The following is a 72,089-nucleotide window of genomic DNA, read 5'->3' as shown; positions in this document are numbered from 1 at the left end:
TTAAAGCGTGATTTAATGAGGAAATTTGCGGAAGAGTTTGAACAAGTCAAGTCTACTGTGTCAGATATCCCAGGAAAGATTTCATTCACGATGGATGGGTGGACTTCAAAGAATATGTTTCCTTTCGTCAATATAAGGGCTCATTGGATAGATGCGCAATGGAAATCACAAAGCGTCTTGCTAGAGTTTGCAGAAATTCACAATGAGCATTCTGGTGATAATCTGTGCAAAATATTTCTGAGATGTTTGGAGCGTTATCGGATTTCAGTTTCAAAAATCTTGGCTATTACATTGGACAATGCGTGTAACAATGATACTTTTGTGGCTTCCTTTATTAACGAGCTTTCTGTGCAAGGCGTCAACATTTCGATAGATGATATTCATGTTCGGTGTCTTGCACACGTTATGAATCTTTCGGTGCAAGATATACAGGGATTCCACGCACTCACTTTTCTCACTTTTTTCAACTATTTTCAGACCCTTTACTCACTTTTTTTTTTAAATCAATTAAAATAGATCAGAAAATGTTAGAATTGTAAAGTTTCGCCTGCGGCGCTGGAAAATTTCCTTTCTTTACTTCCATAAAAATTCTATTACCTTGCAAAAGGCATTATACCAGAGTAAACTCTAGAGCACATAAAAACGTCGTGCCGTCGCTCCGCATCTACTTCTTATGTTTTTGCACTTTTCTGAGATGAATCTACGTATCTCCGCTGCGTATTTGCATTTATGCATCAATAGCTATATTTTTTAACCTTTGCATCTGATATTACGAGTTCACACACAAAAAAAAAGATTTTATAAAGCTCTAAAAATTGTTAGTATATTGCGATTCCTTTTGGAATCCTTATGAATAAGGATGGAAATCGTTAATTGAAAGAGTTAACTGATAGTGCACCTTCTTTTCGCTTTTTGTTTAGAAGGATTGCGCAAATGATTGAATTAACGTATAAGGTGGAAGGTTTACGTTATAACCAAGACGCTTTCAAGTCATAAGTCAGGCTCTTATAAGTAAATTTTCAAAACATCCAAATTCAACCTCAACATTTTTGAAATTTTATAAACAAATTTAAAATTTGCTACTGACTTATAAGTGTCTAAAATAAAACAAATAACTTCCACCTGAGTCACTTGCGTAATATTTCTATTTCACTTGAAGAACCTTAGGGTTCACTATATTGTAGTCAGTATTTTGTGGATGGATGTTAAATTGACATAAAAATTACAGGAACAAAACTACCCTTGAAGTATGATCCTAAAAAAGTTCCTAACATTCATCCTGCATTAAATTTTCTTAGCGAAAATTCCGTCGACCTAACCTCTCGTGTTGTACATAATTATTCTACCAATTTCAGATTGGAATTTTTACCTTCTACGTATTTTTGAGCCAGTTGCTGTTAGGACTGTCACAAAACTGCAAGGAGAATAAAGCATTTTCTATCTACTGATTTCTCTGTAATGTTTTGCCACTTTCTGCAAGCAAAGTCTTGAAGTAATGAACGAAGTAACGCTTCAGGTTTTTGTAAATGCTGATTCGTCGGCATTCGATTCGGACGTATTCCTGTCTCCCAGAGAAATGATAAGTTGGTACGCCTGTGGCGAGATTGAATGCGCATGAGGATGACAGCTGGGCGCTATGAAAGAAATAAATAATTAAAATTGTATGAAATTCTCTCCCATACAATTCAGCTGTCATCCTCATGCGCATTCCATCTCGCCACAGGCGTACCAACTTATCATTTCTCTGCTGTCTCATGTCTATGAAATACATTGGTTGCAGTATATTCTTTTCATTTAATTTTTTTTTGCTATATCGCTAAAAACCATCCGGTTTGGTGAAATTAAAGTTATCTACGATTCTCATGACCTAACTTCATGCAGGGGAAACATAGACATGGTAAAACCCTTGACTTCACGTAGAATAGGGTACAAAAGTTCCAAGAAACTCACTTTTTTACCAACTTTTTCATCAGAAAATCAACTATTTCTAGCAACTATTTTCGTTATTTTTACTCACTTTTCCACTTTTTTACTTTAAATTTTCGGTGGAATCCCTGGATATATTATCTACATTAGGTAGCACCAAACATGTTACCGAAAAAAAAGAAGACAACGATAGTGATGAGGACATGGAGGAGGATGATCAAAGTAATGAAGACGGTCACGAACAAGATAAGAAACCTTCGAAGTCAATTGTTGCAAAACTTCGTGAGCCAATCAAAAAAATCCGAAAGTCTCCTCAGATGAGACAAGCATTCAACGAAACCTGCACAACTTTTGGAATCAAATACAAAGTACCCATTATTGACGTCAAAAATAGATGGAACTCTTCGTATCGAATGATAGAACGAGCTATCGAGCTAAGAGAACCATTCGACGATTTCTGTACACAATTGCTTCCGTCTCACACAATTGATTCAAATGACTGGAATGATCTAGTAACTATTAATGAATTGCTAAAAAAATTTGACCGAGCTACCAAATTCATTAGCATGAATCGCCATACAACAATTAGTGCGTACCTTCCTACCATTTACTGGTTAATTGATTCGTTAGAAGCATTTATTAAGAAAAATTCCGGTCCGGTTGTCACTGCAGTTAAATGTGGTGTTACTAAATTGAAAAAGTATGAAGCTTTAATGAACAGTTCAAAAATTTCATTAATAGCTTTGGTTCTAAACCCAGCTTTAAAATTGGCATATTTCAAAGAACATAATTTTACTAAGGTGTCAATAAAAGGGGTGGAGAAAATGATTGAAAAAGTATTTGAAGACAGTTATGCGTGCACAAGTGTATCAAAAGAAGGTGTTGACGATGATCTTTTAGCTCATATGCTCAAAAGACCCAAAAAAGAAACAAATCTCACTGAATTCCGAAAATATATGAGCTATCCGCTGTCGTCTCCACAAGTAGATCTGTTAGCGTATTGGAAAGCCCAAGAAAAAGAATGTCCATTCTTGGCAAATATGGCACGTGATTATTTAGCTGCACAAAGCTCTTCAGTACCTGTTGAAAGAGATTTTTCTGGAGGAGTTGATTTAGTGACTCCAACTCGATGTTCTCTTAAGCCTGAAACAATTCGTGCGTGTATGTGCCTAAAGTCATGGTTCAGCCGGAAAATTTAAATTTTGATATGTTCATGGTTTCTTTTTGTAATTCTTTTAAATGTCGAGATTTCAACAAAATTTGAATTTCAATATGTTCATGGTTTGTTTTTGTAAAACTGCTTGCAATAAACTATCGGCTAATTACGTTTGAATTGTACTTTTATTTGCATGAAAACCACAGCAGACATATATGATCGGAAGTACTGGATTTTGATCCAGTACTTACAGCCATCGTTTAAATCTAGCAAGTTTGACCATCATCCCTACTTACTTTGAATAAATAGCACAACATCAGGTGTTTCTGCTATTTGTATAACAAAAAAAATATGAAAAATTGAAATAATGATTGCATTTAGATGATATAAACGATTAATACAACGGATTAGAATTGAGTTAACCAAACAATAAATCTCGCATGAAAATGTAACATTATTTTCGGGTTTTTGAAAATTAAGTAAAATTTCAACTTAGTTCAGATTTGATAACAGTTTACCTGATATTTCAGTTCAGTTAAGACATTTTCATTTGTTTCCCTCCTTTGATCAGTTCTGAAATGAGTTCAGATAATCAGATTACGATTGATCTGAATGAAATAATCTTACTGATCGGAAACAAGATTTTACCAGATCATTCAAACAACATACAAGATTATCTGACCCATGTAGACCTTTAGCATGAAAACTGAGAATCCCCTCTCTCTTGTTTCATCAGCAACGTCACGATAGCCTCTATCGAGTTAAAAAAAGTCTTCCTCCTCCAGAAACAAGAGCAGGTCTGAGTTCTTGTAGTGATGCCGAATATTCGCCGCATCGTTATTTTTTGCATCGCAAAAATACGGTCCAGCGGCTTCTAATATGTAGCCGGTCAGAAGCACTATCAGTCCCATCAGCAATGACACACAACCGGTGTTCCGACTGGCCTAACACTTTCGACGTTAGTTGGATTGAGTGTTTTTCCAACGCTTCCTCTCGGGTGATGTGGTAGTAGCCCAAATTTTTCGGTACGAAATGCTCTTACAGTGCGAGGGATACAGCATCGATCGTTTTACTCACAACTTTTTGAGTAGTCGAAAAGTTGTGGGCGATAACTTCCTGCTTCATGTTGTTTCTTAAGAGCAAAAGGAACATCGCCAGAGCTGTGCGAAGAGATCTTGTACTTGTATTCCTCATTCCTGAAACAAACGGATTAAAATGGATAAATAACCTGTAGTGAACCAAACTCATTCAATTTACCAATCAGGTACTCCACCAGATCATCGAAGCTATCTTTGTCAATGCCAAGCAACATTTTATACTTTGCAGGTTCGATACCATCCTCTTCAAAGTTGTAGGGTGTAGTCTTCGGTAGATCTGATATCATGTGCAGCCACAAATCATGGCCCTACGTTAGTGAACGGCCGTGACGCAAGTCCTTTCACACTGAAAAATTTGACAAAAAAAATTTCCGCAGGACTGAGCATTATATACACGAACTTTTTGACTTTTCCCCCTTTGCTCCTACTACCCCCAAAGTATTTTATTCGTAATCTGGGCGTCCATACGAGTTCAACGAGCTATCACACGCCTCATAAGGTTAAAATTTGGCCGAGATATTAAATTTCAAAACTTGGAAATTTGCAGAAATTTGTATGAAGAAATTCATTTTCATACATTTTGAAATTGATGAATTTTACCAACCTTTGTCACTCTGTCACTTTGTCACTCTGTTAACCGAAACTTTTGAATTTACCGGCGGATTCGGCTGAAATTTTCAGGGTATGTTAAGGACGTAATTCTAAGAAACTAATTTGAAGGAATTTTTATAAAAGCTTATAATTTCGGAGTTATGAGCGTGTTAAGCTATTGAGCTATGGAACCTATAACTCGGAAAATATGGCAGATAGAAAGTTCGTTTAAAAGACAAATTTATAGAGTTTCAGATTTCATTCGACACGTGTTTCATGGTTTTCCTAAAAAGTCGTCTATTTGGGAGCTATGAGCGTTTTAAGTGCGAGCTATGTCAGCCATAACTCGGAAAATACTGCGGATAGAAAGTTCGTGTAAAAGACAAAGTTATAGAGTTTTAGATTCTAGTTGATACGTGTTTCATGGTTTTCCTAAAAAGTCTTCTATTTGGGAGCTATGAGCGTTTTAAGAGCGAACTATGTCATCCATAACTCGGAAAATACGGCAGGTGGAAACTTCGTGTAAAAGACAAAGTTATAGAGTTTTAGATTCTAGTCGATGCGTGTTTCATGGTTTCCCTAAAAAGTCGCTTATTTTGGAGATATGGGCGTTTTAAGTGTCAGCCATAACTCGGAAAATACTGCAGATAGAAAGTTCGTTTAAAAGACAAATTGATAGAGTTTCACATTCTATTCGACACGTGTTTCATGGTTTACCTAAAAAGACGTCTATTTGGAAGCTATGAGCGTTTTAAGTGCGAGCTATGTCAGCCATAACTCGGAAAATACAGCAGATGGAAACTTCGTGTAAAAGACAAAGTTATAGAGTTTTAGATTCTAGTCGATGCTTGTTTCATGGTTTCCCTAAAAAGTCGCTTATTTTGGAGATATGGGCGTTTTAAGTTCGAGCTATGTCAGCCATAACTCGGAAAATACAGCAGATGGAAACTTCGTAAAAAAGACAAATTTATAGAGTTTTAGATTCTAGTCGATGCGTGTTTCACGGTTTACCTAAAAAGTCGCTTATTTTGGAGATATGGGCGTTTTAAGTGCGAGCTATGTCAGCCATAACTCGGAAAATACAGCAGATGGAAACTTCGTGTAAAAGACAAAGTTATAGAGTTTTAGATTCTAGTCGATGCGTGTTTCATGGTTTCCCTAAAAAGTCGCTTATCTTGGAGATATGGGCGTTTTAAGTGCGAGCTATGTCAGCCATAACTCGGAAAATACAGCAGATGGAAACTTCGTGTAAAAGACAAAGTTATAGAGTTTTAGATTCTAGTCGATGCGTGCTTCATGGTTTCCCTAAAAAGTCGCTTATTTTGGAGATATGGGCGTTTTAAGTGCGAGCTATGTCAGCCATAACTCGGAAAATACAGCAGATGGAAACTTCGTGTAAAAGACAAAGTTATAGAGTTTTAGATTCTAGTCGATGGGTGTTTCATGGTTTCCCTAAAAAGTCGCTTATTTTGGAGATATGGGCGTTTTAAGTGCGAGCTATGTCGGCCATAACTCGGAAAATACTGCAGATAGAAAGCTCGTTTAAAAGACAAATTGATAGAGTTTTAGATTCTAGTCGATGCGTGTTTCATGGTTTCCCTAAAAAGTCGCTTATTTTGGAGATATGGGCGTTTTAAGTGCCTCAAATTTTCGATTTTGGTCAAATTTTCGATATTCGTGAATTTTTCGATTTTAGACTTTTCGATTTTCATCAAATTTTTGAATTCCGTAAAATTTTCGATTTTCGTCAAATGAAAGCTGGAAGGTTGAGATCAAAGAGAAAGTTATACAGTTTTCTAAGAAGAATATTTTCGTTCAAACTGCATAGTATAATTGTCTATTATCTTCGACCCAATTCTAAAAAATCACAACTTACAAAGGAGCTGATATCGCCCAAAACCACTTGCAGTGGAGGTGTGACGCAAGTCCTGTTATCCACTTACAAAAGAACTGATATCGGTGTATGTGACGCTTAAAGATTCTACACGCAAAAAGATATGCGTCACAAATGGCAGCTGATGAGCAAAGTACGCGAAAGTTTTATCAACAAAAATCTTACCAGCAAAATTTTAGGAAGAAAATTATAATAAAAAAGTTTGCGTCACAAGTGGCAGATGTTGAGGAAGGAAAATTTTTATAATTGTGAAATATATTCCTTTAATGAATGGAATTCAAACGGAAGAAAGCCGAATCATCTGCCACTTTTTGACGCAAACTTTTTTATTATAATTTTCTTCCTAAAATTTTTCTGGTAAGATTTTTGTTGATAAAACTTTCGAGTACTTTGCTCATCAGCTGCCATCTGTGACGCATATCTTTTTGCGTGTAGAATCTGTAAGCGTCACCTACACCGATATCAGTTCTTTTGTAAGTTGATAACAGGACTTGCGTCACACCTCCGCTGCAAGTGGTTTTGGTCGATTGAAATCTTCCACTTTAACGTTCATACTTTGTTTCACATCTTCTATCAGTTCCAGGGCATCTTCAGTGAATGTGGAGTTGCTGAGATGGTTCTCACATGATCTGTTCGTCTTTGGAATGTAGCACCGCTTTTCGAACCACGCTTGACCAACAGCCGGCCATGGAAGAGCCTTTCTTCCAGTCTTTGATGAAGCAACACGACTGTGTCGCTTTTGCCCCCTGTATCTGAATTGTAGTCGGCTCTGTAGACGAATTTGAAGTTGCTGATTCAGAATTCGTCTACAGAGCCGACTACAATTCAGATACAGGGGGCAAAAGCGACACAGTCGTGTTGCTTCATCAAAGACTGGAAGAAAGGCTCTTCCATGGCCGGCTGTTGGTCAAGCGTGGTTCGAAAAGCGGTGCTACATTCCAAAGACGAACAGATCATGTGAGAACCATCTCAGCAACTCCACATTCACTGAAGATGCCCTGGAACTGATAGAAGATGTGAAACAAAGTATGAACGTTAAAGTGGAAGATTTCAATCGACCAAAACCACTTGCAGCGGAGGTGTGACGCAAGTCCTGTTATCAACTTACAAAAGAACTGATATCGGTGTAGGTGACGCTTACAGATTCTACACGCAAAAAGATATGCGTCACAGATGGCAGCTGATGAGCAAAGTACTCGAAAGTTTTATCAACAAAAATCTTACCAGAAAAATTTTAGGAAGAAAATTATAATAAAAAAGTTTGCGTCAAAAAGTGGCAGAAAATTTTACGGAATTCAAAAATTTGATGAAAATCGAAAAGTCTAAAATCGAAAAATTCACGAATATCGAAAATTTGACCAAAATCGAAAATTTGAGGCACTTAAAACGCCCATATCTCCAAAATAAGCGACTTTTTAGGGAAACCATGAAACACGCATCGACTAGAATCTAAAACTCTATCAATTTGTCTTTTAAACGAGCTTTCTATCTGCAGTATTTTCCGAGTTATGGCCGACATAGCTCGCACTTAAAACGCCCATATCTCCAAAATAAGCGACTTTTTAGGGAAACCATGAAACACCCATCGACTAGAATCTAAAACTCTATAACTTTGTCTTTTACACGAAGTTTCCATCTGCTGTATTTTCCGAGTTATGGCTGACATAGCTCGCACTTAAAACGCCCATATCTCCAAAATAAGCGACTTTTTAGGGAAACCATGAAGCACGCATCGACTAGAATCTAAAACTCTATAACTTTGTCTTTTACACGAAGTTTCCATCTGCTGTATTTTCCGAGTTATGGCTGACATAGCTCGCACTTAAAACGCCCATATCTCCAAGATAAGCGACTTTTTAGGGAAACCATGAAACACGCATCGACTAGAATCTAAAACTCTATAACTTTGTCTTTTACACGAAGTTTCCATCTGCTGTATTTTCCGAGTTATGGCTGACATAGCTCGCACTTAAAACGCCCATATCTCCAAAATAAGCGACTTTTTAGGTAAACCGTGAAACACGCATCGACTAGAATCTAAAACTCTATAAATTTGTCTTTTTTACGAAGTTTCCATCTGCTGTATTTTCCGAGTTATGGCTGACATAGCTCGAACTTAAAACGCCCATATCTCCAAAATAAGCGACTTTTTAGGGAAACCATGAAACAAGCATCGACTAGAATCTAAAACTCTATAACTTTGTCTTTTACACGAAGTTTCCATCTGCTGTATTTTCCGAGTTATGGCTGACATAGCTCGCACTTAAAACGCTCATAGCTTCCAAATAGACGTCTTTTTAGGTAAACCATGAAACACGTGTCGAATAGAATGTGAAACTCTATCAATTTGTCTTTTAAACGAACTTTCTATCTGCAGTATTTTCCGAGTTATGGCTGACACTTAAAACGCCCATATCTCCAAAATAAGCGACTTTTTAGGGAAACCATGAAACACGCATCGACTAGAATCTAAAACTCTATAACTTTGTCTTTTACACGAAGTTTCCACCTGCCGTATTTTCCGAGTTATGGATGACATAGTTCGCTCTTAAAACGCTCATAGCTCCCAAATAGAAGACTTTTTAGGAAAACCATGAAACACGTATCAACTAGAATCTAAAACTCTATAACTTTGTCTTTTACACGAACTTTCTATCCGCAGTATTTTCCGAGTTATGGCTGACATAGCTCGCACTTAAAACGCTCATAGCTCCCAAATAGACGACTTTTTAGGAAAACCATGAAACACGTGTCGAATGAAATCTGAAACTCTATAAATTTGTCTTTTAAACGAACTTTCTATCTGCCATATTTTCCGAGTTATAGGTTCCATAGCTCAATAGCTTAACACGCTCATAACTCCGAAATTATAAGCTTTTATAAAAATTCCTTCAAATTAGTTTCTTAGAATTACGTCCTTAACATACCCTGAAAATTTCAGCCGAATCCGCCGGTAAATTCAAAAGTTTCGGTTAACAGAGTGACAAAGTGACAGAGTGACAAAGGTTGGTAAAATTCATCAATTTCAAAATGTATGAAAATGAATTTCTTCATACAAATTTCTGCAAATTTCCAAGTTTTGAAATTTAATATCTCGGCCAAATTTTAACCTTATGAGGCGTGTGATAGCTCGTTGAACTCGTATGGACGCCCAGATTACGAATAAAATACTTTGGGGGTAGTAGGAGCAAAGGGGGAAAAGTCAAAAAGTTCGTGTATATAATGCTCAGTCCTGCGGAAATTTTTTTTGTCAAATTTTTCAGTGTGAAAGGACTTGCGTCACGGCCGTTCACTAACGTAGGGCCATGATTTGTGGCTGCACATGATATCAGATCTACCGAAGACTACACCCTACAACTTTGAAGAGGATGGTATCGAACCTGCAAAGTATAAAATGTTGCTTGGCATTGACAAAGATAGCTTCGATGATCTGGTGGAGTACCTGATTGGTAAATTGAATGAGTTTGGTTCACTACAGGTTATTTATCCATTTTAATCCGTTTGTTTCAGGAATGAGGAATACAAGTACAAGATCTCTTCGCACAGCTCTGGCGATGTTCCTTTTGCTCTTAAGAAACAACATGAAGCAGGAAGTTATCGCCCACAACTTTTCGACTACTCAAAAAGTTGTGAGTAAAACGATCGATGCTGTATCCCTCGCACTGTAAGAGCATTTCGTACCGAAAAATTTGGGCTACTACCACATCACCCGAGAGGAAGCGTTGGAAAAACACTCAATCCAACTAACGTCGAAAGTGTTAGGCCAGTCGGAACACCGGTTGTGTGTCATTGCTGATGGGACTGATAGTGCTTCTGACCGGCTACATATTAGAAGCCGCTGGACCGTATTTTTGCGATGCAAAAAATAACGATGCGGCGAATATTCGGCATCACTACAAGAACTCAGACCTGCTCTTGTTTCTGGAGGAGGAAGACTTTTTTTAACTCGATAGAGGCTATCGTGACGTTGCTGATGAAACAAGAGAGAGGGGATTCTCAGTTTTCATGCTAAAGGTCTACATGGGTCAGATAATCTTGTATGTTGTTTGAATGATCTGGTAAAATCTTGTTTCCGATCAGTAAGATTATTTCATTCAGATCAATCGTAATCTGATTATCTGAACTCATTTCAGAACTGATCAAAGGAGGGAAACAAATGAAAATGTCTTAACTGAACTGAAATATCAGGTAAACTGTTATCAAATCTGAACTAAGTTGAAATTTTACTTAATTTTCAAAAACCCGAAAATAATGTTACATTTTCATGCGAGATTTATTGTTTGGTTAACTCAATTCTAATCCGTTGTATTAATCGTTTATATCATCTAAATGCAATCATTATTTCAATTTTTCATATTTTTTTTGTTATACAAATAGCAGAAACACCTGATGTTGTGCTATTTATTCAAAGTAAGTAGGGATGATGGTCAAACTTGCTAGATTTAAACGATGGCTGTAAGTACTGTAAGTTTATAATTGTGAAATATATTCCTTTAATGAATGGAATTCAAACGGAAGAAAGCCGAATCATCTGCCACTTTTTGACGCAAACTTTTTTATTATAATTTTCTTCCTAAAATTTTTCTGGTAAGATTTTTGTTGATAAAACTTTCGAGTACTTTGCTCATCAGCTGCCATCTGTGACGCATATCTTTTTGCGTGTAGAATCTGTAAGCGTCACCTACACCGATATCAGTTCTTTTGTAAGTTGATAACAGGACTTGCGTCACACCTCCGCTGCAAGTGGTTTTGGTCGATTGAAATCTTCCACTTTAACGTTCATACTTTGTTTCACATCTTCTATCAGTTCCAGGGCATCTTCAGTGAATGTGGAGTTGCTGAGATGGTTCTCACATGATCTGTTCGTCTTTGGAATGTAGCACCGCTTTTCGAACCACGCTTGACCAACAGCCGGCCATGGAAGAGCCTTTCTTCCAGTCTTTGATGAAGCAACACGACTGTGTCGCTTTTGCCCCCTGTATCTGAATTGTAGTCGGCTCTGTAGACGAATTTGAAGTTGCTGATTCAGAATTCGGTAATATTTCAGTCCCTGGCGCATCACCGGAAGTTGTGTTCACAGTCGTTGTATTTGAAGTCGTCGAGTTCTCACTTGCAGAGCTATCGTGTCCTGTATTTTCATTGAAATTGTTAATTGATGACTGCACTAATTGAACGATTTTTAAGAATTCTTACCGCTCGAAGAAACCGAAGGTATGTGCGATGGTAACGGTTCTTCATGCGCAGAATTGACCACTAAAGAAATAGCACTACCCTCGTCTAGTGTTAAATTCAGTGGATGAGATTCCTCTAGTGACGGCGAGTCCCGTATCGACCGTATCTCAAGAGGTCTTGATTTACATGTTATGCTTTCAAGTAGCGGATTTTTTTTAAACCTTTTTTCTGTAGCTTAACTTACCGGTGGAACAAATAGGGTTGGTGGAAACAACCAAAATTTTACCAAAAAATCTGCGTCGCAAAGTGGCAAATGTTCAGGAACAGACCAGCAAGAAAATTTATCTGCCACATGCGACGCAGATTTTTTTGGTAAAATTTTGGTTGTTTCCAGTCAAAAAATTTTTTTTTTTTTATTATTTTCAGATGATGATAAAACCTAAGCCAGCTTGTTTGAACTAATTGGGTGTAACTCTAGCGATATCATTCATTTTAGAAATTGTATTTCAAAGACTGCGTCACACTTTTCTCGAAGAGATTTTTGTTGGGATATCAGTCGTTTTAGAAGTGTAGTCAACACTGCTTTTTATTACAGTATACAGTTTTAATTCAAAAATTTTACGAAAATCGAAAATTTGACGAAATTCGAAAATTTGACAAAATTTGACGAAATTCGAAAATTTGGCGAAATTTGACGAAATTCGAAAATTTGACGAAATTCGAAAATTTGACGAAATTTGAAAATTTGACGAAATTCGAAAATTTGACGAAATTCGAAAATTTGACAAAATTTGACAAAATTCGAAAATTTGACGAAATTCGAAAATTTGACGAAATTCAAAAATTTGACGAAATTCGAAAATTTGACGAAATTCGAAAATTTGACGGCTAAATTGCAGTTTATAGTACAAACCCCGATTGGGTCAAATGTGGGTGGGATCGATAGGGGGAGGTCCCCTGATGACAAAACAACAAGAATTGGGACGCGGAAGCCCCTCCTCGAGACGCCAGGGCCCTCCAAAGTTTTCATATTTTTTTCAAATTTTCGCGTTTTTTTTGATGAAATTAATAGAGACAGATTTCCTGATGACAAAACAACAAGAATCGGGACGCGGAAGCCCCTCACCGATGCGCCAGGGCCCTCCAAAGTTTTCATATTTTTTTCAATTTTCGCTTTTTCGACGAAATCGACAATAGGTGACCCCCTCACACAACTTTATGTTACTTGTACGAAATGCCGATGACTACACTGCGGGCTTCAAGATAACTTCATTTTCCTTGTACGAAATGCCGACGTCTACACTGCGAGCTTCAACAAAACTTCATTTTCCTTGTACGAAATGCCGACGACTACACTGCGCGCTTCAACATAACTTCATTTTAGTTGTACGAAATGCCGCCGACCACATAACACCTACACAAACAATTAACTTTAATTTTGTGAGTCCTGGTCCTGAATTCGTTTCCCAAACTTTCTAATGCTTCCATTTAGAAACATTACCAACTTCTTATTCACGTTATAGGAATAATATTCACGTTGGTATCGCGTCTTTTCCAAATCTTTATATAATGTTTCCATTTTATTACGATCTGCCTGTTTTATGTCCTTCCACCCACACAGTTCCAAACCTTGATGTATTGCCAATCCATTTAGAAAACCAAAAGTCAAGACAATCAATCTAATTTTGTACGTACACGGTTTGTAGAAAGCGTCCACATTATGCTCAGGCATATTACACTAAATTAATTTTGTTTGAAGACTTCCTTTTATATATCTTCGCCAAAGTAATTCCTTGATTCTTCTCACAAGTCAATCTATAACTTCAATTTATTCTATTGTTTTGCCATCAGGGGACCTGTCTCTATTAATTTCATTAAAAAAACGCGAAAATTTGAAAAAAATATGAAAACTTTGGAGGGCCCTGGCGTCTCGGGGAGGGGCTTCCGCGCCTCAATTCTTGTTGTTTTGTCATCAGGGGACCTCCTCCTATCGACCCCACCCACATTTGACCAAATCGGGGTTTGTACTATAAACTGCAATTTTGCCAATTTGACGAAATTTGACGAAATTCGAAAATTTGACGAAATTCGAAAATTTGACGAAAATTGAAAATTTGACAAAATTCGAAAATTTGTCGAAATTTGACGAAATTCGAAAATTTGACGAAATTTGATGAAATTCGAAAATTTGACGAAATTCGAAAATTTGACGAAATTCGAAAATTTGTCGAAATTTGAAAATTTGACGAAATTCGAAAATTTGACGAAAATCGAAAATTTGATGAAATTCCAAAATCTGACGAAATTCAGAAAATTTGACGAAAATCGAAAATTTGACAAAAGTAACTCTCTATCTGTCACCATTCAAGAAATACCTCTAAAACCCTAATTGACCCACCCATTTCCAACTTTCGACATTTTTCACATATAACCCCTCTGTTCTACTCGCAAAATTATGAGACTTTGCCGAAGAAAGTAACTCTCTATCTGTCACCATTCAAGCAATACCTCTAAAAACATAATTGACCCACCCATTTCCAACTTTCGACATTTTTTACATATGCCCCTCTGTTTTACTCGTAAAACTCTGAGACTTTGCCGAAGAAAGTAATTCTCTATCTCTCATAACCCCAAAAAAAATATTAGTCCTTTCATCCTACGCTCGAGTAGCTCAAAATTTGGTCACTCTAATCACTCTAGCTCAAACGAATCTGCCCCGATTTTTTTAAATATTTTTTTGTTCGAATCGTGTTACGAATACCTTTCATTTGATGGGTCGCACGCCTCTGTAGGTTTCAATACAGCTAAGCTACAGCCGAAAACGCGTTCCCGACCCTCGAAAACCACACTCAGAAACCACTTCGAGGCCAATAAAACAAAATTCTGGTTTTTCCTGTGGTAATGGCGTATCAGATTTTCATTTTTATGCCCACCCTGAGGTTCCTGCAAAATTTCATGGAGATTGGCTGACTAGTTTCCGAGATCGACCGTCGATAGATAGACAGATAGACAGATAGAAACATACAGAGTAAGTTGAAAGATTTTGATTGTTTGGATAACGTTAATTTGGTGCATTTTCTATCAAAATGACCAACTTCAAAACGATGTATCTCCGGCAATTTTAAAGTTACATTGTCGAGTGATAGCTCGTTTTGCTCGTATTTGAAGCGCGAATAAGATAGGCCAAAGGAAAGAAACTTAAATTCTCGCCTATATATAGTTGCCGCGTCTCAAAAAAATTTCTTCGTTCTTTTTTTTGGAAGTTAGACTGCGTCAAGTCCTCCGCTATCGCTCCGGACATGACAGCGTCTCAAAAAAATTTCTTCGTTCTTTTTTTGGAAGTTAGACTGCGTCAAGTCCTCCGCTATCGCTCCGGACATGATCACTGAATACAGGGTACTGATTGAGGGTTCACTATCAGTATTTAGGACGACGCCTTATATGATTTACAGGACCGATATGAAAAGTCTTTATCACAGAATGGCGAGCACGCTATATTACACACGTATATAAGAAACAATTAAGCACAAATATCCGTTAAGAACAATATGGTTACACTTAGATTTTAGAAGAGTTCATAATATTTTATCACTGAATGGGCAGCACGCAATATTCCACACGGGATTAATGAGCAATTAAGCACAAAACAAATTATCCGTTACAAAGAATATGTTTACATTATACCGACATTACTAATGTACATCCACACCACTGACAGCGCTGCCATCTGTTACAATTATTGTAAGTTTCACATTGGCCAGATCTTGTTGCTAGTTGTTAGTTGACTATCAAATCTGATAATTGACTATCTTTGATAGTTGACTAACAACTTGATAGTTGAATATCAAATTTGATAGGTGACTAACAAATTTGATAGTTGGCTATCAAATTTGATAGTTGACTAACAACTCGATAGTTATTTCGTCAAATTTCGACAAATTTTCGAATTTTGTCAAATTTTCAATTTTCGTCAAATTTTCGAATTTCGTCAAATTTTCGAATTTCGTCAAATTTCGTCAAATTGGCAAAATTGCAGTTTATAGTACAAACCCCGATTTGGTCAAATGTGGGTGGGGTCGATAGGAGGAGGTCCCCTGATGACAAAACAACAAGAATTGGGGCGCGGAAGCCCCTCCCCGAGACGCCAGGGCCCTCCAAAGTTTTCATATTTTTTTCAAATTTTCGCGTTTTTTTAATGAAATTAATAGAGACAGGTCCCCTGATGGCAAAACAATAGAAATAATTGAAGTTATAGATTGACTTGTGAGAAGAATCAAGGAATTACTTTGGCGAAGATATATAAAAGGAAGTCTTCAAACAAAATTAATTTAGTGTAATATGCCTGAGCATAATGTGGACGCTTTCTACAAACCGTGTACGTACAAAATTAGATTGATTGTCTTGACTTTTGGTTTTCTAAATGGATTGGCAATACATCAAGGTTTGGAACTGTGTGAGTGGAAGGACATAAAACAGGCAGATCGTAATAAAATGGAAACATTATATAAAGATAGGTGACTAACAAATTTGATAGTTGGCTATCAAATTTGATAGTTGACTAACAACTCGATATTTTACTATCAAATTTGATAGTTGACTAACAACTTGATAGTTGACTAAAAACTTGATAGTCAATTTGTTTGTCATTTATCAAGTAGGTAGTTTTTTACTCCCTTTACAACCACATCTTACGCCAGCAAAATGCCTGTTATCAAATTAGCACTCTTTGATTAAAAAGTGTAAGAAATTTTAATAAAAAAGTTAAACTTCTGCAGGGAATATAAGATGAATTATCTCAACTAATTTTTGAAGATTTTTTTTAAATACATGGAATTAAATGAATATTGTAAAAATTTTACGAGTGTGAAGTTTGCGGCCAGAGCGAAGCGAGGGCCGTAATTAACACGAGTCGTGACATTTTATTCACAATTGAAGGTTTTGTGAATGGGAAATCGAGAGATTATTTTTTCTCGGTCTGCCAATAAATTTCTCCTTTTACAAATATTTTTAATCCCTTTGCCATTATAGAGTGGTACCAATTTACCGAAAATATTGGTAAACTGAGTTATTTTTAACGATGAACCAAAAACTAATTAAGTTCATTTATTACCATGTCACCATGTATATTAAGTACCGGGGAACTTCCTTTTTTTACGCAAAATTGTAAGAGAAAAACATCTATCGAACTTTTTTATTTTGTGAAAAAGTCCTCGTTCCACATTCACAAAACAAACTTCGCATCTACTCTGATGTAAAAAAAAATGCAATCAAACAGAATAATAGACAGCTCATACGAGTGGGAAGTTTACGGCCAGAGCGAAGCGAGGGTCGTAATCTACACGAGTCATATTTTATTTATGATTTGAGGTTGATGCTCAAAAAGTGGTCAAAAATAATTCCACCTTACCCTCGATGGTTTACAAGAAAAAAAAATTGACAAATGTTACTGTCATTTGCCTGGAGTCATTAATATAGTAAATATATTATGTATTAAATGTGACAAGTTTTCATGAATGCGTCAAAAATACATTTAGAAAAGTGTCAGTCAAGGAACCCGACCCGCCCAAAAGGTGGGACCTAGTATATGTTCAACGTTCCGAGGAATACAACGTAATACGTAAATTCCTATATATTTTCTGATTAAGACTCCTTTATTCCTATATACTTCCCAGTTAGTCTGATATATTTTCTATCAAGCAATCGCTTTATTCTAGACATTAAATTTTATACGACAGTTATAGATAAGGATTTTCTTCAATTTTTAATATATATAAATTTTCCGGTTGTTCGATTGAATTTAATTTAAAAGATTAATGTAGCATTCACTGTAATACAAATTGAAAGCTACATCATTGGGGTTCGTTGTCCACAACAATTTGTGTTGGCTTTATGTATCAATGTTCGTAAATCACTCAATAATTACAAATTTTGGCGGTTCGAATAACTATTACAGCATTATAAACTTGATACATTCGTTGTTGTATAATGTCCACGTTGTAAACGTAATCTCTTTACGAAGGCAAGTTGATGTGTGCTACATATTCCGGTTCGAACGATCGTAAGCATCGTTTGTAGTAAATTTTGGCTTAGAAACTTTTATTCCCTTTACTTCCCTACCACAGTTTCTCAATCCACAAAAAACACTTCGAACATACCATGAAGTACTTCGTACATTCTGTCTCGCGCGCACAAGTGGATTTATGGACTGTATTTGTGGAAAACGTTGAAAACAGAAAAAAAAATTCTATGCTAAGTTCATCGGGTGTACTAAATGTTATTCCCTTGACTGAAAGTCAGGGTCTTATGAAAGAAAATACCCTTAAATGCCCGTAACGCTAAGTTCACTTTGATATTTTGAAAATGTTCTACATTGGCAAAAAACGTTAAATACAGAAAACGTCCGTACACTTGTGGACTCGATAACTCGAGTAATTCTTTACCGATTTGCAAAATTTTGGTTTTAATCGACGGAGAATGAAAATCATGAGGTTAAGTTCGTAGATGGGCAATATTCGGGTAATGAGATGGGAGTAATTCTTAAGAGAATTTTATTCCTTGTTACCGCGATAACTTCCCTAATTCTTATCAGATTTTCAATTTTTTTGTGTTATTCGACGAAGATTGAAATTCTTGAGGTTGAGTTTGCAGATGGATAATGTTAGAACAACGAGATGGGAGAAATTCTACATAGACGCTTTTTCTTGTGGACTCGATAACTCGAGTAATTCTTTACCGATTTTCAAAAATTTGGTTTTAACCGACAGAGAATGAAAATCATGAGGTTAAGTTCGTAGATGGACAATATTGGAGTAATGAGATGGGAGTTTTTGAAGCTGAGTTTAGACTATATAGGAGACTCATATTATGTGTTAAACGTACCTCGCTGGATCTTCCACTCATAGCGTAAGTTTTGTATGTTTTCTGTTATTTGACACTCATAGCGCTTTTTAGGAGACAATAAAAAAGACCCGTAATAGAGCAAAATGGCAAAACATCGCTCGCTGGGCCAGCAACTCATAGCTCTTTTTGTTTCTGCAGAAAATTATATTAAATTTGAGTAAAATGAAGCATTGTGATGGCTGCTGTTTTCTGAAAAAGAGACATTGATCTTTCATGTGAATATAATCTTGTGATCGTTGTTACAAGATATGGGAGAAATTATACTCAGACGCTTTTCCTTGTTATCGTGATAACTTAAGCAGGCCCGTAGCTAGAGCGAAATCTCAGGGTGGGCTCAAGCCCGATACAATTTTTCTTTGTTTGTAATTAAAAATACTTATAATGTGAAGTGCGCCGCAGGCGATTTTTTTGGAAACTACTTAATAAAACCACGGTAGATACAATTTTTTTCAGACGTCTATCCTCCAGGTGAAAATTGTTTTTGAATCGGAGGTGGTCACTTCGTAAAAGAATTTTTCCTTTAAACAAGAGGGCTCGAGCCGACCCTCGGAAAATTTGGAAATTTCAAAATCATGAATTAAAAAAAAATAATACACCAGAATTAAGTGACCAGGTCGATTTTGATCTACTGGTAGTTTGTAGAGAATTAGTTTCCAAACAATTTTTTTTTTCTTTGGTGCAGAACATTATTATAAGATACTTTGCTTCGTATTATATGCCAAAAAAATGTTTAATTTTTTTTATAGAACACTTTGAACACGCAAAAAATCATGAAAATTCGAATCGGAATACACTCCGGAGTGTATTTCGTTTCGTCAATTCGTTTTTTTCGTTATTTTTTGGGTTTTCAAAATGGCTTATATAAAAAAGGAAACATTTTTTTGGCATATAATACGAGGCAAAGTATCTTATAATAATGTTCTGCATCGAAGAAAAATAAAAAACAAATTTGTTTGGAACCTAATTGATGTACGTTTCTAATAAAAATATCGTCTGTTCGTAAAGGTTGTAACTGTGAGTCAGGATGAGGCATCAAAGTACAAATTTAGTGTTTTGTCAATGATCACCCTACGATTTTTCATTTTATTGGCTTAAATAAAATGAAGGCCTGCGCTACTAAATTAACATATCAAAACACTGCGATGTAGTTTTTCCAGTTTTTTCGAAAAATTAAAAAAAAGTTCTTTTGGGTGCCCACGTTCCAGAGATTTTTTTAAAGAAAATGTATGGAAAGTTTGATTGAAAGTTAAATTAATTAATCTACGTACTGGTGGCCTCTGATCTGGCGAACAATTATATGCAACAATTAGCACTTATTTTAACATCTTGACCTTGTTCATTTTATCACCATCGGGAAGATTCCTAGCCATGTCTACCTATCATTGGTTATAGTTTCAATTGCTACAATTGCTACTATATCTCATAGATATTCCAAAAATATCAAACTTGTCCTATTCGCTATCTGGCTTATATTCTTTACGATCTTAAATATGTGGGTAAGTCGACCTACTCAAAATGTCATTAAATGAATTTTGATGAAGTTTTAGTGCAAGGTGATATAGGTATTTAACCGAGAGTTGCGAGTGCTATCGTGAGATGCTTAAGGAAATTTACATGTTGAAAAAATTATCCCAATGACGGTCCACGAAGCCCGTAATTTGTACTATGACGTTTCCAACTATTGGTCTGTCGATTTTATATGAAATACCACAAGCCATAGACACCATAACGTAAGTCTCAATGTACTGACAACATTAAATGCAAGCAAAAATCTATTTAAAATTGATTAATTACTGTAAAAGTGATATTTGCTCTTCGAAATTGAAAATATTTCGATACTCCCAACTATCGGTCAAATACCTTATATTAAAGAAAATTCCCTGTCTCGTAAAAACACGGCAGAGTAAAGTAAACCAGGCACGAGCGCTTGATTTGACTATTATCTTTGTGTTTTGCGAATAAAATTTTTCAATTTATGTCAGTTTTCATTTGAGTTAATTTTCAAACAGTGTATTAGGTTCCTTATTAGACGTTTCAAAAATTACCCGCTCCTGCCTGGTTAATTTTACTCTGCCGTGGTAAAAATCATTTCCAAATTTTTCGTTAATGATAATTTTTGCAAACATCTAGGAATCCTAAACTAAATTTTGTGTACTAAACTTAAACTAATGGAGTATCAATTCTTCGCTTTTTGAAATGTTGATTCAACATTGTTAAATCATACATTTTAGCAGTGATTGCTATTTTGAGTATTCTACTTTTTTAGGCGACTTCATCATATTTGTTCAAAACTTTAGTATCGTACACTCGTCAAGACTAAATTTCCATCATTATTAGTTATTGAATTCAGGTAAGTTTTTGGTCTTGAGTCTTGGAGGTATTTTATGAGTTTAAAAGTACTGTACTAAAGGATTTTAGCTGCTGAGGTTACGAAAGCAACAATGATAAAATCCACATTCTGTACTAAGACTGTTAACTTCTTTTAAATTTTTCCCAACTTTATTATTTTTCTCCTTCGCCAGGGTGGGCTCAGACGTAGTCCAGGGTGGGCTTAGCCCACCCCAGCCCACCCGTAGCTACGGGCCTGAACTTAAGTAATTTTTACCAGATTTTAAGTTCGAAAAAGGGTAATATTGGAGTAGTGAGGTTGGAGTATAATTGTAAACACAACTTGTTACCACGACATTTTTGCAACGGATTTCCAGAAAAAAAATTATTCGACGAGTAAGTGAATCTGGATTTCTGGTCGAACAATCTAGAAGTCTAGAACAATCTTGCTTGCTTGATAACTCGATAACTTGAGTAATTCTTGGAGGCCTCAAAAATCGCAGATTTGAAAATATTAAGTGTTTTCGAACAGTATCGTAATTCATGTGGTTAAATTCGAACCTTGGACTTTATTGGACTGGTAATCTGCGATATACGACAATTTTTGCGTGAAATCGTGTTCTTAAAAGAAATTTTTTCGTTCCTAAAGTGTTTGCACGAGTGTGAATTTTTCCAGAGTGAAGCGAGGGCCGTAATTCACATGAGTTTTTTTTTAAGAGGTAGGCAAGAAATGTGCCACATGTTCAGCGCTTTTGGTAGACTATATAGGAGACTCATATTAGGAGTAAGACATCGCTCGCTGGACCTTCAACTCATAGCTCTTTTTGTTTCTTCAGGAAATTAAATAAATATGAGTAAAATTAAGCATGTGATGACTGCTGTTTTCTGAATAAAAGAGACATCACCTTTTCATGTGACTTTAATTTTGTGCTCTCATTTAAAAATGGTTAGAAAACTAAGACTGGAATTATAGAAAAAAAACAGTCAAGGGACCTAACTCACCCAAGAGGTGGGGCCTAGTTTCGACATAAATATCCTAAAACCACAATGTGTGTCGATGGCCCGATGTCGAAGTGAAATGAAATTGATATACATAAATATAATCTCGATGTGAATTGGTGATATAGTCAGTAAAAGGGTAGGTTACACAAACCAAGATTTATTATGTATTTTCTAGTGTATTCAGATCATGTTTTTGCATACAAATAAGCTTACGGTCCCCTAAATTATTGATAAATCAAGACCAGTTTGCGTTATTTGAATATCAAAATGTCTAATCGATTTGTTCTAGCATAGCATCTGCAACCAAGCAGTAGAACAGATTTCCCAAGAGGGGACTTGCCTATGCAACCCTACTATGTTTAAAAAATAATATTTGACAATTATTTCTGCGAATTTCTATAAATTGTTTGAAATGACCTACCTGTCTACATTTTAAAGTGAACTAAAAATTAAAAATTTTTGCCACATTAGACTCTAATGATTAGAGGCTCTCATTAAATTTATAGTTGTTCAAAAAATGTTGTTAATTTTATGACAGATCATTATTATTAGAGAGGCTAAATATCCGTAAAAAATCTGTTCTAGTGCTTAGTTCAGTGCTATGGTTTTAGAAGTACATCAACACTATAGGTTGTGCGTATACATTATATATAATGTAGATTACGTAGAACTGTACAGATTTTGTTTTCTTTGTTGTTAAATTGTCATAATTGTATGTTATATACAAAACGTGAATAGAGTGGAATGCATTTAGAATATCTGTTGTATGTTCTCATCACGTTTGATGTAGGGCATGCGGTTATTATCGACCGACTGCAATCTGTATTCAATTTATGTTCGTCGATATAGCCAATGGTATTGTACACATAACAAAATGTAACATAGGATCAGAACCAAAAGCTTTTCCCAGCATTTTATGGAAAAAGCTTTCAGGGCAGACGCAACGTATTAATTAATTTATTGAATTACATTGGCAGGTTTTAATTACAAAATACCTTTTATTTTTTGGGTGAATGTAATTTAATGGACAATGGGATGCGAAATGGTTTTTGTTTCTTTAATGGACGTGAAAACCCGCTTGCCTATTTATTTGGGTGGATAATGTTGTTGTTGGTTGTTTGAAAATAATTCAATTTGTAGAGAATTATTATAATTTTAGATTTATAAAACCAAAAAGTACTTAATCAATTATAGTATGCACTAGTATTATGCAACGAAATGCGCTAGATAAAGCTGATTCTAATTTTTGTTCATTAAGTTCCATATTTAATTGTATTATGTTCATGCTTGGAACACTAAGGTGACGTAGCATAAGACTGAAATATATGAATTATAAGGGATTTAAAACGGCACTACCGTGTACTTCGTCGTTTACTGTCAGGAATCAATCTTCTCATTTTCTATCGTTTTCAAGTAAACTTCAAAGTGCAAGTATTGCTTAATATCTCTAATAAAATCTTCGACAAATGCAAAATATTCAATAACTGAATGAAATAGAAATATAAACGGAATTGTAACGCAGACTATAAAAGATGAGTAAATGGACAGATATTGCTCTCATTGTACTCTTTCAGCAATGTGCTAACCTCTACTATTTAAACCTTCATTTTATCAATGCATTTTCATCAATGCACCACGTTGTTTCGTGACAACCTTTTAAAAACAAAAAACGAAACGAGTCAAACTAGGACAAATTCTTACTTCTCATCTATTTTGTCGTTCATTTAAAACTAACTCGACGAAACAACCTTGTACCCAAAACTCTACCCTGACTCTACCGTATGCGCGGCTGCAATGATAATGTAAAAAAAAAACTTGGCTAAAAAAACGGTTCTCGTTGCTCATATTTGATTTAATTTCAATGAAAAAATAAAAGGTAAAATATTGTCTCATTTTTCAGTCATTAAAACATAAATTCAAAATGTTTAATGAATGTATACTCGCTCATCATTATTTTTCTACGGCCCAAAAATAATACTGAAATATTTATTAAATCAGCAACAACAAAGGTAATGAAAGGAAAAGTAAGCAGCAAAATGCAAAGTTATGATATACCCCGCCAAGCATGTTTCGGCTGACGTTGCGACTCAATTTAATTCATCAATTACTTAAAGACTTTAATTTAATGAAAACAGGCTACCAGGAGGTTAATATTCACATAATATGATGAAGTAAATTTACCAGATTTCTAATGTTAAATTTTTCTACATTAGGAGTTTCGATACCAGAACGAGAATTGTAATTGCTACAAGTTTTTATGAAATGATACAGAAACTTTGGAGTGGCTTGCTTTTTTATCGTTCACTACTTCTCTTGAAGCAAAACTTGTAACCCTCCGTTGAAACACGATCGGGAAACATCGACAAGTTAAAATAAACCCTCTTTACTGAGCGAAAATCCTCTTGTGTGTATGAAGTTGTACGAAACAAAAGCAGCTGGAAAAATATAGGAAATTTCACAAGCTTAACGAACAATGTATTGATGGCGATACATTCATTTTCCGAAAAGTTATTTTTACTTTTACAATTTACCTACAATATATCCTGAACTGATATTGTTTGTAAGTATGAGCAGTGTATAGTCGAGTGTGTGAGTTAATGTAACACATTTAAAAACAACTTAGCGAAGAATCTTGACCAGTGAGGAAATGAGCAAATATTTGCAAATGGTGTCCCACGATTATGGGCAGTGGTTTACCCCTCGAAACAAACAATAGTATATTATAGTATATTGGCTGTATTCCCCACTTGTCAAATAACAACTTGGAACCTCGTAAGTACAATGCTTTACGTGATTAGGCAATGTAAATGAAAATAAATGAAAATGAAACATGCCATAACACGTAAAATATTCTCAAAAGTCTAAGTAACTATAATTCATACGGATGCGGTCTTCTTTATTATTACGAGATCAGAAATTTCAGTCTAAATTTCACTGACGTCGACTGTAATCTTATCTTAATATTTGATATAAATTGCTTGTATTTGCAAATGTACTTATTCGCTTCAATTGGTCGTATTTGCTCTTAATTGCCATTATTTGCCGGAGCATGCAATATTTGCTTCACACTTGTGACACTAATTATCCGAGGGTTTTGCCCCTCGGTTTCTATGTGAGCCCGACAATGATTTCAATTACCTCTTAAACAAGACATAAGATCCATGAATTATTATTGTGCGCCAAGACAGTTAATCAAAATTACATTGGAGCTACCTATTGAAATATTTTCCTTATTTCACTAAACAAAATAAAATTTGAAATAATTAATAAAACGAACCGCACACATAATCAACTATAGAATCTATACTGCATACGTTCGTCATAGGTACACTGGGTTAATTAACGAATTCTCATCATATTACATCCTTTTGTAGAAATTCCAGACAATTTTCATACTTTCATCAGATATTACATTGTTAGATAAAATGCTCCACATAAAACCATACAAAAATTGTATTTATACCTGTACTGTAGTCCACTGGCTCCCACAGCCACTATAACACCATAGTCCCACTATAACACCATGGAATTACATTCATGTATTGTGTAAGGAGCAATTTTTTATGTAGTAGACCTCTTTTGTATTATCCATTATTTTATGGAACAAGGAAGGCGATTTCATGTTTTATGCTCCTGTTATTTGTGAGGCAAATGAACGTGAGCAGAATATTATTAATTAATTGTGATTTCTTTTAATAAAATTATGGTTGTAAAGCAGGCACGACCACGATATGTTATTACATGACATGTACCATACCAGCTGTATGATTGAAAGAGAAAACTTGTAATATTGATGATATTAGCCCGGTATAATTTTGCATAATGATGTCTGAGTAGAAGAGGGAAATGGTTCTTTCAGAATTATATTACGGGAGCAACATCGGAAAAATACAATTATTGTCAATTACATTATAAGTTGAAAATTTAATCAATTTTCTTATAATTTGGGATACCACCCATGGAGAAAGGAATTTACATTTTACATGATTGAATTCAATTATTAAGAGTATACAAAGAAATGTTGACAATTGAGAGTTTTCATTTTACTTTGTGTCTTAACAGTGTGACGTAATAGTTATTTATCTACCAAGGTAGGTATGAAGGTATTTTTTCGCACTAGATGTCGATTGTCGACCCGAGGCGAAGCCGAGGTCGACAAGACGTCGTGTGCGAAAAAATACCGGCACACCTACCGTGGTAGATACAACGTTTTTCGCAATTTCGGGCCATAATCACCTTTCCAATGCAGAGATTAGATTAGATTACACAGTAAAAAATAGAGGATTTTCCGATTTCAGAGCTATTTGCTGTACGTAATCAAAAATGCATGAAAGCTTAGTTCATTTACTTAGTATTGAATATATCATTTATTTAAATGAATATAATTCAGCTCTTATGAAAATACAACTCAATCAACATAAATTATTTCTTAGAAATAGTTTTGTAACTTTCGTAGAAAAGAATTTATCAATAAGGTTGATGACTCGTTTACATATCACAGTAACGTCATTATTGTTAGGATACCGTTCCCATTTTTTGAATTTCATAAATTTCAAAAATAGGGATAAAAAGGAAGTCGCACTTTCGTGCGAAGTTTGTTAGTTTGAGGCAGAACGGAATCACAATCATTTAATCATACAGGCAGCGTAGGGGAGCTGGGATTACTCACAGAGACAGGTCTTAATCTTTCAGGTTAAGTCAGTATTTTGAGTGTAAAAATTTCCTCAGAAATGTACAAATGACCGCTTCTAATTAGTAGACTTATTTGGATACAACAATATATAATTCTCGTGCTCATAATCTGCTAAGAATACACGCCGCAGATGCGCCTTACAAGTTGAATTTTTAATAAATGAACAAACAATTAACCCAAAGGAAAATTTCAATGTATTCTGATTGATATATTTGATACAACATTGCGAATTTGATATAAAACGTTGCGTTTGACCCAAGTGGCTTTCATTTCAAATTTTCAGCCCATTTTACGTGTCAATTGAATTAAGTTCGTTATCAGATAAGACTTTCTTAAGCTGATAAGGACCTCAACGGATATCCTAGCTGAATGGTTGAATTATTTTTTATGTCCTGGACCGCTCATTCGCATATTTCTGAAGTCATTTTGACACGCAAAATACTATTCTGATAGAACTGTTAGTGATTGTTACATTAAAATGACAACTTATTTATCCAAATCGTAAACATTCGCTTCGGAAATGGGTTTCTTCTGAAGCTAAATAGCTATATGAACAAATGACAATAAGATTGAATATTTTGAAACGATATCGTCGATGAACGCATTTTCGGCAACTGTTCAGATGAGGATTTACCGTTTAAGTCGGTGATGGTTATTGATAACATTCTTCGAAAACATTATGATGAGTTTAACCAGCCTGTGATTCTGTTGCAATTTTTTTACGTTACACCGATGAAAATCATTGGCGGCTGGCGATTTCTCTTCAATCGGCGGCCGAGTATTTGACCTCAGTCGATAGAGTTTTCAACTTTTTATCTTATGTAACTCGTATGCATGAATATGTTTCTTACTTCTCTCCTGAATGATTATGTTTTACACTAAGCCGAAGTAGTGTACAATCTACTTTTCACTTGTAAAAAAGATGTACAATCATTCGCGAGAATTCTAAGTATGCCATGAGTTTATTATTCTATGCCGGCAACAGTTCGAAACGTTTTGACACTAGCTGAGAGCTAGATTTGTTTTTCTCACGTCGTTTGACGTTTGATTTAAAATCATAAACTTCTTTCGATCATTGTCATAGAGCTGACGTTTTAAACATTTCCATGATAGAGTAACATTCATCATTTCAATACGTTTCTCCGATCGCATCAGTAGTGATAACATAATAACATGGACGCCAATCATTCTCAAAGTTGTCTTGAGCTAGAAGCTCCTGTATATCACAATTTTGATCAACCGAAATACGCAGAAATTTATAAGATCAAATATATAGATGAATTTGTTTATGTATTCATCGAGTTTTCTGGGTCATCTCCGTCGTAAGATGAATTTGTGCTAGCTGGTAAGATAATGAACTTTTTAAATTTGTGAAGTGTATAGTGTGACCACCTTTATTCGCTTACGACAGTGAAATGCAAATGCAAAATTAGCCAAGAATTGGATATTGTTATAAAGGACGAAAACGGTTGCAAAATTTCCGATTCGGTTACGTTTGTTTTCTTTATGCTCAACAACTACGAACGCGGTAAAGTCTTTGAGATTTCAACGGAAACTGTCGTCCCATCAGCGGTTGTTAATGCACCTGCTTCGCCTTGTCCACAAACCGTGAATTTTCCTCCCATCTACGAAGATCCTGACAAGTTTTTTATATATTTTCTTGGCAAGGTAAAAAGTTTATTCACTAATTGGCATTCTAAGCGCAAATGAAACTCTCATTAGGACCTCGTCAATTACTTCAAGCATCAAACCCAAATCATCTGCAAACCAACAGGTGCCGAGCTCATCGAATTATATCATGTTTCCAAAACATCGAGCCTCGACGTACTTCACAAAAAGACTATAATTCAAATATCCGCAAATCATTGTATGCTGGTGAAGCATAATGAACCTAGCGTTGCCGATAGAGTGATTTGGGCAAGAGTTGTGTGTGACGTGTTCCGTCAATTTCGCGATTCGAATACAGACGAATATTATGTAAGTGTTACAGTCTAGTCGTTACTTGAATGAATCTTATCGATTTCGAATTATAGTTCGCAGTGTATAATCCTCAAAAAGGGGACGGATTTTTGGGTAACCGGATTAAGCTCTTGATGAAACATTCGAAAAAAGTAAAGGAAAATCAAGCGTCGGTAAATAAACAGATTGATTCGGTAGAAGAAAGCTCCATCCAAGAAAACGAAGAAGATCCGATCAATTCCGATCTGCACAGTCTGGTCGATTTCATGAAAATTGCAGACATTACAACAGACAAATCGATTATTCTCGAGAACCACAAAAAAACGTTTTCAATCCGTCAACTTTACCGTAAGCAAAAGGATATTGTCAAGTTGACTTCGGAGTTTCCGAGATTTTTTGACGTTGATGGTCTCGTAAGTCCTTTTCATCGAACGTTTCTCAAGTTGGTGATCTCACATTTTAATGTTGTCTGTTCTTGCAGATCGATGAAGACTACGCTCAGCTGTACCCATTGAGTGGATTGGTTACATATACTCAAGAGATTCAGCAGAAGATTGTATCGATAGCAAAAGAGTCGAAAAACTACGGAAAGTTTCCATTGACGCACAAAAGTATATTCCGGAGGAGTTTAATTTTGTATAAAAATTAACTTCGTCTTCATTTCTTTAGACCTGCCACAACCATTGAACGCACTGCTGCATCTTATTGTACTGCTTCCACCAACCTCACTGGGTAGAGGTCAAAAGAATCGAGTGAAGCTGGAGTTGGCTTTTCCTCGATTGGTCAAAGTTCACGAGGTCAACCAGCCGTTAATCGATTTGACAAAGGACAATCCAGAGAGCTCACCGTTCATAGTGGTTTCTGGCTCAAACCACTACGTCGTATACGATAATCATTTTGTTACTTGCTCCACGTCATTCAGTGCCATAGACACATTCTTCAAGGTATAATTGAAATATCTACTTGCATCAATGACTTCTCGCTCAACGAGATATTTTTTACAGGTACATTTCGTATTCCCCTCAAACTTCGATTCGAACATCCGACATGTGTTAGCCTTCGTCGGACATTACTTTTATAACATGAAGAGCTTGCGACCAACATCCGAAATGAGACTGTTAAGTACACGATTGTTCGCCAGTTAAATAGTTTAGCTTTTATTGCAGCTTTTCTTTACTTTTAAGTTTTTTTGTTTTAAATTCAATTGATTATTTTGCTTGAAAATGTCAGAAGGTCTTAGATGTTACATTTGTGGTGAATGCGAATTAGATTTAAAATCTTTCTTCAACCATTTGAAGGTTTTTCATAATATTACTGAAAATAGTTCAGAATTTAAATGTGGCTTCAAAAATTGCAATAAAATTACTGCCACGAAAAGAAATATTCGAGAGCATATGTTGAAATGTAACTTTAAATTAACCGAAAATTCCGTGTCATCAAGTTCAGCTTGTGCTAGTAATTTATCGTTATCCGAACCTAATATAAGTCCGCAAAATGCATACGAAGAATTTGACTTATATTCTCATTTCATAAATACGACGCGTTGTAGCCAGACGCCAGAAACTGAGCTTTCCGAAAGTCAAATTGAAAGTAAAATGAAGAGCGAATTTGTAGCGAACGTTAAATTAACTATTAGGAATTTGGTAGCGACTCTCTCCAAAAAATGGTTGCCAAATTCCACAATTGATTTGACGATCAAAAATATTATTTCTTTGCTCGAATCAATATTTCTTTTTATTCGTTGTAATTTCTTGTCTTATAACGTACATTTCATGGAAGTATATAACGATTTTGTCGATTTTCAAAATTGCATTTTGCAAGAAATTAAAACACTTTCGACCACTTATCGGAGAAGAAAAGCCGCTTTTGAGAATGTTCCAAAGCCTCAAGAAGTGACTTTGGGAGTTCGTTTTGATCGAAAATTTGATAAAAAATCGCAACTGTTCATTGAAAAACCGGTGTCCGACAATATGATAACGGGTGACATCTTAAAATTTGCACTCACTTCTGATCCAATTATTTTTGTCAAAATTCATCCAAACAACATTTCAATCTATTACATAACAAAGCAGGCATTGTCTTTTATTCGGTCAAACGATATTTGTAACAAAAACAATTCATTATCAATAAAAATGCCGAGTAAACAAGAAGCAGTGCGAGAACGCATTGTAAATTTTTACGAAAAATTTTGTGACTCTGGAAAAAAGTTCACTGTGGATCATTTCGTGTTAGAAGGAATACCGAAACGCACTATTTACAATATTTTGAAGTGTCCGCGAGTGATTAGAAAGCCTGGTTCAGGCAAAAAAGCAAAAATTATGACCAAAAAAGGCATCAAACGCTTGGAACGCATGTTTGACAACAAATCTGGAGTCAGTCAACGTTATGCTGCCAAAGTCTATGAATGTACACAGCAGTACATCTCTAAATCGCTCAAAAAGGTTGGTGTCAAAGCTCGAAAGAAGGAAAAGTCGCCAGCATACACCGATGTCCAGATTTCCCAAGTTAAATCCAATTGCCGCTGGATGACCAAAAACTACGCAGGAAAAAATTTTATTTTGGATGACGAAAGTTACTTCACGCTCAGCAAATACCAAATGCCAGGAAATGACATCTATTACGCCAAGGACAAACGAACAACATCCCCTGAAGTCAAATTCAGGTTCAAGAAGAAATTTGAGTCCAAAGTTATGCTGTATATAGCGGTGTCGTGCAATGGTGTCTCGGAGCCGTACTTCAAGCCGAGTGGTCTGGCAATCAACCAAGATATCTACATAAAGGAATGTTTGGCTAAAATTTTGGTTCCATTTATTCAAAAACATCATTCCGATGATGCTTACGTTTTTTGGCCAGACAAAGCGTCATCACATTATGCGAAGAAGACAATGGAATTCTTGGAAACTCAAAACATCGAGTTTGTACCGAAAAACCGCAACCCAACAAATCTGCCACAATGCCGTCCAATTGAAGATTTTTTTGGTCAATTAAGTTTATTGGTGTACAGTAAGGGTTGGAAAGCCGAATCCACCAAACAATTGAAGACAAGAATCCGAAAATGTTTGAAAGAAATGGACACAACCGGCGTACAACGAGCCTGTTCGATAATCAGAACAAAACTGCGTGCTGTTGCAGATAATGGGCCCTTTGATCAAAACCACTGAGAGAATGTGATTCGCAATTGTACAAATAATTTAAAATAAAAGAGAGTTAACAAAAACACATCGAATGTTGAGAGTAAAATTCATTTGAAGTCGGTGCAAATTTCAAGGTGTCACCCGTTATATATAAGCTTGATTAGCACATTGAAATATATACTTAACGACAATTTAATGCAACAATACTTTTCGGAAAGAAAAGTCGGTGAAGATGGTGTTTACAAAGACGTGTCAGACGGTTCATTCATGAAAATGAGCACGTTCCACAATGGTTCCGACATAAGAATTTTAATTCATATCTACGTGGATGATTTTGAAACTGTAAATGGCTTAGGCTACAAAACTGGCATTCACAAAACAACTCCGATTTATTTTGTAATAAAAAACCTTCCACCGTTTCTTCAAAGTAAATTACAAAATATTCACCTACTGGCTTTGATAAACGCACAAGATACTAAGTTCTACGGCTACAATAATATTTTGTTCTGTGTTGTGCAAGAATTAAAACTTTTGGAAGATGTTGGAATTCAGGTTGAGTTTATACCACAAAAAAAGATGAGAGGGAGTCTCGTGTCATTAAGTGGTGATTACATCGGGGCTAATGGCATTTGTGGGATGGTGGAGTCATGCCGGGCCGAAAATTTTTGTCGCATTTGCCTCGTGGATCACACCACTATATCAACTGTTTTTCACGAGTCCCAAGTAACCTTACGAACTAAATCGTCACATGACGCAGATGCCGAACTTGCAGAGAAAACACATTCAATTGTTAACGGCGTTAAGCACAGTTGTATTTTAAACGAATTAAAATATTTTCATTTTATTGATGCACCTACATGCGACATTATGCATGATTTACTTGAAGGAGTTGGACAGTGGGACGAAAAGGCTTTCTTCACTTTTTTGACAGAAAAGAAAATTCTAACGCAGCTTGAGATCAACGACAAAATTGCTGCTTTTAATTTTGGTAGATTGGAATCTACAAGCCTACCCAACTCCATTGGCTTTGATAAAACCGGCGTAGGTTTAAAAGCCGCACAGACATGGTGCTTGATTCGACACACTCCACTAAGGGGCCATTCACAAATTGCGCACTCTCAAAATTCGGAATTTTTGACCCCCCCCCCTCCCCCCTTGCACGCTTTCGCACGCTTTTGGCACCCCCCCCCCCCCCCTCCCCCCCCTGAAATTACGCACGAATTTTTTAAAATAGAAAAATAGAGAAATTTAATTCCAACATATTTAGTTTTATTGTAATAAAACGATTTTTTCGAAAGCACAAAGTGCAGCCTTCAATTTTACAATTTACACTATGTTGTTGATAACAGGTTTGGGGAGTAAACAATAGATAAAAGAATATCTAAGCGTTGGTGGTTGCAAAATAAAATTCTCTTCTCTCTCTGCTGTTAGCAATCAGTTGATAGATATCGGTCATCGTGGCGCGTTCTAAATGTGTTCGATATAAAATGGCAAACAAACGTTGTGACAATAAACTGAAAGAATTAAAACAAAAATATGCATTCGAAGCGAGTATTTGTGATTTAATTCCCTACGAAAATATACCAGATTCAATTAGTGATATATTACGTGACTTAGAAAGAATCAATTCAATTATTGAGAACAATGAAGATAGTGACGTCCGCAGCGTGCGTGAAAAATTAAAACAATTGTTGAACGATATCCTACAATATTTACAAGAAAAACTTGAAAATTTCCAAAAAATCAAATTAGACCTGAATGGTCAATAATCAGTAGTGATCTCGTATTACTCAACGTGTTGCGTGATTAAAATGAGTTCCATCAATAGAGGAAAATTGTATAAAGACTTATTTTGTGCTTATTCAAAAGCATATTCCGAAACAAAATCGAAACAATCGATTCAGGACAATGTGAACAACATTTGGTCAAACATCAAAAACGATTCAAATGTTGCTAGTCTAATTGAGGCTAGAATTTCTGAACTAAATAAAATTAAGGCAAGAAAGCAGGTTAGTCTTCATACACTTTGGCTTCGTGCCAGTGAAAAAGGAAATGGTTTTAGTGTTAAAGCACCTGAAGAATCGACAAATCGATCAAGTCCCGTTGTCGAAAATGAAGAAATAGTACATCCAACGACTTCTCAAAAAACAGCCGCCTCGAATGTTATTGAAGAAGAAGGTGCACCATCAAACAAAGAAACACAAATCGATGTAACCGACCAGGTACAGAGCGTTAAAGCCAACCCAACTCCAGCTCAATGCAGCATAAAAAGTGAGATTGTGGTGTTACTATCAGATGTTAAAGCATTGAAAATGCGTCGAGATTGTGGACTGTTGACCGAAAATATGGAAAGTGAACTGAAATTAAAGACAAAGAATTTAGAAGCATTAAGGAAACGACTAAAAAAGAAAGAGCGTGATATGATTCGACACCGGAAACGACGCCTTAGAAAAAAGGCTTCGCTTGAAAATGCATGCGAAAATAATCCAGATCTAAAGAAGAAATTGAGCATTCGAGGCAAAGTGGGCCATGACTTGGCCATGCATGGGTCTGCAGCGCACGAGAGGCGTCGAGACGATTCCATAAGAACAGTAAAAACCCTTGATGATCTAGTAACAAAACTGCGCGAAGATTATGGTTATAATTTGTCACGGAGTGCAACGTATTTGAGACTATTGCCTAAGAGAGCTAATTCAACCGAAGGAAAGCGTCATGTCAACTCTGTTCCAGTGAAGCTAATCCGACCTGATAACGACTTGCATAAAGATCATATGGACGGAAGGTTTGCCAAAACAACAATCAGTCATATTGACAGTATGGCTTCGTTATTAGGGCCGAATGAAGTGACATACATTAGCCAGGATGACAAAGCTAAGGTTGCAATAGGCCTACCAGCGGCATCCAAACAAGCGCCATTGCTAATGCACATGGAGTACAGGTATTTATCAGATCAGTTAATTTGTTATAGAAGTTCATAGCAATAAGTTATCTCAAAAATAATTTGTAGAGTCAAGCTTCCCGATCACGACTTTGTGATAGCGAAAGGACACAAACTGACTCCATCGGTTTATGGATTTTGTCAAATTAAGGCAAACGGTTGTGGCGATGCGTCAGCGATAAGCTATTCAGGTCCAACGTTTGTGGCTATAAGGTAATGCTTACTCTAGAAACTGCACATGAGCCTACAACGATTTTTGTGCAGGTCATCCAAGCACTCTTCGTCTACAGCTTTTTCGCACGCACGGGATTTGGAACAGATCTACGAAAAGTCTGAATTCAGCGAATTTACACATACGACGATCGGTGGAAAACTGAAACCAAAACCGGTTCTTGTTTGTATTGTGGATGGTAAATATTGATTTTCGACAGTTTTTTTTTATATAAATGCTATAAAATGTGTTGAAACAGGTGGGCCAGACGAAAATCCGCGCTACGAAAAGGTTATTAGCATGGCAGTTCATCATTTCGTGCAACTAGACTTAGATGCCATCATGATCGCGTGCAATGCACCAGGACGTAGTGCCTTCAACCGGATTGAACGGCGTATGGCGCCGTTAAGCAGAGCATTGACAGGCCTGATACTTCCGCACGATCACTATGGCACTCACCTAAACAGTCAGGGACAAACTGTTGATATAGAATTGGAGAAGCAGAATTTCTCATACGCCGGCAAGGCTCTAGCAGAAGTCTGGTCAGATACACTTATTGATGGACATTTGACTGTAGCTGAGTGAGTATCTGACAGGAAACGAGATTTTCTGAAACCTTATTGTTTGCTACTTAACTTCCAGATATATAAAGCCTGAACAATCTGATATCGATCAGGCATCGATCATCTCGAAGGACGAAAAGTGGTGCAGCCGACATGTGCATCAGTCTCAGTATTTGCTTCAAATACTCAAATGTTCTGACAATCGTTGCTGTAAACCAAGGCGTAGTTCTCTGTTTCGATTTCTGCCCAAGGACGGCTTGCCACCACCGTCGCCTATAATACAGTCAAACGAAGGATTGAAACACGCCAACATCAACGATATTGAAAACTATGCGTCATTATTCGTGACGCTGGCACTACAAAAGATTGGGCATTCACATGCCATTTATGACACCTATTGTCCTTCGGTGCAATCAAAATTCGATTCACGAACATGCTCGTGCAATCAATATTTCAGTTCCGTTGTCTCGATGAAACGACATTTGAAAGACAATTTTATTTGTAAAAAAAACATAAAGATCGTTAAGCCTGTGAAAATTCTCGGAACACGAGGGAATGAGTCGTTAGTTGTAGTCCGCTATAATGTTGAAGAAGATGTCGAGTGGCTTCCGAGTGTGGAGGTAGACGGTGAATTTTTAGATAAAGACGAACAACCTTCGAGTAGTATAATTTATGACAATGAAACAAGATTAAAACCAATTTGGAGAACTGTTTAATAAAGTTTTTGTACACAAAAACAGTGCGCACGCTTTTGTTTCTCCCCCCCTCCCCCCGCGCACGTTTTCGCACGCTTTTCGCTAACCCCCCCTCCCCCCTAAGGTGAGTGCGCAATTTGTGAATGGCCCCTAATATTTAAGTCGATTTTCGAGTCGAATGACGAAGAGGTGAAAAGGGTTTGTCAATTGGTGGTATTACTAAATCAGGTAATGAATATCATTTTTGCACCAACAATTACCGAAGAAATGGTTCAAAATTTAGAAAGCCTTATTATGGTACATCATCAGTTGTATCTACTGGTATACCCTGACAAATATTTGAAACCGAAACACCACTTTATGATACATTATCCCAACATCATAAGGAAAATGGGACCGCTAATTTTGATGTGGTGCATGAGATTCGAGGGAAAGCATTTACCCTTTAAAAAGCTTGCACAATGCACGCAGAATTTTGTTAATATTTGTAAAACATTTGCATTTCGACACCAAGAATCTCTTTATTTCCATGAAAGTAATTTTGAAATTGACAAATCGAACTTATCTATTAAAAAAGGAACTAACACGGATTCATTTAAACATCTTTTATCCTCATTTCCTGTGGATGAAATTATTTTTTTAAAGACAATTACGAGTATTGAGACATTTAAAAAAGGCTATTTTGTATGCACTGGTTCGGATAGAACGACAAAACTACTAATTTTTAAACAAATTAAAGAAATATTTCTATTCAAAGATGAAGTCAATTTAGTTTTGTTGTCATTTACCACAAAGTTATTTGATTTAAATTTAAACGCGTACATTATTTGCGAAAATGACCACGATTCTTTAAGCATTTGCCCATTAAAGAATCTCTACTACCACGCTCCTTTTGAAAGACTTACGGTTGACAAGAAAAGTTACATCGTAACTAAACACTCAATTGTTTAACTAAGGCCTTCATATTTACATTTAAAAACTATCTTGAACTAAAACCTTTTTATATTCAAAAACTATCTTGAACTAAAACCTTTTTATATTTAAAAACTATCTTGAACTAAAACCTTTTTACTTATAAATATATATATATAAACTTTATACTTAAATCTACTGTGACATAGCGAGACACACAGGGTAAAACTCTGTGTTAAAATGAAATTGAAAAAATAAAATCATTGGTCTAAATAGCACAAAAATAGTTCACTTTTTTGAAGACAAAGATCATCATTGCAGAAATCGAATCAACTCTATCGCTCTATCAATAATTCTGATGTGTTTTGCAAAAACCAATTTCTTTTGCATTTAAAAAATGTCTTTTAAACATGGTTATTGCATAACTCCCTCCAATTAACAATTACTAGATACTCAAAATCATTACTTCGCCAGAGTTGAATTGAACTCTGAGGTGTTATTGAGAATTTGATATTGAGATCTAAATAAATTTGATAAGCTGATACACTTTAAATAGTTAGAAAAATAATTCAGTCAACATCTTCCTGAAAGTAATAACATGTGAGGCTGTCGAATTTAACAATATTCATAGAAACAAATTATTGTCTTGTTTTTTTACTGTGTAGATTAAGTGGGTGGAGATAATGGGAGACCCAAAATTTCCTGCACCTTGCCCGCCAATGGGCCTGTTGTGCGTGCCCACAGAATGTTAAATTCTATTCACTTGGTTCATATAGTTAAGTATACACTTAGGGTGGAATAGCTTTATACAAAGAGCCATGGAACGGAGTATGCTTGGAATAACACTCAGAGACAGAATGACGAATCAATGGATTCGACAACAAACCAGGGTCGTTGATGTCATGGAAAGAATAGCATCTCTGAAATGGAGCTGGGCGGGACATATTGCAAGAAGGACAGACGAACGTTGGACCAAAAAGATCATGAACTGGCGACCATATAAAAGACGAGCTACAGGTAGACCACCAGAGAGATGGACAAACGGAATTAAGAATATTGCAGGTACAAACTGGCAGCAAATGGCAATGGATCGTACGAAATGGAAAGAAGTTGGAGAGGCCTACATCCAGCAGTGGATCGAAACAGGCTGAAAAAGAAGAAGAAGAAGAAGAAGCTTTATATGATCATAGCTCAGAGTGTAAGCGCCAAGACATTTGGCTCTGGCGATAATATATGCGGGACATTTTCACAGGAAGTGTTCAGCCGTCTCGATGTCGTCGCATTGGTTGCAGGATGCACTATCTGTGAGACCCATAGTAAACAGATGGCTGTTAAGGCTACAATGCCCTGAAAGGACGTCAGTAAGGCGTTTTAGATCCTTTCTGGATAATGAGAGAAAGACTCTTGAGCGAGCCTCGCTTATCTCTAAACAAGCTTTGGCTTGTCTGGCAAAGTTAATGCTTTTCCAATGCTTTGAAAAAGTGCTGGCTTTCCAGCACTTAACAACGCTTTGTAACACGGAAGGAGACACTCCAATAACCGGTTCAGGACCGGATAGAGGCGTATCAGAAGCTTCCCTGGCCAGTTGATCTGCCAGTTCATTTCCGGGATGCCCGCTGTGGCCCGGTATCCAAGTAAGTATGACTTGACATTGTCTAGCTAATAGTTCTAAGACGTCCCTGCACTGAAGGGCTAGGGAAGAAGAGTACTTATAGCTATCAAGAGCTTTAAGAGCCGATTGGCTGTCAGTACAGATCAGAATGGTGCTTCCACGAATATTTTTATCTAATATCTCTGTGCAGCAACTCAAAATGCCCGTTAGTTCAGTTTGGAAAACTGTAATCCAGCGACCTAATGGTACCGATTTCACCCAATCAAATTGGGGACAACAATAACCAGATCCTGATCCGTCACCTTTACGCGAGCCATCTGTATACCATTCAATTACTGAACCCGATGAGTTAACAGACATATTAAACCTGAGCGCAGTAGACCTGGCGACGGATTCTATATGAATGTGCAGGGGAGGAATGTTAAGAAGCGCTTCTAGAGCTGCCGTGGGGGTTGACCGCATTGCCCCGGTAACTCCTACCAAAGCCAAACGCTGTAGTTTGCTCAACTGATTTTGAACAGTGATAAGTTTACAGCGCTGCCACCAGACTATGGCAGCGTAGCAAAGCCTAGGCCTAACGATTGCAGTGTAGATCCAAAGTCTGATTTTCGGAGTAAGACCGTGAGATAGCCCAAAGACTCTATTACAGTGCCAAATCGTTCCCACTGCCTTTTTGATGGCAGTGTTCAGAAATAGGGAGAAAGTTAACTTAGAGTCCAGTGGCAGACCTAAATACTTCACCGAGTTCGATGGGGGGATACGTTTTCCGAAGAAAATAGGAGATCTAAAGCCCAGAATTTTTCTTTTCTTGGTAAAAAGAATTAATTTTGTCTTCGAAGGGTTAGCCGTCTGTTCTTGAGAGAAACACCAGTTTTCCACCAGCGTAAGTGCAGACTGCATTAGATCACAAAGTGTCGAAGTAAAGAGACCTACGATGATTATCGATAAATCGTCGGCAAATGCTTGAGAGTAAAATCCCGATCCGTTGAGAAGTTTTAATAAGCTGTCCTTGATCAGACAGTAGATTAATGGGGGAAGGATACCACCCTGAGGACAACCTTTATTTACATAGACGCTCACTTTGATTCTACCCAGGTATGAGCTGACAATGCGAGAGTGGAGCATCGTGATTATCCATCAAATAATCGTTTCGCAGATGCCGTGTTCTCTACAAGCTTGAGCAATAGCTCTGAATATTATCTTATTAAATGCTCCAGAGGGATTCTTTTGAAAAACAGCCTACCGAAATCGGACGTATTTTCCAGTGGACTTTTTTATACGCCTAGAAAGGACTTCGACCCTAGAACCCAAAACCACTTTCAAAAAAATTCCTCGAAGCTTTTGTGACTGGTGAAAGGTGATCAAAAACCGAAAACTTGCACTTTTCTTACCAAAATTTCACCAGGTACACGAGCCGTACAGGGTCGTGTGGGGTGTCATTAGAAAGGTAATCACATGTACTATTGAGCCGAATAGAGACTCATTGATTTTAAAATTAATCCACACTGAAATATGTGCAGTTGAAGTTTTCAACAGAAAACTTGCACTTTTCTTACCAATATTTCTCCAGTTACACGAGCCGTACATGGTGGTGTGGGGTATCATTTGAAAGGTAATTTTATGTGCTTTTGGGCCAAATAGGGTCTTATGGGGTTTGGATGCATATGCGATGAAATATGGGCACTTAAACATTTCAACTTCTCATATTGCATCGTAGATGCTTCGATGATGAACGAAGGCTCTGGTCCTGGTGTCAACGTGTTGCAAATACGGTTTGTACCGCGTAAATGATACTGAACTGATTCGCTCGGGACGCAGTGCAGCGCGGTTTGGAGAAAACTCTGACTCCAGTTGACGCAGATACGGTTTGTATATGTTAACGGTTTTCGGTACGTGCGATGTAACTTGAAGAATGAATGGTTGATGCTTTCCAGTTACCATTCTCTGAATGTGTCGTATCTCACGGTTTTACTTTGTGCATTTACACTTTTGATTTCTATGTGCCGTTATACCAGTTTTGGCAAACAGATGCTTAACGGATGGTCCTGTACGATTAGAAGCCTTATTCTTGTTTTCGCTCTTCGTACGTACACAAGTACAATTGGTTTGCAATTGTTCGTTGTTGCTCTAGACTTTCCGTGATGTTGAGCGCTTCGAGTTTCGGTCTGTTGTTGGTTTTAATTGTTGTCGACGTCTGTCAATTCAAAGTTATGATTCGTTAACCTTCAGTTTTTCTTTAGCGTTGCTTGAAGGGAACGTTTGCCTTGCTTGGAGGAACTGTTCTTTCCGTAACGGTTAAGGGCTTAGCAGCCTCTGAGTTTGAGCGTTTCTTGCTCGTTTCCTAAGAGGAGCGTATACTCTACATGTAGGTGTCGTTGTTTACGTGGTGTGGCCAACACATGTGGAGCGTTTTACGAATCGTTGCGCGGTCTGTCGGAACAGCGAGTATTTCATTTGCTTCCAGGTTTTCTCGGATATTTGTTGACGGGAGCATTCTCGTTTCTTTGGCTAGCGATAGTGTAAACGGCTTTATGTAAAAATTTGGCTGTGTTATCTTCTGCTAAAGATATCTGATCTTAATGTTATCTCTCTCGTTTCACGCGCTAAAATTGCTTATTGGAGAACGCTTTTTTGAATGATACGAAAGTCAAAAGAATGATTACGCACCAACGCTTGATAATGGCCTTACGATGAAATATCGATGAATCTGAATAAATGGTTTGTATGACGTGTGGTTTGGTAAGTCTCCTGCTACAGGTAATTTTCTTCACGATACCAATTCTATACAAAAATATTTCCGAGCAATGAAAGAGCTCAGGTGGTTGGTTCATCTCCCCACTGCCGTGTAGTTAGTCCGACCACATAGATCGTGCGACGGTGGTTGAGGTAGTTACCACAGAAAGTACTCTGTGGTATATAAGAAAATAGTAGACCAGAATGGTGTGCCCTACACTGATATCATTCAGAACACACATAAGGGTCGAAAGGTGGAAGTTGAGCAGGGAGAGTGAAGACGTTTTAATGTGTGCTTTGAATGTAATCAAGGAGAACGGAAAGGGAGGATTAGGGTCTGACTTACAATCAAATCAAACCAAAATCCTCACGTCCAATGTTCTCATGGGATCGCTCACAGGAGCACGTTTTGGTTACTCAAGTCAAGTCAAGTCAGATGCCGTCGTCTTAATTTCAGGTGAATTCATTTTTGTAATGTTGCCATCGTCATATTTCCTTTGTGACTAATGCTGTTGCACCTGATAAATTTGTGTGCAAACTAAGTTCACCTGAAAGTAGGGACTCGTGCGTAACTGCGCTACATTATATTCAGTGTTTATAAACATCATTTTCATGACCTTGTGAACGTCAGACACGATCCCGTAGCTGTCAGATACATCGATATAATATACTGCCGCATAAAGTTGCTTTGACATTTCCGATCTACGCTATATTATATCGATGGTCAGATATGTCGAATGAATTGAACGAGCAATTTGCACGCAGTTAACGTCAATTGATTCCACATTCTTGATCTTTCTTTATTGTTTAATGTTTATGTCCCTTCTTTCTGACTTACTAAAGCAAATTAACCAACAAGCTGATTTATTGTTGATCAGGTAATGACATTAACATAATGTTGAAGGGTAGTAGATGGGCAAACAGAACAAACAGAGCTTTTAATTTATCACAATTGGTTTTTATTTTTAGTTTTCGCAATATTTCATTTCTTAATTTTTGTTATTCTTCAATATAATTTTGCATTCCATATAATTTATAGTTTTTTTTGTTTCAGTTTAATATTCTTTTTCTTCTCATATAGTATAGTAAGTGTATAGTAGGTGGTATTCATTTATATATGTACATAGGAGGACGGTTATTATACAATACAATAGGACAATTATTAATTTATTTTTACAAAATCAGAGGATTTATTACAATCGAAAGAACGAAAATAAACAAAAAAAAATTACGAAGAAAAAACTTAAAACAGCTTTTTCTCGTAACACCAGTATCCTCAGCAATTTCCGAGAATCATTGAATATTATGTAATATGTAGATTGTTCGCCTGATATTACCAAAACAAATTTTGAAAACAAATTCATTTTAGTTTTGATTTCAAATAATTTTCCCTTTGACCTGTCAGAGACGGCATGCATAGTAACAGCTTTACTATCTGATCTATTGCTTCATTTGATCGAAGGTTTTCTATAGATTGATTTCAGAAATCTTTTACTTCATTTGTTTTGAACATGATTTTTGCTATATAAGACCTCTTTAGTCAGAGCTTGTCGTTTCTTATTACTGTCGCTGTCGATAACAGATGACATCCGTCTGTAACAGGTTAAATAATTCCTTCATATAAATAAAAGTTAAACTTTTTTCTGTTCTTTACACATTGTCTTCCATTTAATTACACTAAAAAGCGGCACGATTTATGGATAGTATTAGAGGATTTACGTGGCAACCATCTAAAATTTCTATTTATATTGGACCGCGTTGCATTTCTCAACAAAAATTACAAATTGATTTCGAAATGTCAACTTTTCAACACTGTAGCATAATTGAAAGTAACAAAAGAAATTTTAGGCGATGGTATGCACTATTTGCTTTTGAACACTTTGTGGAACTAAAAGCGTTGATTACGAAGTGACTTCGTCAAAGTCATTTTATGTACAAGGGAAATTGTTTTTTTTTGCGACGATTGATGATGCAGAGTAGGGTGTAGCGGTTTTTACAAAATGTCTTAGTTCTTTTAAGGCTCAGCCGGAAATCCACTCAGCTGGTCCTCTGATCATTTTATGGAAGAAAAAAAATTTACAACTTTTAATTTTGTGTTGCGCCAGATCGATTTTCGAAAATTTCGTCGTTTTCGGTCCACGTCACATGTATCGATTTTTTACGGTGGCGAGATTAAAGTCTCAAAATCACCATCGGGGAACTTTGACAATCAGTCATGAACTCAAAAAATAATTTTTTAGACTTGATCATTTTTATAAAATAATCTGTGAAGCCTGGAGATTAGATTACCATGTTGACTCAACTTTTTATGTACACTGAGCCCACCGTAAAAAATCGATATATGTGACATGGCCGAAAACGACGAAATATTCGAAAATCGATCTGGCGGCAGCACAAAATTTAAGTTTGAAATTTTTTTTTCTTCCATAAAATGATCAGATGGACCAGCTGAGTGGATTTCCGGCTGAGCCTTAGAAGAACTAACACATTTTGTAAAAACCGCTACACCCTAAATGCAGAGACGCTCTGGTCTCTATTCGTTTCGTGAAAATTATAAGTGATAAATATTTACGGGCTACAAGTAGAATTTATAGTAAGTTTTTCCCATTGAATTTAATTAATATTTCGGATAAACAAATACAATTTCCATTAATTTAATATTTACAAAGATCTCCACACAATTTCCATCTAAATGTTTCTACTAGAAGTACATATTCGACCAAACTTCATCCAGTCCGCAATATTCACAGAACAGTATATTATTTCAATGGTATACACAGCAAATACATTTATTTAATTAATTTATTTTTACTTTGTACACATCACATTTTCTGATTATTTATTTTTTTCCCTAAATTTCTTCTCACATGATTTTTTATTACCTGGCGAAGTTGATTCTCAGCAACAGAAACAAAAAAACTTTTTCAATTTTCATTTCAACCCGTATTTAATGGCTTCTGAAGCACTACTCAACTCGGCTATTAAAACACGCATGAAAATAGAGTAGAAAGTAAATTGAACGAAATCAATTTGTACGAATTTTACTGCACTCTATTAAGTGGGATTAGTTAGGAGTATAGCTATATAATTGGTCATAAAAAATTACATTTTCGTATGCAAGAATTATAGTTGAAAGAGTCATCAAAGATAGTAACGTTTCTCTTGTAGCGTTTTACCTTCACGGTCGGGTGGTAATGGTAAGGTCGTCCAATCGGTAAAATAGCAATTTAGCGAACATCTTTCTGACCGTTCATTTTGCGAATAAGAAGAACTGACATTATTGAATTCACATGAGGTGCAGCGCAAATAAAGTAAAACAATTTCCCGTGCCACTATTTGAAATGGAAAGACCGGTTGGCCGAACTTGTTCGATCAGAGCGCCAACAGAGCGAACAAATAAACTTTTTCATTGCAATCCCATTGATGTTATTCATTACAAATGCGATATCCACGTTAAAAATGGATGCTATTCGTACCTGGTTGCGAATAGTCACTTCGTTAAAATATTACATGCAAATGTCGTTACATTGGTAATGTATGTGAAATGAATACACTGAATTGGATTGTAAATCGTCACTTCTTATGTCTGCCTACACTCTGCTAAAGGTTTGTACTTCCCCAAATTGGAAATTAGTAGAATTTTCGATTGAAAGTCCATCGAATGTTAAGGTTATGTGTAGATCAATGATCATCACAATGAGTTTAACGAGTTCCGTTAGTTCATTGGTGTATTTCGCTAGAAAAATCCCTTCGCCTCTTCAACTTTTAAGATTCGATTTAAAGACCTCTCGTGCTTCCGTTTCATCGTAAAAATTAGTTTCTTGAATCTTATAACAATTGAAACATTATTATCCCCTATAAATATCAGGACGTGAGTAAAAAATAATTCGGGAAAAAGAAAATGAATCAATAAATTAACGAAGGTCAGTCTTACTTTGTGTTTCGTGTGATTAGATTGGATACGTCATGAGAGGATTTTATTGTATTTCCCAATACGAGTATCAGGTAAGTGGTTCAAGTATAAATATCATAAAGCGCCCGCTTCGTTTTCATATTTTTTTACCGTACCGACACAACAGATAATAATTCATAATTTACATTAAAGTAATTTATCATCACACATATATAACACATATAACACATCCTGTGGCAGCAGTGATGTGTCTCGAAAGCGTATTGAATATCCAACGTAAAGTATGTGTTGGATCGACTAAACATCATCGAATCGATTATTTGCACTCACATAACTTATAATACTTCGATTTCCCGACGGTGCATAAATCATTTCCTTATCGATGTCCTTTCGATGCTTTTCATGGTAGCGATTTGGTTGCTGTTGATGTTGGCTGCGATGATTTTGATTTTGACTCCAATTTACGTATACTTCAGATGGTGGATTTGTTTCACCGACTTTAACATATAATTGCTCTTGCTGTTCGGTTGTTTGGGGCTGTTGTTGTTGTTGTTGTAGATTATGGTTATGTGATAGCTGTTGTTGTTGTTGCTGCTGCTGATTGATACCATCACCGAAACTTATTCGAAAATTCGGCATTCGCGATAATTTTAATCGATTTGGTCTTATTGTTCCGATTGGTGTTTGTGGCACTGATACGCTTGCATTGTATGTGTTACAGTGATTCACTAATTTATTTTCGGTGATGTTCACCTTGTCTTTCGGATTGAAATACGATTCCGAATAAACGCCGCGATTCGTTTGCGGATAGAGTTCATTGGAAAAGTACATGTTGTGATGTGAATTATGCCTAAAATTAGTCAGTCTTGTACCACCCACAAGTGTTGTGGTTGCATAAGGGGCTGGTGAGCGATTGCCACTACATTCGCTGGGTGTTTTGCGGAATGTTGAAACTTCTGCATAATCGGCCGGATAATTTGAATAGTCACATCTGGTGAATAAATGAAAGAAATTAGGTTAAAATTTGCATATTTGATGGGAAAAATGAGGTCAGAGGGTAGAGATGTGCGGGACGCCCGAAAATGTCGGGCCGCCCGGGTTTTTATTCGGCCCGACCGGGCCTGGGCCGGGTGGGCTTCAAATCTGTCGGGCCGAGCTTGGACCGGACCTAAAAAATCAAGATGGCCAGATTTTCAAAGTTTCGCGCACTTTTTTATATGAAATTTGCTTTCGGGCCACCCGAAAATGTCGGCCCATCCGAGTTTTTATCCGGCCCGATCGGGCTTGGGCCGGACGGGCTATAAATACGTCGGGCCAGTTCGGGCCGGGCTTTAAAAATGAATTTCGGACCGGGCTTCGGGCCGGACGGGCTTCAAAAAAACATCGGCCCGCACACCTCTACAGAGGGATGAAATGACCAAGCCAAATATTTTGGAACGTTTCAAACTCAATTTTCACATTTTCGGGTTTCGTTATAAGCAAAATACAATCCAAAATTTTTTGTATGTTCAGTGCAGTACCAAATCAAAAATAAATAGAAAATTTACTTGTCCATATGTATGCAATGCATACTATGCATTCACAATAGTCGCCATTTTTGACGGGGCATTATTGTTGGGAATTATTGTTATTGTTGGACATTATCGTTTTTGTCCAAAAAAGCTGGCGTCCTCTATTACCATAACACCCACATACCCAAGGAATTTGAAAAAGAGAAATCGTTGCCCCCTCCCCAAACCATTCAACAAAAGACATTTATTTTCCATAATATTTACCTGTTTGTATCGGCATCGTGTGGCGGTGGAACTGTACAAACGGGTGCATAGTCTGCTATCTGGTCTTTTGGTATTTCCGTTTGACGCCAGACCATTCCTGTCGTGTCTAACCAAAATCCATTTCCATTCCTCGATAAACTTGATATTTTGAGCACACCATTAGTTCGATCGTCTGTAAAAGAGAACAGTTTCCCATAAATTATAAGTTTTCCACGTTTGGTAGTTTGGTTTTAAAAAAAAATGGTTCAAAGCGAAAAAAACAAACGAATTCGGTTGAAATAAACAAAACAATGAGCTCCATATGCATGAATCAAGAAATTTCGTCGATGATAAATGGAAAAGATGAAAATGAAATGCAAACATGTATTATGAATAGGTGGTTGTTGTTGATGTTGATATTGAGTTTATCGTTAGCTTTACAGAGTAAACGAACAACTTATATGCTACCCAGATTGAGACTATCATTTCAATTAGCAGAATAAAGGGTGCGCTATTTGAACGCAAATCCAATTAATTAGCAATATTTCGAACTAACAAAGATACAACACTAACAGATTTGCATAAGTATACATTGGTTGCTTACGGATGCACTTGATTTAAATCGAATTGGTTATTTGTGTACCTGTTTTGGACGATTGATTTTAGGCAATTTCGCGGATTGTAGGCCGAACGAAGTGAGGCTTACAAGCGAAATTGCCTTAAATCAACCGTCCCAAACAGGTGCACATGTAAGTTTTCATGCAGAGGGCCGGAAACCCGAGAAAATTCGAAAAATTGCCCTCATTTTCGGCCCCGAAGCATGAAAAATAGTTTTTAACTAGGCCGTTAATGTAAACTTTATCTGTCAATTTTGTTTTCACTGCATTGAATAATGAAAAGACATCTTTTCTGCTCTAATTAGTCGATAAACAGCGACTTTTTATAATTTATTTTGACAAAAAGGGCCTTTTTAGGAAAATAATTCTTCTACGACACATGAAAAAAACACAATTTTATATTTTTAAAGTTGAAATGAAAATCCACAAAACTCACATCAAATTTATACAACAATCGGCAATGATATAACACGGCTACGCCCGATTTGCCTTTGTTATTGTTTGTGTGTGTTAGTAAATGAAAGTTCTAAACTGTTCTAAAAAACTTACAGCCTCCTGACAGTCTTTTTGAATATTGAAAAATATTGAGAAGAAAGTCGCACAAAATTATTAAAATGCTTTTTAAATATATTTGAATTATCGTAAAATAAATTCTGTAAACGCAGAATTGTTCTATTTTGTGTGAAGAATGTAAATAAATTATAAAAATTTTGTCTGTTTCCCGACTAAATCTGATCAATTAAAATTTTCCGATCCCAAATTTATGGAAAAATGTTAAACTGAATGAAGATTCAATAACCACAGTCGGTGGCAGTGAAATTTCAGTTGGAATTTGCTTCAGCCACAGCCACACAAACAATCTGAGTTCTTTGAATTTATATTCTCACTCACTTCCAAACCCTTTTCCTACGGTGAAGTCTTACTGTTCAGACTTTTCATTTCGCTCATTCCCTTGACTGTAAGTCATGGGGTTTACAAAAACAAATACACCGTACATAACACGTTCACTATGATTAAAAATGTATTGAAATGTGACGAAATAAGGCATCAGAACAGTCGGAGCGTTTGCTGCGACTGAGCCCCGTAAACCTATTTTGACCGAAACCATTATACGACCGTAGCCCTAATAAGCCCGTAACCCTTATTCGTCCGTTATCAAAGTGCTTCCGTAACCTTATTGCGTACTTGACATTATTGCCTATTTTTGCAAATTAACTGTAAGTGTTCATCTTTAAAATTGCGCTTAGCGCAATTACAAAAGCCCGTACGAAGTAATTCTCAAGTATAAAAAAAAAATTCGATGTAATTTTAGGAATCCGAATTTACAACTTTTTTTATCAATTTTCTTTCGGTATTGAATTATCTGTCAAACGAAACAAAGCAAAGTTTGATGAAATATTCTCGATTTATGAGCAAAAACCACATAAGGCCACAAAGCGGCCTTAGTCGAAGGGCCCAAATTTGAAACTTTTTTCACCACGTTCTCTTTGTATTCAACTACCTTCCATAAAAAACTAAATCTAGCAAAATCGGATGAGATTTACTCGATTTATGTGCAAAAAAACACTTAGGGCCGAGTAGCGGCCTTAGTCCAAGGGCCCAAACTTAACACTTTTTTTGCCATCATTCTATTCGACATTCAATTATCTCTCTAATGAAGCAAAAACTAGCAAAATCGGATGAGATTTACTCGATTTGTGTGCAAAAAACCCTTAGGGCCGAGTAATGGCCTTAGTCCAAGGGACCAAATTTGAAACTTTTTTTGCCATCATTCTATTCGGCATTCAATTACCTTCCATAAAAAACTAAATCCAGCAAAATCGGATGAGATTTACTCGATTTATGTGCAAAAAACACTTAGGGCCGAGTAGCGGCCTTAGTCCAAGGGCCAAATTTGAAACTTTTTTCGCCACGTTCTTTTCGGTATTCAATTACCTTCCATAAAAAACTAAATCTAGCAAAATCGGATGAGATTTACTCGATTTATGTGCAAAAAACACTTAGGGCCGAGTAGCGGCCTTAGTCCAAGGGCCAAGTTTGAAACTTTTTTTGCCATCATTCTATTCGGCATTCAATAATCTCTCAAATGAAACAAAAACTAGCAAAATCGGATGATATTTACTCGATTTATGTGCAAAAAACACTTAGGGCCGAGTAGCGGCCTTAGTCCAAGGGCCAAATTTGAAACTTTTTTCGCCACGTTCTTTTCGGTATTCAATTACCTTCCATAAAAAACTAAATCTAGCAAAATCAGATGAGATTTACTCGATTTATGTGCAAAAAACACTTAGGGCCGAGTAGCGGCCTTAGTCCAAGGGCCAAATTTGAAACTTTTTTTGCCATCATTCTATTCGGCATTCAATAATCTCTCAAATGAAACAAAAACTAGCAAAATCGGATGATATTTACTCGATTTATGTGCAAAAAATACTTAGGGTTGAGTAGCGGCCTTAGTCGAAGGGCCCAAATTTGAAACTTTTTTCGCCACGATCTTTGCGGTATTTTATTCTTATTCTTTGTTATATTTTTATAGTTTTTCAATAAAATGTTGGGTAATGGTTCGCAAACGATTGGTGACTATTGTTACGTTTACTGATCTTGTGTTTTTCTAATCGTGCTTTTTCCTTTGATCCTTTTCCTTTTATCCACCTTACCGTAGAACGCATATAAATTGAAAAACTACCACACTCCCTGATGAGTTCCCCAATGTGTTTGTCTTCACTTTACATTTCACGGGAATTGTAAGGATGAACTCCGAAGTTTTTGAATTTAGCGGAACGAAACGGTGTCTCTAGGTACTCTAGGGATAAACGAGACTCGGACAATTTTTTGTTTTTGTTTAATTCGCTCTTGCGTTTTTACGCGGATTTGACTGTACTTGGACTTAGTATATGGCCCTTCTTTCGTGGTCTTCATTGTTCTGTTTTAGCTCGGTTGAAGTCTTGAATATGGTGAGAAACTGACGCTGAGACTCTGAGTGAACGATGGATCAATGGACGAAATTTCTTTTCTTGCACAGATAATCCGTAGACGATTGCTTCATGGATCAGCGAGTTATGATTCACTTCAGATTATACTCTTCAATAAGTATATAGAAGAGAAACGGGCAAGATAGGTTTAGTCCCAAACACACCGAGGCATTCATCATTTTATAGACATTAACGGTCTAATATGAGCATAAAACCAGGCCAGTAACAGAAAATGAAGTTGTGAATCAAAAATTAGTACCGTTTTATAACATCTCAAGACTTTACAAAGATTTTCAGTAAAACAAAACAGAATTAAATTATTAATGAGAGATTTGGACCGTTCTAGTAGTTCTTCTTAATCAACCAATAAATCATTACCAATCCAACATCTATTCAGACAGTCAAGGGATTTGACCCACCCAACAAATGGGACCTAGTTAAATCTCGTATAGTTCGTAAGATTTTAGTTTCACCAGATTTTTCTCAGAGAGGCAGCGCTTCTTAGCTAAAATTTCAGCCTACATTTGCGCGTTTCGTATTTTGTTGTCACTAATTTATTTTCACCAGAATCCGTTTTGAAGAATGTATGACGACAATAACAACCACGAATATGTTGACTTTTTAGACCCGTACGAAGTACTGGGGTCTTATAGGTTTACGCATACGTTTGTAACACGTCGAATTGGACTCCCTGAGTAAGGGGAAACCTATTGTGGTTGTCTAGAGATGCCAAATCCGCGAAAAAAAAAATGTCCGTCTGTCCGTCTGTCTGTCTGCACGATAACTTGAGTAAAACGCATCCGATTTTGAAAATTCTTTTTTTTCCCGTTTGGTAATGTCAAAAGACAGGCTAAGTTCGAAGATGAGTGATTTTGGATCGACCCCTCCCGAGCTGTGGCCCAATAAGTGCTTTACGGTTTTTCGAAGATATCTCCGGACATTTAAACGTTAAACTTGTAAGTGATACGTCAAATAAAAGGTATTTACAATACCGATCGACAAAAAAAAAGTTTATGGAAATCGGATGACCGACTCGTGAGTTAGACCCCTTGGTGTGGAACAGGCACAGGGCGGCAAGCAGTTTTTGCTTGTAGGTCGGCCACATTTGAACATATTTCGTCTGTTTTAGCTTTATTAGATAGGTATTGACCGTACCAATCAAGGAAAAATTTTTTTATGAAATTATGTTCTCCGGAGCGTGAGCTAGGTCTCTTGGAGTGAGCTCTTATCTGGCTACTCGGAAGTACAGTGAACGTGGTGTATTTTGACAATATCTCGAGTAAATTTTGACCGAATTTCATGAATTTTTTTTAGGTATTAACGAATGTAAAGCGTCGGTACTATTTCCGGTCTCCTAACAAAATGGCTGCCGGCGGCCATATTGGATTTTAGTAAAAGTGATATAAAGTGGGAAAAATGATGCTTAGAGAGTTTCTGTTAACATGGAAATAATGTGTTAAGTGTGAGGGGTTTCAGGGATTCCATATATGGACATCTATATATACAGGCATATAGAGCTATATAATAGCATATTCCTCTGTGAAATGTTTATTTACAGTGAAATATAGGTAAATATAGCCGTATATAGCTGTTTAAATAGGAATTTATGAAATTTGACTTCGTACGGGGCTGTCTATATTGCCTCCGGCAATTTAATTGTATATGATAACAAGGCAAAGAGTGGATAATGTAAGTGATTTAAAAGGAAGAATAGTTTTTCAGCAGAGAAGAAAATGAAGTAAGAGAAATGAAGAGTTTCACATTAAAGGTTTTTGATACGAATAGGTGTTTCGTACGGGTCGGCGTTAGCTATGTTTACAATGCACTTCAAGCATGAGTGGTACTCTAGATATAGTACAGAAACGGGACAGTGTCTTAAACAAATTTTGCAAAAATCTGGACAAAATTTCATACAAAATAGTACTCTATTTGGAAGCTGTCACTCAAAGCACTTTGCTTGAAACTGTTACCCTGCCTCAGGATTAGCCAGGTGAAACTGCTACAACCCAATCTATCTTTTTTTAAATATCTTCTAAAACAAAATATGAAACGCACAAATGTAGTCTACCAGCACCGATGCCTCTTAACACCTTTGAACTATGTAACAAGAGATAGATTTCAATTCTCATTGATAATTACACACCGCATGATTCATAGGTCGCAATCTTGCCAAAACAAAAAGTTCATCTACTGTGATAAAACTTTCCATAACATCCGCCTGCAACAGTATCGATACACAAGTAAGCAACCAAAATCACAATTAACCCCAATTTTGTGCCTAAATATTCATAATCAACCCAAAACCATTCATAATCATAATAACCATCATCCATAAGGCAAATATTTGCAGGCAAATCATCGGTCCTATCACATAATTACCCATGGCGCATATAAAATCTAAATAAACCACGGCGGAAAAGAAAATAAGCAACACAACAAAACATGAAGAATTGAAAATTATAATAGAAGTTCGTTGGTTGGTTGAGCTTTTTCGTTTTTGTCCTCTTTTTTTTCATGTTTTCTTTGTGTTTTGAAAATTCGGTCGTATAAAGTTGATGGCATGATACATCTAAAGGGTAGTAAACATACACATAATTATGCCCTTGAACACAACCCTCTCAATTTGTTTATTTATGGTTAACATATTTATGCATGACGATATGTTGTATGCACGTGGGACCGCACAGATATCATAATCTAATTATTACATCAATATTTGTAGAAAAGCGCTACGGAATCCATCAGGTAGAATATTCAGACTGAATAATATGTGTACAAAATGGAATGAAGGAACTACAAAAGAAATGCATGGCTGTAATATTGCGTAATTGATGCTGAATTTCCTATTTCAAATTTATGCAAAAGCTTTGATTTTTTAAATCGCTGTTGAGACTACACGTGCTTCTTGCAACAGTGGATTTGACGTTCAACAATTTTCCGATTTATTTTTTCGCTTTGATGTTTTTTTATTTATTCTGTTAGCGAATTGTCTACTAAAACTACTTCTACTACAACGAGAGAAACTACATTCGATCTGTAATTTCCTAATAATTTCACTTTTAGTGATAGTGACACCCTTTTCATGGAATCGTGAATCAGGACTTCTAAACAAGAAACAACAAATGAACTTACCTCTAATTGAACTGAGCGCACTTTGTTTCATCAGCATATGCTTCCGCTTAACAAACACCATCGCGAAGAATGTTAAAATCATAACAACCAAAATTGTGCATAATAGGGCTATAAACCAAGGCTGCGTTAGGAAATCATCCATATGGTTATGATTTATGGGATATCTGAAAAAGAATTTATGATTTATGAATCTTTTCTTTCTTCTCGCATTTTTTATGTTCGTTTTTTATTAAAAAAAAAAAAAGAAGAAGAGAAACACAAAAACGAAAAAAATAGGTAATATGGCGCGTTAGTCGCCGCTCTGTTCTCGCTCAATATCTTCGTTGATGAACACTTTGTGTCATCTGATACGTTTATTACAATGTTATCATAAATGTTCGTCTGAAGGTACATAAAGGAAAATGGATATATGCCATCATTGTGAGTTTATATACTGCACAGCGTTGTCGGTAATAAATAGGTGGAACACTTTACTCATTGATAATGATAATGACGTTCTCTTTCCAACAGTTTCGTACTTTAATCCGTTAAATAATTTGATTATATTCCAAAACAAAAACAAACCTGTGTGACGACGATTGATCCAACCGCTTCGTAATCGGATCCAAACGCAGTGTAGCCGGTGAACTATATGGTCCAATGCCAGCATTATTGACAGCAGCCACACTAACTGTATAGGTGACGCCTTCTGTTAAATTGGCTAGCAATAGGGTCGGTGTGCTTGCCTCTATCGTTACATTTGTCAGGACTCGTGATTTGTTCAGATTGATGTCAATGCCACGCACGATAATACTGTACGATATTAGAATACCTGCGTAAACATAGGAAGAAAATAAAACAGATGAAAGGGATGTTTAAAATGAAATGACGGAATTTCATCAGATAATGCAAATTAATAATTCAGTGAAAGGGTTCCCTCTTTCCTGGGATTTATGTTTTATTTAAAGTTACATTATGTTGAGTGCCAGCAGTTAGACGGGAAACATTTGGAAATGTTTCTTTTTCTTTTTTTTGTGTATGCAATGTAATAGAGAATTGTTGTTTGTTTAGCATAAGCGGAAGAAAATGGTATTTGCATACATATCATCGAGGTGAATAGTGATTAATATCAGTGGTGCTCAATCTCAATACTATGACAAAAGTCCTAATATGCAACAGAAAGTGGTTGGAATTATTTGGGTGGATGTAAGATGTAAGGATTTTCAAAGCATACATTATTGTTCAATGTGGCATGTGTTCTTTTTATTTCGTTCTAATAACGTTCTATTACAGAATCTTAAACAATATATTAAAACCAATTGGAACATCGAAAGAAATTACTCTTCAAATCATTTCATTTCAATTGCGAGCAGTGTACTAAAGGTCTATACTAAAGTATCGGCGAATTCTGTTGTTTGTATCCTAATTAATTTCTCTTATTTGATTTTACGGACGAAACCCCAACATTTTAATTAAATGCAAAACACAATGAAAATATAAACTAAAATCCACTCACCATTATGAGCTGGCATAGCAGGTTGTTTCCACTTCAAATAAACCGCAGAAGAATTCAATAATAAAGCTTCCATATGCGAAGGTGGCTCACTTGGTACTATAATAATCAAAACACAAAAGGCATAAATTTAATGAGAAATTCTGTGCTGTTGCGTCCATAATTTACTATGCAATCGATAATTACTAAATAGGACAATGATATGCCAATGTAATTTTAATTAAATTCGAGACAAAAGGTACAATTTTAAAGCAATAAAACAAAAACTTACCATCCTCTAGTGTTCGAGATATCCGTGAATTTGATGGTTTGCCTTCGACAGTTTTGTAAAATGGCACGATGAAAAATTCATAAAGTGTATATTTCAGGAGTGAGGTAACAGTACACGTAGACGCTCCGCCACCATTCAATACGGTCAACATTTTATACGTTTCATTTGCTGAATCAATTTGTCGAGCATATATGTAAAAGCCTTCAACATATTTTCCATTGATTATCTATGTTCGGAAAATGTTTTCAGAATTTAATTAATTTCATTGACAATATACGAATGGAATTGATTGTGGTTGTGTGCTGTGAATGATCATTTTCAGATGATGCATAGTACAGCACAGTCACTGTTGGATACATAGCCAATTTTATATTTTGACTTTTTAACAGAACTGTAATACTATTCAAAACGAGACATCAGATACAATTTGCGAAATCAATTAGCATTATGAGAACTTTGATTAAAATACACAATTTCTTTCCATTTATTGAATTAGATTAGATTGAAATATCCGGCACAATGAAACCACGTAAAATATAAATATTTGTTCATAAAAAAGAAATCACTGACCTCCCACACAAGTTTCATGCTGGTTGGCTCCGTTGATGTCGCATTGGTAAGTTCAACAACATCCCCAGATAATAGACTTGCACGAGCTTCACTCAAATCCAAACCAATGTTGAACTCATTCTGTTATTCAATAGACGATTGAAATAAAAATTAATATTTTTCATTCGGTTATTGTTGTTTTCAGCAGACTGAAACTGAAATTCCGTGTCTACTCTTTTCACGTTAAAAACAAGAATAATTTAAATGAAGAAGGGAACACTACAATAAATATCGGTACAACGGACGCTCCACAAGTAACAGTCCGTTTTAGTGTTTGTGTAATGACATTCATCATCATCATATTTGTCTATCATACTAGTTCGGTACAGTCAAAGTATAAAATCAGGGAAATGGAAAGTTCACTTCGCATAATATTTCTGGTAAGAATATAATGAATGTAAAAGCGAGTTCGCATTGAGGTTGGTTATGGGTAGAATAAAGCACCCTCCGTTGGGGGTAAGTAAATTAATTAAATTGATTGCACAAACACAAGAAGAATAGCAGAATGGGTTACAAACAAACGAAGAAAGGCAGACACATAGAAGAGCGAGAGAGATGAAAGAGGAATTTTTTGTTTGTTTTATCAAGTGGTATATTCCGTTTGCTCTATAATAAAATACAGAACAGAAATAGAAAATTACACAAATACTTAGTGCAGTGCTTGAAATAAATAGAAAAGAGTTGTAATAAAATGGTTTTTAGTTTTCCAATGACGAAGAAAGGAGGAGGATGAGGAGGGGAAAAAATGTAGCAAGAATAAAAGTCGGTCTCGGGAAAGAGAGATGATTTATGAATGTGACTTTAATTGATCCTTTATTGTATCCAGGTCCCATATAATAAAGGATGACTTGCATAGCATGTGGTCAACCTGATTTATTACAGTAATCGTGTCCAACGTTCAAAAGGCAGTATGGAAAGGTGAAATAATGGGATGAAGTTGGCGGAATATTGTCTTTTGTTCTATTTTCAAAGGAGGATCAAGACTACTGTATAGAGTCTTTCATGGAAAATACCTATCGCTAAATACAAAATTTGAAATCGTCATGAATTCCAACTGTCTACAAAATTCGTTTTGGGTCGCAATTTAAAAAAATCACCGAAATGTTGTCCTATATCCACTGCGTTTAAAATAGAATTTACTTTTTAAATCGAATCCAATTAAAGTTCAATAAAACTTAAAATAAAATGACATCTAATGCAGTCACATACATACATACAGCGACCATGTATAGTCGGTACATTACATTATGTTTATGTATACCATACCTCAAATAAAATTCAATTAATTGAAATCCACTCACCATTCCGACCAAAATTGGTTCACTCAATTGGCTGGGCATCGATAAACCATGTTTATTTTCAGCTCTGACAACAAAATAGTAGCTAATGCCTGCTGTTAATCCAATTTGTGTGTAAGTGGTGTTTTGTAAACGAGTAGCAACTGGCAGCCATCCATCTGTATCATTTCTACCGTACATTTCCACCGTATAACCAAGAAGGCTGGATGCGCCAACTTTATTGCTTCGAGTCCATGCGATTGTCACACCATTTTCTGTTTTCTCAACAATTTGCGGTTTTCCTGTGGGTAAAATTTATTTGTTGTTTAGCTGATGTGTATAGACGATAATATGAACATTTCGACTAAAACTGGTTACGGGTACGAGTGGCTCGGAATGTATGTTTCATTAAATTAAATTAGTGGAATTTTTGGGTGGCTGGAGAAATGTGTTCTCTGTGTTACTTTATAATTGAGTAAAACATGTTATCACTAAACACTTTATGGACACGATATTCTCATTTATTTATTTATCCACACAATGGAGCACTTTAGAGGGCGATTCTGGGTCAATGAGCATCAAAGAAAGTTTCACAAAATAAAATTAACTGAAAATTCTGGACGAGAAATGAATTGTGAATGTGTTGTGAGGTTGGTGAGGTTTACAAGATATAAAGAATATAAAAAAAATGTACCAGGCTGTCCAGGGAATGTTGTTGGTTCGGGTGCACGATAAAATTTTATGTTTGGATTTGTCGGCATTTCCAATTTTAAATACGCACTCCAAGTTGACTTTCCGCTCCTACTACTGCTGACCTGAAGGTCAGAAACAAACACACAAATCGTAAATTAATTCGACCTAAAACGATATAGCCGATAATCACTTACGCAAGTATACAATCCAGCATCGTCATCTTTTTTAAGATCGGTAATTGTCAAAGTGCCATCTTCGGAGAGGGTAATACGTTCCGATAAAATAACAGGAATACCATCGCGATACCACGAGATAATAGGAGTAGGACTCCCAATCGATTTGCATGGTAAGGCCGCAACCGATTTCAAAGGTAATGTCTGATTGGTTGGACCCAATGTTATGATTGGCGGTGGTCGATCGTCTTGTGGATTTAACGACAATACGACACGACTGCTTACGGACGAAACACTGTTCACTGCACTGCATACAATAATTTTACCCGCATCGTATCGTTGCACCTTCGATATGGATAGGACGCTACGACCTTCAGGTGTGATGGAAATTTCAACATTTCCATATTTCATACCAGGAAACATGAGTGTTCGATTTCCCTCAATCGACCAGAATATCGTTGGCTTTGGATAACCAGAAGCTTGACATTCAAACAGGGCTTCCTTACCAATTTCGGAAATTTGTGTTTTTGGTCTTACAGTGAATTTGGGTGGAGCTGTTGATGAAAGAATGCTTTTCGGTCAGAACAAATGACAAATAAACCTTTTCGATAGTCTTACAATGAACGGAAAGCGTTCCAGTTGCTGTAACTGAACCGACAGCATTATCTGCTTCACAACTGTATTCGCCCATGTCATCCAATGTGACGCCATCCAATCTCAAGCTACGATCTTCTAAGATTTGTACACGTCCTAAAAATGAACATTTGAACATTTCAAAATCACTTTAATTAACTGAATCCGATTGTCAAGCTTCCACGCCTCTATTTCGGCAAAACATGGCAAATAATATTCCACCGCTGACTTATATGTTTGTTCCTCCCACGCATATGCAAATATATAAATGTTAGCGCCGGATACACACACAAGCAGTCATTTATCAATAATAGTAGATTACAGCAGAGCCTATGTAAATGAGTAATACATGTGTGCGCACACATGTATTACTCATTCACATAGGATCTTCTGTACTGTTCTTTAATGTGTAGTAGGCATCCTGTGCGTTGTATTTATATTGTCTAAGATGAAAACTACGAAATAATTTTGCATAAAAGTAGCATTTCGGAGCCTTTTCACTTCTAAACATTTTGCACTAAAATTGCATTTTCATTTAGTAGGCATCGGTAGTGTCTGCCATTTTGGCGATATTTACTTGACTTCTTTATTGTTGTCATTCTCAGTTTCAGTAAACAATTTTTGATTTTGTTGTTTCAAATTATAAATTCAGTTGTGATTTTAGTGTTTTCTTAATTGTATCGATGGCACGTATACCAAAAAATAGTTTTGCCTGCGTAAATTCCAATTTATATCGTGGTTTGTGAGAAGTCAAAACATAAAGAAAATCATCGAAAAATTTCCGACCAGAGCATGTAAATGATCGCGCATAGCATGTAAATCATCGAAAAACCTAACATGTAAATAAATTGAGATTGGCTCGTTCGGTTCGTGTTTTTTATGTAGGTGGAAGCACGGGGTTTCGGGGGGTTTTGAAATTAATTTTCGCTATGTTGCTCACATTGCAATGTCAAATATGTCTAAGGTCGTTTAATTTGTGCTAGGTGAAGTCTTTTTTCACTAAGCAATCAGCGTAACCTTCGTAAATAAATAATCTTGAATTTGTCAACAATGTGTGGCAACATGTAAAAAACAAAAATCAAAACCCCCTCAAAACCGGTGGCGATCCACTTGTCAACGGACAATACATAAACAAATTCCATCCCCTATTTCATTTACATTCTCATCGCATACATGTACATGCACTCATTTACATAGGCTCTGCTGTAATCTACTATTAGTGTCGCTCACAGCAAACATTTTATCCGTTTACACATTTCTATTATGCATATGTACAGTCTTCGACACTTCAAATGTCTCACTGTCATTTTTTTCAAAGAATGTCATTGTGAATTCGCAATGATACAACGAAATTCTCAGAAAAATTTGACAGTGAGACTTTTAAAATGTCGAAGACTGTATAATGTTACACTCGTAATTAAATACCGAAATGGAATTAAGCCATTCGACAAGAGATAAATGACAATTTTTTTTTTATCTCACGGATAAGTCCACCTACCTAAGGGCATATTACCACCGGAAGCACTTCTTCGCCACAAAACATCTGGTAAGGGTTCACCACCGACACGACATTGAAATGTTACGGAACTTCCAACTACCGAAGTTTGATTTTGCGGGCCTCGTATCAAAAACGGTTTAACTGAGAAGGAAACATTCCAGGTCATACGAATGCATTTAGTTTCTTGTACACCAAGTTATTCTTACCATGTACTTTCAAGAAAGCGACAGAACTTTCACGCACCCCAGCAATGTTACGAACGACGCACTGATATCGACCGTCATCAGTTTGTCGGGTATCTTGAATAGCCAGATTACCACCGTCAACGATGCGCACTCTATATTTGAAAAACAATACAAAAGACGATTATTGATGGGAACAATTAGGATAACAAACATGAAACGAAGAAAAAAGGAAATTGAGAAGAAAGTGAAGCACTCACCTCTTTGAATTAGTCAAATCCATTGTTTGTCCATTCTTCCTCCACGTGATTTGTGGTTCTAAAAGGAAAATCGTTTCAAAATTAAAATAACCAGCACTCCGAATAGCTTGAAGCTGTGTCTCACCTGGTGAGCCCCTAGGTGGACCGCATTCCATCAACGCCGTTTCACCTTGTGCAACTCTCGTATTTTGTGGCTCTAAACGAAAATCTTCGCGTAGAACTGAAAGAAAACAAAATGCAAAATTGAATTAAGACTGTTCGCACTGTGCGTTTCCAACCACTTCATTGTTTTAAAAGTTATTGGGAAATTGTTTGGGTCGTTCAGTTGCAAACTTTGACGCGGTCAGAACTTTTTTGTCCAATCATTAACTCCTTCCATTCAACTCTACAAGTGAAAGTACAATACTTACAATTCACTCTGTTTCAAAGTAGAAAGACTTCCTAATTAGCATTAATAATCATTAAAAATAAATTCCCTTTTTCCGTACATTTACACATCCGTGTTCAGCATACATCCTTCGCATCATTCTTTTCGAAAATCCTGAATATATGTCAGGTAATTCCATTAATGACTAGAAAAACAGTTTTATTTTTTTTGTTGTTGCTGTTGCTGTCCTACAATGTAAAACTGAAATGGAGCTCTTCAGTAGTAATAAATGAAATGTGAAAGTAGTAAAACGTCTATATCCATGCCGTCGTAAGAGTAAAACACAAGAAGAGGGGTGGACTGTGACTGCAGAAAATAGATGGAACTTTAATTTATACCTGTAATGACTGAGGATTAGTTGTACGTTATATGTGAGGATTAAACGATTTATGGGCTAGGATTTTCTTTAAAAACTTTTCAAGGAGATCAAAAGTCAAGCAAACGAACATCATAGCGGCGTACATACATTTCCCAAAATGTATGTAACATATCGAATTTCGGTTACATGAGTATGTCATATAAATATAGGTATAAATATAGAGATAAAGGGACAACGAAGAAAACTTTTGTAGCTCATAAATAAACTGCATCCGGGAAGAGAAGACTTTCAATACACAGTAAACCCATCCAAATGGAACTTAAATGGTGTCGTATCGTAGGAAAGATTTTTCCCTTATAAGGTAAGACATAAACTTTTCGGATGCACTAAAGCATGTGGGGAGTTAAAATGTCTTAACTATCCTCGATGATGATAATAATAATATGAAGCTGGAAGCACTTAAGAGTCATGTCTCTCTATCTCTCGAATATTGCCTCCTGGATCCATTTAATATATGTTTTAGAATAATAATAAACCATCATGCTGGGTTGGATAAGCTTTCTTCGTTGTGTGCCTTGGTGTACACATTAAAATATGTTCTTTTCTTACCACTTCGTCGTACCAAAAGTACATATTGCATACATGAAATGTAATGAAAGAAAGTTGAACCCCATAATTTTCCATATTATGCGATTTATGAATATAAAACAGTACATAAATTCAATGAAAACAAGGTAATAAAATCTCTATACATTTTAGGGAATAATAGAACGAAGTGTAGAATCTCTGTGAGTCAAAACAGATGTACATATATTAGAATATTGTTGTATGAATCTCTTGTCAAACTCTACATTTGTGTATGTAAATTTGTTATGCCCAGCATCCCGATTGTAGTTGCATAGACTCATATATTTATTTATTTATTTGTTGGTTTTGAGACCGTTCTAACAGCCTTTTACAGCCAATAACAAGTTCAGTCTGGATCACCGGCTTTACGTGACTTCCGAACCACGCCTCGAAGTATGTAATTACTCTCTGAGGAAAGTTAGGTGCGAAATTGATATCTCGCCTTAATGTAGGCTAGACATATGTACACAAATTCATCGTATTTGGGTTACGTCATACGATTCATTCAGTGTGTACATCGTTGCAGCCACCAAACACACCGCAACTACCCAAATTATGAAGCTTGAGTGAACTAAGGACGTTACCAATGCGATATAATCGCTAGAAAAATTCCATACGGAATTTGTCTGTCACGGGAATCGAACCCGGATCATTTTTGGTGGAAGGCTAGTACGTAACCACTGAGCCATCCCGCCATCCCGCCATCCCGGTATATATATATATATATATATATATATAGGTAGCCGAAGAAGTTTTCCCCAAATATGCTTAGTTATATCGCTCTTATTTTATGGAAATTGAAAATTTCGATAAACGTAATGCTCCCATGAGATGAAAATTCTAAGAAAACTTTTGAGCAATCCAAACACCAAAACATCGCACACAATAAAGTGTTTAAACAGAAATATTGTACAATCTATCTGTGTAATATGTGAAATGGTGTGTGGAAGGATAAGTTTTTTTTTCATTTTTGAATTTCATGTAAAATAAAACTTAAAAATAAAAAAATATCCTTTTTCCTTCAATGCACTGAGGTTTAAAGTATACATACGTTTCGGTTGAGATGGGGAAATGAGTCTCATGTTCAAGTTGTTTTGAACAGGGAAGTTTAGTTCTTTGAGTTTTAAGAGAAAGTTTTGTTATGATTTCCAATTTAAAGTTGGTTTTGATCAAAATTTGTATTCGTTTAAGTGAATTGTTCATAATTGGAATAAATGCTTTCGTTAGTTTGTTCGTCATATATTGTATATTATAAGTAAAATCAATGCAAAATGTAAATTTAGTAGATAAATTAAAATCAGAAATTAACACTTTTCCAACTCATTTGAATATATACAGTTTACCGAAGGTACATTAATTGTATTAGTACGAATGCTGGAACCAAGACTATCTGGCGTGATATGCTTTACCTGAAGAACAAGAGTAGTAATTTAAATTGTTTCAATATTTACAAAACAAGTAAAACTACAAGCTCTAGAAATGTTGAATGTTTGTGGAACATCAAACAGCCACAAAATCTGTTCACATTTTGTAGTACAGGCGAGGAAAAATAAAGAGTTACAAAACGATTATCTGTATTGAATCCACATGCATCACCAATGTTACGACTAAATAGCCTCAATACAAACAACACACACTCTCCGTAGAGTGTGTGTTGTTCGTATTGAGGCTATTTAGTTACGACCATTATGGATTAATATGTGTCCATGTATATTATAGCGTGGGATATGGGATATGTGGATTGAATAACATTAATTGGATTGTATTCGTTGAAAATGGGATTTGTTTATTTCTCGTAGTGTAGAGAAATAAGACGTAGGATTGATCTTGCATGGGCAGCGTTCGGAAAACTCAGACTAATTTTCAAAAGCAAAATGAATAATAGTCTGAAATGCAAAGTTTTCGACACTTGTGTCCTTCCAGTGCTCACTTATGGAGCGGAAACGTTAACTTTAACGAAAGCATCCGAAGATAAATTGAGAGTGACACAAAGAGCCATGGAACGGAATAACACTCAGAGACAGAATGACGTTGATGTCGTTGATGTCATGGAAAGAATAGCATCTCTGAAATGGAGCTGGGCGGGACATATTGCAAGAAGGACAGACGAACGTTGGACCAAAAAGATCATGAACTGGCGACCATATAAAAGACGAGCTATAGGTAGACCACCAGAGAGATGGACAAACGGAATTAAGAATATTGCAGGTACAAACTGGCAGCAAATGGCAATGGATCGTACGAAATGGAAAGAAGTTGGAGAGGCCTACATCCAGCAGTGGATAGAAACAGGCTGAAAAAGAAGAAGAAGAAGAAGAAAGCTCTACTGTGTAACTGCAACTTAGTCTTTTCCTAACAACTTCCATTACTATCCTACATTCACATGGAAACCTTCAGTCATCTTAGTTAATGAAAAACCTTCCAATATCCTCGCAGCAATTAACATTTCCTTTACATTTTCGTTTTTATTTAACAGAAGAAAAAAAAAACCGTTTGTAGATTCCCCTTAAGCTTAGATTCAAGCTAATTTGAAAATAATGATCAAATCAGGAAATATAAAGTAAAACGAGTGAAGAAGTCGAAGTGAAAAAATTGTATAAACTGAAATCTTTAATGAAACTTTATCGCCATCCACATTAAAATCAAATTACCTTTATAATTCCACTGAACTATTTTATTCCGGCATACCAAGTGTGTCGATTTTTTTTCATTTTGATAGAAAAAGGTAACATCAATTCCAATATTTTTTCTTCTTCTTTCATTTTCGCAAATTCCAATTTCCTTTTAGGATATTAATCCATTCGGCACTAATTACATACTTTCTATTTACGTTCTATACGTAGTGTTTGACGTGTTTGTCGGAAAGTTATTGCATACGGAGGGTGACATATAACTTGAACTATTTGTGTGAAAATAATGTTTTTTGGTGGTGGGAATGGGTTTTATAGAAAAGTGCCAAATAGCTGAAATGTTCAATAAGCTTTCAGTTCATACAATCATTCCCATAGAAATTTACTTCAATAGCGCACGACACCTAAAATCGATGTATACGTTCGTAAAAGCGTGAATGAAAGGTGAACGTTGAACATTTTTTTATGCTTCAAATTAAAAGAGGGTGCACAAAATCAAAACATCAATTTTCTACTATTTTACAATCAATTCAAAGGGTAATGTGTTTGGAAAATATAGAGATAAATACGGCAACGTAACGTAACAATATTGTATGTGTATGAGTGCAATATCAGAGCACGTTTTCGAAATTACACCAAAAGATTGGACTCATTTGATAAACATTTTGTATATGGTTTCAATTCTCTAAATTTTATACATATTTTTCTGTACAAAAGTGAGGTTTTTTTTCATCACGACTGTGCTACGATTACATTTTCGATTTGTTGTTGCAATTTCGTTTTTAGGGGTGGACGTCGTTTTTACAAAATTTATAGTATTACATTCAGTGTACCGTTTATATTCCGGAGGGTTCGAGTCCGTATTACCACGCTTTTATACTACCTCATTTTGTATGTGCGACTATTTCCTATTTTTATTTCGCACGAAAAAGGGAATGGAGCTGCGTTGAATGTGCAACCGAAGAGATTGCAATTATGTTTCAATTTTAATGGATCACATCTATTATATGTTGTTGGTACGTGTGCGGCAAAAATGGGTGTTATTATGTGAATTTCCGGTACAAAGACACATTCTTGTTTACGGATGAAACGGAAAAGGGGTTTCAGCTAAATGATTTTTTGATTGAGATTGAAACATTGTACCGCTGGCTCTGGGTGATTCTACAATCGAGTTACTGGCGAATTAATTTTCTTTACATATAGTTTTTCTGATTTTTGGCTTATTGCATGTCTTGGACGATTGATCTTAGACAATTTTATTGAGCTACAAGCAAAAGTGCCATAAATCGTCTAAGGCACATACGCAAAAAACTATTGTGTAACTTGCTATAATGTTATAACACAATTTAAAACAAAAGCGCTCATTCCTCTTTTTAATAATTTTTTTTTGCCCACTGACTATGAGATGCGATATTTTTCCGTCTGTGTTCATAAAATGATATATATTTGCGTTGGTGTGTTTGCCCAAGTCAAATTTCCTATGACAATATTTATTTTCTCACAAAAAAAACCTTCTGCTCTCTTCGTAGTGTAAACCGCAAACCCAAACATACACTTCAATGAATATGTGGAAACATACATTTTCCACAATCTATTTTTCTAAGTACGTTTTTACATTCAAGTGCTTTTCCGTACTATATGGTGGGTGTTGTGGAGCTAACCATTTACCACCCTCAAAAGATTATAACTTTTTTTTTCTTCATCTGTACCCAACCACCTGATATACACACACACACACACATCATCCATATCCGAATGTATTATCCGAAGCAAAAGAATATATATATTTTTCCTCTTTTGATAAACGGTGCAAACATGTCAGAATGCTGGATAAAAATTTGATTAAGTGGCAAAAAAAGATTTTCTCTGGTTTGCTACTATACGTGGCGAGGAGAATAGTATGTAACATTTCCGAAAAGTGTTTAATGAAAAACCTTCTAGCGAAGGTAAAATATAATTATGTCTTAGTTGAATAATTGGATCACCAAAAGTATATTTGCCGAGGTTCACCGTCGCAGCAGGAATACACATTATAGCGTATGAGATTTTATGTGAAAGAGTTAATCCGAAATAAGTTTACAAAAAGAGTGATTGTTATTTACGATCTAACAATAAAGAAATTGTAGTAACAAGTTGGATTAGTGAGTCCTACTTGTGATTTATTAGCGATATTATTACGAAACGTTCATTATTCTATCAATTTTAAAAGATTAGAAAAAGTGCAAAATTTTCCTCTGCAAACACGAATTTTCACAGGACGAACGAACACGATTTCATCCATTGAGATCGATTTTCATATTAATATTGATGAGGGCCGAACAACGTCAATGCAATAAAGTAAATCAAAAATGAAAGACTCAAAAATTAATTACTGATCCATCTGATTCATAATTACATTTGATGCCTATAGAGAGCGCGATTACATCTACCTTAGTTTACATGTTCTTTAATAAATAGGACATTGCATGAGGCCGATCTAAGCATATTATGCAATTATGTAGAATTTCCTTTTCTACTAGGTTCCGTTCGTTCTGTCGTCGTCAACAAAATGCGAGCATAGTTGCATAAAAAATTTGATAACCAAAGAATGGTGATATTAAATTCAATATTTGCTTTTCGCGGTAAACATAACCATTTGTATGAGCATGCTGAACAACATTATATCAGTCGACTCAAATTACATGTTTTCTGTTTAATTGTTTTAAAATATGCAGCAGACTTCTGTGGGATGGATTATAAAAAGAAAGAAATTCGTTGAGCTGAGCATGGGATTTAAAAGAAAAATGCATTGGAATGCCACGGTTTGGATTGGAGGTTTTCATATTTCTGTTAATTACAAGATTAACGTGTTAAGTAGAGCAAATATTGCATTTTTGAATTGAACAAAAAATGTAGATAGATGGAGGCATGACAAGTAGACGAAAATTGTGAATAAGACAATTGATTTGAAAAAGCTTGAAAATAGTGAAATGAATTGCTACAACTTAAGAATTTTTGTTGGAATTTTACTTTGCTGTGATACAAAATTGTCGGTAACTTACCAACAATTACCTTATGACGAGGACCTGCAAATTATCTAATATCAGTGAATGATTGCTATAGGTAGATAGGAAAGAGTCACTTCGACGATTTAATTTTATTGCAACGACAAAAATGTATTTCACGCGTAAGCTTTTTAAGCAAATCAGTAAATATTTCAGTCTAAAAATCAAAATTTTATTTTCTATCCATCCCGTTCTATAAAAATGATATACGGTCTTGAATCCATATTTAAACAATAAACTATTCAAAAAGTGCATAATCGAGAAATAAAATTAAACCTAAAGCGATCAATAACACCGAAATGCGGTGACACAAAATAGAAGCCATAAAAACAAACTTTATTTGACACAGTTGCAATAAAAGGTTTTTTTTTATTTTCTCATATTTTACAACCCTATCGTTATATTAAAAAAACAAACAAACATAAAACGACATTCCCATAAAATGTTACACCTAGACTAATAATTCAATCAGAAAGTTACTTGCACATGCAATCCGAGTTAAGCAACATTTTGTATGCTCGTCTTGTTTGACTTATGTGTTTATACTTTTTTTTACGACCAAAGGTAGATTGAGTGGAGTGTGGTTATGTATACAAACTGTTTCTGATACTCGTCGTTGCTCTTGATGCAATAAATCTACCAAATTTTTAACAAAAAGACTTTAAACCTTTTAGCAGTTCGTTCACAATAACATTTCCAAAGTAAATAAGGACTTTTATGAACATTTCCGTTTTTCCCAACAACAACATTATAAGTAATGACTCCACTCATAACATCTAAATTGAAAAGCATGGAAACAAGGCATCAGAACAGTCGGAGCGTTTGCTGCGACTTAGCCCCGTACGACCCGTAATCCTATTTCGTTCGTAACCATAATACGTCCGTAGCCGTAATACGCCCGGAACCCTAATACGTCTACAACCCTCTAATGCGTCTGTTACCAAAATGCAAGTCAAGTTGGGCATGGTCAAATTTACTGAAAGTGTTCATTTTTAAAATTGCGCATAGCGCAATTACGAAAGCCCGTACGAAGTACCTCTCAAATAAAACCAACAATTTACGATATTATTTTCTATTGGGTATTCAATTATCTCTCAAATGAAACCAAAACTAGCAAAATCGGATGAGATTTACTCGATTTATGTGCAAAAAACACTTAGGGCCCAATAGCGGCCTTAGTCCAAGGGCCCAAATTTGAAACTTTTTTCGCCACGTTCTTTTCGGTATTCAATTACCTTCCATAAAAAACTAAATCTAGTAAAATCGGATAAGATTTACTCGATTTATGTGCAAAAAACACTTAGGGCAGAGTAGCGGCCTTAGTCCAAGGGCCCAAATTTGAAACTTTTTCCGCCACGTTCTTTTCGGTATTCAATTAGATTCCATAAAAAACTAAATCTAGCAAAATCGGATGAGATTTACTCGATTTATGTGCAAAAAACACTTAGGGCCGAGTAGCGGCCTTAGTCCAAAGGCCCAAATTTGAAACTTTTTTTGCCATCATTCAATTCGGCATTCAATTATCTCTCAAATGAAACAAAATCTATCAAAATCGGATGAGATTTACTCGATTTATGTGCAAAAAACACTTAGGGCCGAGTAGCGGCCTTAGTCCAAGGGCCCAAATTTGAAACTTTTTTCGCCACGTTCTTTTCGGTATTCAATTACCTTCCATAAAAAACTAAATCTAGCAAAATCGGATAAGATTTACTCGATTTATGTGCAAAAAACACTTAGGGCCGAGTAGCGGCCTTAGTCCAAGGGCCCAAATTTGAAACTTTTTTCGCCACGTTCTTTTCGGTATTCAATTACCTTCCATAAAAAACTAAATCTAGCAAAATCGGATGAGATTTACTCGATTTATGTGGAAAAAACACTTAGGGCCGAGTAGCGGCCTTAGTCCAAGGGCCCAAATTTGAAACTTTTTTCGCCACGTTCTTTTCGGTATTCAATTACCTTCCATAAAAAACTAAATCTGGCAAAATCGGATAAGATTTACTCGATTTATGTGCAAAAAACACTTAGGGCCGAGTAGCGGCCTTAGTCCAAGGGCCCAAATTTGAAACTTTTTTCGACACGTTCTTTTCGGTATTCAATTACCTTCCATAAAAAACTAAATCTGGCAAAATCGGATGAGATTTACTCGATTTATGTGGAAAAAACTCTTAGGGCCGAGTAACGACCTTTGAGCCCTACCAACAAGCTCGCGTTGCATCCTACACAAAAACAATGTTCAGCAACTTTGTTCTACTCGTCAATACCTTTCATTTGATATATCACAAGCATCTATTGCGTGCGTATTTCGGTAGATATCGTCGAAAGACTGAAAAACACCTAAAGGGCCCTAGCTCTGGAAGGGCCGACCCTACCATGCCCATTTTCGAACTTGACCTTACTTTTGTCGATACCAATCGGGGAAAAAAAGAATTTTGAAAAAAAGTTGTGATTTGCTCAAGCTAGAGGGGTCACGGACGGACGGACGGACGGACATTTTTAGCCCCGTACGAAGTACTGGGGGCTTATAAGATTAATATGCCGTTTGTAACACGTCGAATTGGAAGCAGACAGTAAGGGCAAAGCTTTTGGTTATGTTCATAGATGACGAATCCGCAATAAAAACAAGGCATCAGAACAGTCGGAGCGTTTGCTGCGACTTAGCCCCGTACGACCTGTAATCCTATTTCGTCCGTAACCATAATACGAACGTAGCCGTAATACGCCCGGACCCCTAATACGTCTACAACGCTCTAATGCGTCTGTTACCAAAATGCAAGTCAAGTTGGGCATGCTCAAATTTACTGAAAGTGTTCATTTTTAAAATTGCGCATAGCGCAATTACGAAAGCCCGTACGAAGTACCTCTCAAATAAAACCAACAATTTACGACATTATTTTAGAAACCCAAAATTTTTTGCCAACTTTCCATTGGGTATTCAATTACCTCTCAAATAAAACAAAAATTAGCAAATTCGGATAAGATTTTCTCAATTTATGTGCAAAAAACACTTAGGGCCGAGTAGCGGCCTTAGTCCAAGGACCCAAATTTAAAACTTTTTTTTGCTATAATTCTATTCGGCATTCCATTATCTCTCAAATGAAACAAAAACTAGCAAAATCGGATGAGATTTACTCGATTTATGTGCAAAAAACACTTAGGGCCGAGTAGCGGCCTTAGTCCAAGGGACCAAATTTGAAACTTTTTTCGCCACCATTCTATTCGGCATTCAATTATCTCTCAAATGAAACAAAAGCTAGAAAAATCGGATGAGATTTACTCGATTTATGTGCAAAAAACACTTAGGGCCGAGTAGCGGCCTTAGTCCAAGAGAGCAAATTTGAAACGTTTTTCGCAACGTTCTTTTCGGTATTCAATTACCTTCCATAAAAAACTAAATCTAGCAAAATCGGATGAGATTTACTCGATTTATGTGCAAAAAACACTTAGGGCCGAGTAGCGGCCTTAGTCTAAGGGCCCAAATTTGAAACTTTTTTCTCCACGTTATTTTCGGTATTCAATTACCTTCCATAAAAAACTAAATCTAGCAAAATCGGATGAGATTTACTCGATTTATGTGCAAAAAACACTTAGGGCCGCGTAACGACCTTTGAGCCCTCGCAACAAGCCCGGGTTGCATCCTACCCAAAAACAATGTTCAGCAACTTTGTTCCACTCGTCAATACCTTTCATTTGATATATTACAAGTAGCTATTGCGTGCGTATTTCGGTAGATATCGTCGAAAGACTGAAAAACACCTATAGGGCCCTAGCTCTGGAAGGGCCGACCCTACCATGCCCATTTTCGAACTTGACCTTACTTTTGTCGATACCAATCGGGAAAAAAAAGAATTTTGAAAAAGGGTTGTGATTTGCTCCAGCTAGAGGGGTCACGGACGGACGGACGGACGGACGGACGGACGGACGGACGGACGGACGGACGGACGGACGGACGGACATTTTTAGCCCCGTACGAAGTACTGGGGGCTTATAAGATTAATATGCCGTTTGTAACATGTCGAATTGGAAGCAGCCAGTAAGGGCAAAGCGGAGCGTTTG

The 72,089-nt window shown here is 36.2% G+C and overlaps 4 protein-coding genes across 4 annotated transcripts; 3 read left to right on the top strand and 1 right to left on the bottom strand.

The window, feature by feature from the left end:
* The first annotated feature begins 27,522 nt into the window (after positions 1-27,522).
* LOC119082252 lies at positions 27,523-30,677 on the top strand. The gene is made up of 7 exons (XM_037191713.1): positions 27,523-28,104; positions 28,171-28,427; positions 28,482-28,736; positions 28,793-29,131; positions 29,200-29,329; positions 29,388-29,662; positions 29,723-30,677. The coding sequence occupies exons 2-7, from the start codon at positions 28,266-28,268 to the stop codon at positions 29,861-29,863; spliced, it is 1,302 nt and encodes a 433-aa protein (XP_037047608.1). The 5' UTR covers positions 27,523-28,104; positions 28,171-28,265; the 3' UTR covers positions 29,864-30,677.
* A 2,986-nt stretch (positions 30,678-33,663) lies between these two features.
* Positions 33,664-35,211, top strand: LOC119082223. Its single transcript, XM_037191677.1, has 3 exons — positions 33,664-34,790; positions 34,860-35,003; positions 35,055-35,211. The coding sequence occupies exons 1-3, from the start codon at positions 33,664-33,666 to the stop codon at positions 35,209-35,211; spliced, it is 1,428 nt and encodes a 475-aa protein (XP_037047572.1).
* Positions 35,212-35,321: 110 nt separating this feature from the next.
* Positions 35,322-36,288, top strand: LOC119082248. The gene is made up of 2 exons (XM_037191710.1): positions 35,322-35,582; positions 35,644-36,288. The coding sequence occupies exons 1-2, from the start codon at positions 35,344-35,346 to the stop codon at positions 36,278-36,280; spliced, it is 876 nt and encodes a 291-aa protein (XP_037047605.1). The 5' UTR covers positions 35,322-35,343; the 3' UTR covers positions 36,281-36,288.
* An 8,012-nt stretch (positions 36,289-44,300) lies between these two features.
* Positions 44,301-61,275, bottom strand: LOC119082247 (protein sax-3). Its single transcript, XM_037191709.1, has 15 exons — positions 61,114-61,275; positions 60,990-61,047; positions 60,754-60,884; positions 60,548-60,688; positions 59,035-59,166; positions 58,438-58,970; positions 58,245-58,365; positions 57,575-57,852; positions 56,235-56,354; positions 55,665-55,890; positions 55,397-55,492; positions 54,466-54,712; positions 53,902-54,065; positions 47,205-47,376; positions 44,301-46,420 (listed from the first exon to the last, which is right to left on the bottom strand). Exons 1-15 carry the CDS (start codon positions 61,142-61,144, stop codon positions 45,727-45,729), a joined length of 3,144 nt encoding a protein of 1,047 aa, XP_037047604.1. The 5' UTR covers positions 61,145-61,275; the 3' UTR covers positions 44,301-45,726.
* Positions 61,276-72,089: the final 10,814 nt, after the last annotated feature.

The sequence above is a fragment of the Bradysia coprophila genome, unplaced genomic scaffold, assembly GCF_014529535.1.
Source record: "Bradysia coprophila strain Holo2 unplaced genomic scaffold, BU_Bcop_v1 contig_400, whole genome shotgun sequence".
Lineage (NCBI taxonomy): Eukaryota > Metazoa > Arthropoda > Insecta > Diptera > Sciaridae > Bradysia > Bradysia coprophila.
Note: the sequence above shows the minus strand (reverse complement) of the source record. Positions and strands in the feature narration are given on the sequence as shown.

Excerpts from the sequence above, each read along its gene's own strand:
- LOC119082223 (XM_037191677.1), top strand. The coding sequence starts at position 33,664 with ATGAGTTCCATCAATAGAGGAAAATTGTATAAAGACTTATTTTGTGCT. Across the intron at positions 34,791-34,859 it reads CTAATGCACATGGAGTACAG|AGTCAAGCTTCCCGATCACG; the intron begins GTATTTATCAGA and ends AATAATTTGTAG. Across the intron at positions 35,004-35,054 it reads CCAACGTTTGTGGCTATAAG|GTCATCCAAGCACTCTTCGT; the intron begins GTAATGCTTACT and ends ATTTTTGTGCAG.
- LOC119082247 (XM_037191709.1), bottom strand. The coding sequence starts at position 61,144 with ATGGAATGCGGTCCACCTAGGGGCTCACCAG. Across the intron at positions 60,885-60,989 it reads GATTTGACTAATTCAAAGAG|AGTGCGCATCGTTGACGGTG; the intron begins GTGAGTGCTTCA and ends TTTCAAATATAG. Across the intron at positions 58,971-59,034 it reads TGGAACGCTTTCCGTTCATT|CTCCACCCAAATTCACTGTA; the intron begins GTAAGACTATCG and ends TTTCATCAACAG.
- LOC119082252 (XM_037191713.1), top strand. The coding sequence starts at position 28,266 with ATGCTCAACAACTACGAACGCGGTAAAGTCTTTGAGATTTCAACGGAA. Across the intron at positions 28,737-28,792 it reads CGAATACAGACGAATATTAT|TTCGCAGTGTATAATCCTCA; the intron begins GTAAGTGTTACA and ends TTCGAATTATAG. Across the intron at positions 29,330-29,387 it reads GTTTCCATTGACGCACAAAA|ACCTGCCACAACCATTGAAC; the intron begins GTATATTCCGGA and ends TCATTTCTTTAG.
- LOC119082248 (XM_037191710.1), top strand. The coding sequence starts at position 35,344 with ATGATCGCGTGCAATGCACCAGGACGTAGTGCCTTCAACCGGATTGAA. Across the intron at positions 35,583-35,643 it reads GGACATTTGACTGTAGCTGA|ATATATAAAGCCTGAACAAT; the intron begins GTGAGTATCTGA and ends CTTAACTTCCAG.